Below are 72,089 nucleotides of genomic sequence, written 5' to 3' on the forward strand. Positions count from 1 at the left end.
TTTTATAGTATACGTATTTCTAACTTCTGGTGATCTTATTATATAACTGCAAATTCAATGAGTAAGACACTATATGAGACCACAGTACTCTTTTATTTGCACAGTGAGGCTTATTATAAGGGTCTTTAAGGGTGATATTACTTGGTTTTTCCTTGAGGAGAATTGTGTGTCATTACACAGATGTTTTTCATTGGTTTTATTAGTTTCCTTATTAGAGAAATCTAACATTCTTCTTAAAGGAGGGAGAAAATTTGAGTGTCAGAATGCTAGGTGAATGGTAGGAGAAAAATAGGGCTGAGAGAATGAGCACACCACTCAGTTAATATATTTTCTTTTTGTCCTTTTATTTGCCATATGAGATGCCTATGTCAGTCGTGCCTGATTTTCTTAAGGTTGTATTTTCCCTGGTGGAGAATTTTCTATAAGTCTATCTGTATCCTTTAAATATTCCTCTTCTTTTAGATCCTGCAGCTCCTATGAGGGGTACCTAGTGTCAAAAGAACCTCAACCTATCTTAAGTTCTTTAGGCCACTCAGAGATTCCTCCTGGTTTTTCTCTTAGCACTGTCAAAGTCAGTTATCAGTGATATATTTGCTTGTCAACTTTCATGAAAAATGAAAGTGAGATTTACGCGTCCCCCATTTCAGATCCGGAGAAGGTAATGGCACCCCATTCTGGTACTCTTGCCTGGGAAATCCCATGGATGGAGGAGCCTGGTAGGCTGCAGTCCCTGGGGTCGATAAGAGTCGGAAATGACTGAGTGACTTCACTTTCACTTTTCACTTTCATGCATTGGAGAAGGAAATGTCAACCCACTCCAGTGTTCTTGCCTGGAGAATCCCAGGGACAGAGGGGCCTGGTGGGCTTCTGTCTATGGGGTCACAAAGAGTTGGACACAATTGATGTGACTTAGCAGCAGGAGCAGCAGCTGCAGCAGCAGCATTTCAGATCTTTCTATTTGGGAATTAAGGCAACATTAGGAAAATATATACGTATGTATATATGTATGCGGAGAAGGCACTGGCAACCCACTCCAGTACTCTTGCCTGAAAAATCCCATGGACAGAGGAGCCTGGTAGGCTGCAGTCCATGGGGTCAAGAAGAGTTGGACACGTCTAAGTGACTTCACTTTCACTTTTCACTTTCATGCGTTGGAGAAGGAACTGGCAACCCACTCCAGTGTTCTTGCCTGGAGAATCCCAGGGACCGGGGAGCCTGGTGGGCTGACATCTATGGGGTCGCACAGAGTCGGACACGACTGAAGCGACTTAGCAGCAGCAGCAGCAGCAGTATATATGTATGTAAGTATATGGGCATCTCAGCTGGAGATAGTGCTAAAGAACCCAACTGCCAATGCAGGAGAAACTAGAGATTCAGGTTTGATCCTTGATCAGGAAGATCCTCTGGAGAAGGGCTGGGCAACTCATTCCAGTATTCTTGCCTGGAGAATCCCATGGACAGAGGAGACTGGTGGGCTATGGTCCATATTTTGCAGAGTCAGACACAAATGGAGTGATTTCAGTTCAGTTCAGTCACTCAGTAGTGTCCAACTCTTTGTGACCCCATGGACTGCAGCATGCCAGGCTTCCATGTCCATCACCAACACCTGGAGCTTGCTCAGACTCATGTCAATCAAGTCGGTGATGTCATCCAACCATCTCATCCTCTGTCTTCTCCTTCTCCTCCTGCCTTCAATCTTTCCCAGCATTGGGGTCTTTTCAAATGAGTCAGTTCTTCACATCAGGTGACCAAAGTACTGGAGTTTCAGCTTCAGCATCAATCCTTCCAATGAATATTCAGGACTGATTTCCTTTAGGATTGACTGATTTGATATCCTTGCTGTCCAAGGGACTCTCAAGAGTCTTTTCCAACATCACACTTCAAAGGCATCAGTTCTTTGGCACTCAGCTTTCTTTATACTACAACTCTCACATCCATCCATGACTACTGGAAAAGCCATAACTTTGACTACCTGTACCTTTGTTGACAAAATAATGTCTCTGTTTTTTAATATGCTGTCTAGTTTTGTCATAACTTTTCTTACAAGGAGCAAGCATCTTTTAATTTCATGGCTTCAATCACCATTTAAACTGATTTTGGAACCCAAGAAAATCAAGTCTGTCACTGTATCCATTTTTTCCCCTTCTATTTGCCATGAATGGGACCAGAGGCCAGTGATCTTCATTTTTTGAATGTTGAGTTTTAAGCCAGCTATCTCACTCTCCTCTTTTACTTTCATCAAGAGGCTCTTTAGTTTTTCTTAACTGTCTGCCATAAAAATGGTGTCATCTGCGTGTCTGAGGTTATTGATATTTCTCCTGGAAATCTTGATTGAAGCTTCTGCTTTGTCCAGCCCAGCACTTCTCATGATGTACTCTGCATATAAGCTAAATAAGCAGGATGACAATATACAGCCTTGTCCTACTCCTTTAGGAATTTGGAACAAGTCTGTTGTTCCATGTCCAGTTCTCACTGTTGCTTCTGACGTGCATACAAATTTCTCAGGAGCCAGGTAACGTGGTATGGTATTCCCATCTCTCATAGAATTTTACAGTTTATTGTGATCCACACAATCAAAGGCTTTGGCATAATCAATAAAACAGAAGTAGATTTATTTTCTGGACTCTTTGCTATTTCAATGATCCAACAAATGTTGACAATTTGATCTCTGGTTCCTCTGTCTTTTTAAATCCAGCAAGAACATATGGAAGTTCTTGGTTCATGTACTACTGAAGCCTGGCTTGGAGAATTTTGATTATTACTTTGCTGTCATGTGAGATGAGTACAATTTGCAGTAGTTTGAACATTTTCTGACATTTCCTTTCTTTGGGATTGAAATAAAAACTGATATTTTCCAGTCCTGTGGCCACTGCTAGGTTTTCCAACTTTGCTAGCAAATTGAGTGTAGCACTTTCACAGCATCATCTTTTAGGAATTGAAATAGCTCAACTGGAATTCCATCACCTCCACTAGCTTTGTCCATAGTGATGCTTCCTATGGCCTACTCAACTTTGCACTCTAGGATAGCTGGCTCTAGCTGAGTGATCACACCATCTTGGTTATCTGGGTCATGAAGATTTTTTGTATAGTTCTTCTGTGTATTCTTGCAACTTCTTAATGCCTTCTGCTTCTGCTAGGTTGATGCCATTTCTGTCCTTTATTGTGCCCATCTTTGCATGAAATGTTCCTTTGTATCTCTAATTTTCTTGAATAGATCTCTAGTCTTTCCCATTCTATTGTTTTTCTCTATTTTTTTGTTTGTTTGCATTGATCATGTAGGAAGTTTTTCTTATCTCTCCTTGCTATACTTCAGAACATTAACATTCAGATGGGCATTCCTTTTCTCCTTTGCCTTTAGCTTCTCTTCTTTTCTCAGATATTTGTAAGGCCTCATCAAACAACCATTTTGCCTTTCTCATTTCTTTTCTTGGGGATGGTCTTGATCCCTGCTTCTTGTACAATGTCACAAACTTCCATCCATAGTTCTTCAGGCACTCTGTCTATCAGATCTAATCCATTTAATCTATTTCCCATTTTCACTCTATAATAACAAGGGATTTGATTTAGGTCATACCTGAATGGCCTAGAAGTTTTCCCTATTCTCTTCAATTTAAGTCTGAATTTGATAATAAGGAGTTTATGATCTGAGCCACAGTCATCTCCCAGTCTTGTTTTTGCTGACTGTATAGAACTTTTCTATCTTTGGTTGTGAAGAATGTAATCAATCTGATATTGGTATTGACCATCTGGTTATGTCCATGTGTAGAGTCTTCTCTTGTGTTGTTGGAGGAGGGTGTTTGCTATGATCAGTGCATTCTCTTGGCAAAATTTGTTAGCCTTTACCCTGATTAATTTTGTCCTCCGAGGTCAAACTTGCCTGTTACTCCAGGTTTCTCTTGACTTCCTACTTTTGCATTCCAGTCCCCTATGATGAAAAGGACATATTTTTTTGGTGTTAGTTCTAGAAGGTCTTGTAGGCCTTCATAGAGCCATTCAATTTCAGCTTCTTTGGCATTTGTGGTTGGGACATAGTTTTGGATTACTGTGATATTGAATGGTTTGCCTTAGTAACGAACAGAGATCATTCTGTCATTTTTTAGACTGAACCCAAGTACTGTAATTCAGACTCTTTTGTTGACTATGAGAACTACTCCATTTCTTCTAAGGGATTCTTGCCTACATTAGTAGGTATAATGGTCGTCTGAATTAAATTTGCCCATTCCAGTCCATTTTAATTCACTGATACCTAAAATGTCTATGTTCACTCTTACCATCTCCTTTTTAACCACTTCCAACTTACCTTGAATCATTGACCTTGTATTCCAGCTTCCTGTGGAATATTATTCTTTACAGCATCAGGCTTTGCTTCCATTTCCAGTCATATCCACAACTGGGCACTTTTTTTTTTTGCTTTGGCTACATCTCTTCCTTCTTTCTGGAGTTATTTCTCCACTCTTCTCCATTATTATATTGGGCACCTAATGGCCTGGTGAATTCATCTTTCAGTGTTATATCTTTTTGCCTTATCATACTGTTCATGGGGTTCTCAAGGCAAGAATATTGAAGTAGATTTGCCATTCCCTTCTGCAGTGGACCATGTCTTGTTAGAACTCTCTGCTATGACTTGTCCATCTTGTGTGGCCCTACACAGCATGGTTGTAGTTTCATTGAGTTAGACAAGGCTGTGGTCCATGTGATCAGTTTGATTAGTTTTCTGCGACTGTGATATATATACACATATGAAATTGAAAGTGAAAGTTGTTCAGTCCAGTCCAAATCTTTGCAATGCCATAGACTGTAGCCTCCCAGGTTCCTCTGTCCATGGAATTCTCCAGGAGTTATACTGGAGTTGGTAGCTGTTTCCTTCTCCAAGGGATCTTCCCAACCCAGGGACAGAACCCAGATCTCCCACATTGCAGGCCAATTCTTTACCATCTGAGCTATCTGGAAAGTCTGTGCGTGTATGTATATATATATACACACAATATAGATGGATAGCTTTCCTGCCCCTTGTTTTTGGGTGAGGGAAGTGGGTTAGTAACACTCTGATGTCTACTAGATAAAATGATGCTGAACAAAATTTTAGATACTGCAGATATTGGCCCTTTCAGGGTTCATATACTAATCTTCATTATTTTAGCCTCCTCAGGAATACCTTTTGGAATTTTGTATGCTAGATGAATATTAAATGGATCTCCTAAATCTAAGGAAAATACTACTTGATATTATTAGGATATTTAAAAAGTTTTTCAATGTTATTTTAGCTTTCTTATTTCTGCAACAGGTTAAAATGCCCTTGTTTGTTTGTTTTATAAATAGCATTTTCTAAGATATGATATATATCACATGATATCTTAAAAACTTTATTTGGTAGGGTTTTTTTTAAGTTTTTAATAAGAAATTTATGTTCTGTAGGATTATTTAAAGATTTCCCAATCTTTAGAAACTTCTGGATGCTTCAGAGATAATTCACACAAAACAAATAACATAGCATGGAAAAATACATTGAAGAAAAAAATGTAATAAATTAGATCTGCAGTGAAATGTTAACATTGCCAGGGGGATTAAAAGAAAGAACAACTGTTTATGTAGCCAGTTTATTTTAGGCTCTCTTTTTGTATTGATTTCTTGGATAAATCAGTTTTATAAAATCATTGTATTCTCTGTTCTTCCTCTGTTTATATTTTTCTTTTAAAAGTTATCAAAATAAACTATTGTTTGTAGCCATAACATACTCAGATACTTTAATGTAGGATATTACAACCTTGTCTCCTGTGGTTAAATGTGACTCATGCATTAAATCAAGAATTAAGAATGGAATGCATCCTCTTGATGCAGAAGAGGTCACTTCACACGAAGACAAGACCGAAATAGACTGTTAAGCAAAGTCTTTTTTAGAGGGCAGATAGCTGTGACTTCTTTTTATCACCATGGAATATCTTTTTTGTACCTTTTTATTGTTGTAATTAACATACAATATTAAATTAGTTTAAGGTGTGCAACACAGCATTTCAATATTTTTGTACACTATGAACTAACTGATCACCTCAATAAGATCATTACCATTTATCACTATATGAATTTGTTGCAATATTATTAACTATATTCCCTGTGTATATATTACATCACTGTAATTTATTTATTTTATATCTGGACGTGTGTACTTCTTATTATACCTCATAAATTGGTGCAACAACAATGGAAAACAGTATGAAGCTTCTTCAGAAAACTAAAGTAGAACCACCTACATGAGCCATCACTTCCATTTCTGGATATTTATCCAAAGAAAATGAGAACACGAATTCAAAAAGATATATGCACCCTTCTGTTCATTGTAGGGCTAGTTACAATGTGCAAGATGTGAAAGCAACCTAAATGTCTTCATAAAATTTTAAAATGTAAATGTTACTTAGACACATCTGTACCAACACGCTTAATTGAAAACAAAATGAAGAAATAATCTTGCCCAAGATTGCAGAGCTTGCCATTAACATGGTCAGTTTATGAATCCAGAAATTCTGATGTACAAGTCAATTGCTGTTGTATTTTTTAGTGATTTACAGATAATATTTATTTTAAACAAAAATAAATTCCATTCAAACACTTTCAGTTACAGTCATTATGCCAGTGTCAGAAAGGTCTCTTAACAGACATATTTACAAATACTTCAAATAGAAAGAAGAAACAATAAATTACTCAGATGTGATCAATATCTTTTATTTAACTAGCTTTTAAAATATACTTATATATTTAAAGCACATTTTAAATATATGTTAGGTAGGTATGTGACAAATGTATCAGAGGGAATTTCAAATTCATATTATTAATATGGCAATACATTTTTCTATTTTTTTAAAAGAACTTACTTAGTAAGGATTTAAAATTATAGAGACTAAACCCTAGTTACTGATTTTCTTCCATATTTTCTCTTCACATATGAAATATTTTCTCCCATGATATAGTCCTCCAGGCTCCTCTGTTCATGGAATTCCCCATGTGAGAATACTGGAGTGTGTAGCCATTCCCTTCTCCAGGGGATCTTCCTGACACAGGGATCCAGAGACTGAACCCGGTCTCCTGCATTGCAGGCAGATTCTTTACTTTCTGAGGCACCAGGGAAACTACATGTCTTTATATATATAGTTTTGTATACATACATATATATATATATATATATATATATATTATATACACACACACACACACTCACACACATATACACATATATATGTATATATGTATATCTACATATATAATTTTTAGAATACATTTAGAATATATATTTTTTGTATTTAGGCTTTGCCATCTTATGTCATATTAGTTTAATTATGTATTTTTAAACTTATACTTAATTTGCCTAATTTTTTCTAAATTCTTAAGCTTATTTTTTGTTTCCCTTTTGTTCCCCCTTCACTGTTTACATATCTACTGCTTGATGTCAATTACTGTAATTGTTTCAGGGACCCCTTTTTATTTCCAATTTAGGCAATTTTGGTGTATTCCCTATATATTTAATCATTTAGACTCACGTTCCTCCTCATTTTTCCTGCATTTATTAATTCTACCAATACAGGTGAATGATTTTTATAATCTCTAGCTTATATCTGGAGATTATCATTTAGTGTAGCCTTTTTCTTTTGGAGCTAATGGCCTCTAGCATTAATTTACATCCAAAATCATTTAAACTGTATGATCTTAAGAGAAGAATCTCAATAGAGTTATGTGTGTCTTTCCTTGAAATGATACAGAAATAAATAACACATTTGTGACCTCTAGATTTGGCAAATATATTATTGAACTACTATAGCAAAAAGGAAATTAGTTTCTTCCTACCTGGGGATTTCATTCCACTCTGAAACAGAAGTCATTTTAATAAAAAATAATTGATCCCTTGGAGTATATTCAGAGATCTTGAGTTACTGAATGAGAGATTAGTTAATCTTATGTATTTGAAATGAAATACATTGAGAGGATAAAACAGAGCAGACTCAGAAAGAAAGAGAGAAGGTTAAGAGTCAGAAAGCATCATCCTCAAGTCATTTTATGTATTTAAAAAAAAACCATAATAACATGAGACATTTGGGAGACAATTCTCTATGGTCCTTTCTTATTTCTCTGTTTTGAGAGATGTTATTGATATTTTTAGTTCTGGAAAACCTTTCCAAGGATGTTTGCATTGCAAAATACTGTGAAAAATATAGTCCCTCGCTCTAGAGCAAAGAAAAGTTGTGTTTGTTGTCCAGGATAAGAAAGCTAATCTTTTCTTCTGTTACAAAACTTGGACAGTTTTGCTTGCAGTCCCTTTATATAAGCCGACATTTCTTAAGCTTGGGCTTCCTCCGCCAAGGTGCCAAGCAACTAAACGTTCAGCATTCAACTAGACCAACCTGTGCTTCACCCCAGTGGAAAGTGTGAGGCAAATTGAACTGATACAAAACAAACATGAATCTCTTACTTCCTCCCCTGGCATGAGTGTTTTACACTGTTTTTATTCTGAACCAATAAGCTTTTGTCTTCTGCTGGCATTCACGAACCAGTGGCAAGCTAAATTACTAGTCTAGGTTAAAATCACAGTCTCTTCACAGTTCTTTAGACAATTTTCTTTTTAAAGATCTTTTAATTTCTGTTATAAATTAGGAACTCCAAAATTTATTGGATTTTTTTTACTTACATCTTTCTCTTTTCCTTTCTTCCTTTTAAAAAGTTGTTTGTGTTTTTATTTTTAATGAAAATCAGAAAAATAATCTCAGTAAGTTTTCTAAAATCAGATGACGCAGAAGGACAGTGCCTGCCCAAAGTGGTATGATAAAATACAAGACTATTAAGAATTTTGCATGTATATTTTTGAGATTAATTCTTTGTCAGTTGCTTCATTTGCTATTATTTTCTCCCATTCTGAAGGCTGTCTTTTCACCTTGCTAATAGTTTCCTTTGTTGTGCAGAAGCTTTTAAGTTTAATTAGGTCCCATTTGTTTATTTTTGCTTTTATTTACATTATTCTGGGAGGTGGGTCATAGAGGATCCTGCTGTGATGTATGTCAGAGTGTGTTTTGCCAATGTTCTCCTCTAGGAGTTTTATAGTTTCTGGCCTTATGTTTAGATTTTTAATCCATTTTGAGTTTATTTTTTTGTGTATGGTGTTAGAAAGTGTTCTAGTTTCATTTTTTTATGTCGTTAACCAGTTTTCCCAGCACTATTTGTTAAAGAGATTGTCTTTTCTCCATTGTATAATCTTGCCTCCTTTGTTGAAGATAAGGTGACCATAGGTGCGTGGATTTATCTCTGGGCTTTCTATTTTGTTCCATTGATCTATATTTCTGTCTTTGTGCCAGTACCATACTGTCTTGATGACTGTGGATTTGTAGTAAAGCCTGAAGTCAGGCAGGTTGATTGCTCCAGCTCCATTCTTCTTTCTCAAGATTGCTTTGGCTATTCAAGGTATTTTGTATTTCCATACAAACTGTGCAATTATTTGATCTAGTTTTGTGAAAAATACCATCGGTAGCTTGATAGGGATTGCAATGAATCTATAGATTGCTTTGGAAAAAATATATAAGCAACGCTTGCAGCTCAATTCCAGAAAAATAAACGACCCAATCAAAAAATGGGCCAAAGAACTAAAGAAACATTTCTCCAAAGAAGACATACAGATGGCTAACAAACACATGAAAAGATGCTCAACATCACTCATTATTAGAGAAAATCAAGTCAAAACCACGATGAGCTACCATTTTACATCAGTCAGAATGGCTGCGATCCAAAAGTCTACAAGCAATAAACGCTGGAGAGGATGTGGAGAAAAGGGAAGCCTTTTATACTGTTGGTAGGAATGCAAATTAGTACAGCCACTATGGAGAAAAGTGTGGAGATTCCTTAAAAAACTGGAAATAGAAATGCCATATGACCCAGCAATCCACTGCTGGGCATACACACTGAGGAAACCAGAATTGAAAGAGACATGTGTACCCCAATGTTCATTGCAGCACTGTTTATGATAGCCAGGACATGGAAGCAACTTAAATGTCCATCAGCAGATGAATGGATAAGAAAGCTGTGGTACATGTACACAACTGAATATTACTCAGCCATTATAAATAATAAATTTGAATCAGTTCTAATGAGGTGGATGAAACTGGAGCCTATTATACAGAGTGAAGTAAGCCAGAAAGAAAAAACCAATATAGTATACTAATGCATATATATGTAATTTAGAAAGATGATAACGATAACCCTGTATGTGAGACACCAAAAGAGACACAGATGTATAGAACCGTCTTTTGGACTCTGTGGGAGAGGGCAAGAGTTTTATGGTTTGGGAGAATGGCATTGAAACATGTATATTATCATATGTGAAACGGATTGCCAGTCCAGGTTCAATGCATGATACAGGATGATTGGGGTTGGTGCACTGGGATGACCAGAGGGATGGGATGGGGAGGGAGGTGGAAGGAGGATTCAGGATGGGGAACACATGTACACCCGTGGCGGATTCATGTCAATGTATGGCAAAACCAATACAATATTGTGAAGTTAAAAAAAAAAAAAAAAAAGAATTCTGCAAAGTAAAACAGTGATGTGCAAAGTGAACATGAAAGCATAAATCACATGATACTCACAGAAACATTGAAAGTGCTGTGGAATTCTCTTTCAAGTAAAGAAAAATGTCCAAATCTACTACGATACTAGATGTTAAAGAGGAAGTTCATACATTTGACCTCTATGTTTCACTCTTTTAGCACAAATACTGAAACAGTATGTGGAGATGTCTTATATAATAAGTGAAAGTGAAGTTGCTCAGTCGTGTCCAACTCTTTGCAACACCATGGACTGTAACCCAGCAGGCTCCTCTGTCCATGGGATTTTCCAAGCAAGGACACTGGAGTGGGTTGCCATTTCTTTCTGCAGGAGATCCCCCAACCTGTGGATTGAACCTGGGTCTCCCGCCTTGTAGGCAGACGCTTTACCGTCTGAGCCACCAGGGAAGCCTCTATGTAATAATAAAGTGCATTCAATTCACAGCAGATATTTTCTGTAAATCTCTGCTGTGAATTGAATATATATATATATATTAATATATGATATCTAACATTGACTTTCACATTTTCTGAGGCTTTCACTTTAATCTACCTTATGTTGGTTTCAACTAGGAAATCAGTTAACACTGAAAATTTTGCCTTGCATCCGTTCAGTTCAGTTCAGTTCAGTCGCTCAATCATGTCCGACTCTTTGCAACCTCATGAATCGCAGCACGCCAGGCCTCCCTGTCCATCACCAACTCCCGGAGTTCACCCAGACTCACGTCCATCGAGTCACTGATACCATCCAGCCATCTCATCCTCTGTCGTCCGCTTCTTGTGGCCCCAGTCTCTCCCAACATCAGAGTCTTTTCCAATGAGTCAACTCTCCGCATGAGGTGGCCAATAACTATTAGTAAGTCTTCTCCCCAAAACTGAACCTTTAATTTATGAATCTACCTGGATTAGAGGACAGAGAATGAATTGCCTTTCCTTTGTAACAATTCTAAAAAGAAGCAATAACGCTAAGTTAAATCAGACAAAATACTCTTTAGCGCCTTTTTCGACTTTTTAGATCCTTTCAGTCTACCAGGAATCATTGTCAGAAACTGTTATGTAAACAATTAGATAAGGAATTATCAGAACACATATTTTAGAACTGTTCAAATTTATTGATTTATTTGCTATAATATTTTACTAAAGTGTGAACATTAAAAAATATAAACATACAAAAATATAGTAACCTATATGATATAATATCTAATGTTAACTGAACTCTTTTAAAAATAACTGAGAAAAAACCCATTTTACAATTACACAATGTTATTTTTTCCCTTCCATTTTTTGTCATTAATCTCTTTTGGGATCCTTTCAAAAAATATAGGTTTGTTTAAACTATTCAGTATAACTTGATATAATATTCATCAGAACAGACTTTATTTTTAAATTGGTTTCTATTAATATTATAAAAGTTTGTACCTAGATTAGACCCAAGAGACGTTCTTGTCCCAATTTCTTATTGTACTTATAATAAAATAAAGGAATTGAAAGATAAAAAAAAAGTTCCCTAATCTCTTTCTGTACTCTAAGAATGCTACAAGTTGTCATTAGGATTCAGTCCATTGTTCTTTCTAACATGTCATCCTACATTGGACGTACCACATTGTGAATTCAGGAAAAATATCACTGAATTATTTCTTACTCTCAGGAATTTTCATTTATGGTTCCTTATAATTTTTCTCTGATACTTACAGTCAAGCCAAAACATAAAAAATATACACTAAAGTTTCCAAGGTTATAATCACTATGGTGAGTAAAAATGATAATACTTGCAGTTCTTATTTAGCAGTTAATTAATGCCACAATGTAACAGACTTGAAAAATCACGCACACACACATACACACACACACACACACACTGGAAGGCTAGATCATAAAACCATTAAATAAATTATAAACATTTATTAGGAAAGTGAAGTGTCAGGAGAGTACCAGGAGGAAGGAAATATCTTCACAGAGTACACATAGCCTCAAAGACACAAATGAGAAAATATCTAGGCCATCATTAGTTCTTAAAAAAGTTTTTTGAGTATTAATTTAATTTTTTTGTTATTTGGAGAAAAATAGAAATGTAAATAAAAGAGATTCTTAACTTTGAGAACCTATTATCTTCAAAAATGCATGCAAACAAAATAACTATTTTATTTAAATGAATTCTTGAAAATCACGTATACAGCAAAAGTTGAATCCTGGTGAACTTTGTATTCAACAACAACAACAAAAGCAACACATGATAAAAATCTAGTCCAGAATGAGATGTTTTATCACTTGGAAAACCTAGAAAATAGAGCTTAAGGTGAAATTTAAATGGTAATAATTATTTTCTGAGCTGCAATCTCATGGCACACCCTTTTAAAATCCAATTGTTGAGACACAGATGTATAGAACAGTCTTTTGGACTCTGTGGGAGAGGGAGTGGGGGGATGATTTGGGAGAATGGCATTAAAACATGTATAATATCATCTAAGAAACGAATCGCCAGTCCAGGTTTGATGCAGGATACAGGAAGCTTGGGGCTGGTGCACTGGGATGACCCAGAGGGATGGTATAGGGAGGGAGGTGGGAAGGAGGTTCAGGATTGGGAACACATGTACACCCGTGGTGGATTCATGTTGATGTATGGCAAAACCAATACAATATTGTAAAGTAAAAAAAAAAAAAAAAATCCAAGTCTTAACTGACAACAATAGAACAGGAAAGACTAGAGATCTCTCAAAGCTGGCTTAAAACTAAACATTCAGAAAACTAGGATCATGCCATCCAGTCCTATCACTTTATTGCAAATAGATAAAAAAAATTGGAAACAGTGACAAACTTTTTTTTCCTGGGCTCCAAAATCACTGCAGATGGTGATTGCAACCGTGAAATTAAAAGATGTTTGCTCTTTGGAAGAAAAGCTATGACAAACCTAGACAGCATATTAAAAAGTAGAGACATTACTTTGCTGACAAAGGTCCATTTAGTCAAAGCTGTGGTTTTTCGAGTAGTCAATATGGATGTGAGAGTTGAACTATAAAGAAAGCTGAGCGCTGAAGAATTGATGCTTTTGAACTGTGGTGTTGGAGAAGACTCTTGAGAGTTCCTTGGATAGCAAGGAGATTAAACCAGTCATTCCTAAAGGAAATCAACCCTGAATATTCACTGGAAGCACTGATGCTGAAGCTCCAATACTTTGGCCACCTGATGCAAAGAGCCAACTCATTGGAAAAGACCCTGATACTGGGAAAAAATGAAGGCAGGAGGAAAAGGGGATGACAGAGGATAAAATGGTCAGATGGCATCACCAACTCAATTGGCATGAGTTTGAGCAAGCTCTAGATGATGGTCAAGGACAGGGAAACCTGATGTGTTGCAGTCCATTGGATTACAAAGAATTGGACAGAACTGGGGAACACATGTATACCTGTGGTGGATTCATTTTGATATTTGGCAAAACTAATACAATTTGTAAAGTTTAAAAATAAAATAAAATTAGAAAAAAAACACAACTTGACTGACAAATAGATGTCCTATTGTCCATTGCAAGCAGGAGAATAGCATGGACTTCTTTAGAAGACTATAATAAGGACTGTGATGCTAGAGCATGAGGCAGTGGTATATGCAGTTAGAGACCTACTGAAATAGAAGCCAAAGCCCAGGGACCAAAGGAGAACAAGTCAATTTGGACCAAGTGAAATGGAGGTACAGAGACACCAAAATTGGGTCCAACATAAAGTTCTTAGTTTGATATTTGTTTTGTTTTATTTTTACATTCATCCCAACAGTATCTATGTATCTCTCCAATTTACTGTATGATTTCTAACCAAAGGTTTAACATTACTTCTTATTTATTTGTTGTGTCTGACTCTTTTGCAACCCCATGAACAGTAAAGCCCACCAGAGTCCTCTGTCCATGAGATTTACCAGGCAAGAATAATGGAGTGGCTTGCCATTTCCTTCTCTAGAGGCTCTTCCCAACTCAAAGATTAAACTCATGTCTCCTGCATTTGCAGGTGGGTTCTTTATCACTGAACCATCAAGGAAGTCCTCTTCTTATGTACGAAGTGAAGTGAAGTGAAAATCACGCAGTCGTGTATGACTCTTTGTGACTCCATGGACTCTACAGTCCATGGAATTCTCCAGGCCAGAATACTGGAGTGGGTATCTGTTCCCTTCTCCAGGGAATCTTCCCAACCCAGAGATTGAACCCAGTTCTCCCACATTGCAGGCAGATTCTTTACCAGCTGAGCCACCAGGGAAGCCCAAGAATATTGGAGTGGGTAGGTTATCCCTTCTCTAGCAGATCTTCCAGGTCCAGGAATCCAAACAGGGCCTCCTGCATTGCAGGTGGATTCTTAACCAGACAAGTAACCAGCGAAGCCCCTTCTTGAGTACACTTGTGACCAATGCAGTTTTCCACAGTAATTTTATGTGTCCAGATAGTATATATCTATCTCTGTTAGGGGGATCCATTTCTAGGGCTACCTCTTTTGTACATCAGAATCCAATATAAACTCTGTATCACTTAGTATGAAACAAAGATAAATACCCCATCCTCTCATCAAACATGGAGGGCCATGCTGGTATCTGGGTGATCTGTGGGACAAACAAGCAGCTTTCATTTTTTCCCCCCAGTAACAGGATTCCTCAAGCTAGTTGCTCTTCAATAAAGTTAAAGCTGATTGTACTTTGCACCATTTTTGAATGTAATCTAAAGACTAAAAATAAAAAGCGATTACTTTGAAATAATTATATGAAAGGGACATTTTATATAAAATTATATTATCCTATATTATAATAAAAATATATAAGAAGAAAATTAATAATTTTCTTACATAATTCATTTTATTTATCAATATCTTGCCACATTTAGGCCATATTAATAAAATATGAGGGGGAAACTATTTTAAGAGTGAAGTAAATAATTGTATCCTATGGCTTCAATAATTTGAATAGTATATAAAACCAAAACTTGTGAATTTTAATCTAAATTAATCTATTTAGACTTTGTATGTCAAAATATTTTTTTTTATTTTGACATACATAATATAAATGAGTTAATATTTCCCTCCTATTTGCCAGCATAAGCTTGGCATTGATTTGGTTTAGTAAGAGTTCTAACTTTGTTAATTAATGTTATTATCAAGTGAACAATAGATTTTTTTATGAAGAGGATTTTTATTTAGTATAATTGTTTTAGAAGATACATATAGAAACAATTCTAAAATGTAATGAGTATATTGCAAAAATGTATATATACAAAGTCAACATATTTATGTAAAATTATGCAAACCTCAAAAGCTCAATTTTTAAAATAAATGAATGACAGACAATTCTAAATACTAAATTTAAATATAAAAATAAGCATAAATGTATATTTACATACACATATATTCCCTTATTGAACCCACAATTTTCAAAGTAAGTATATTTTAGAATATATTAGTGATTCATATTATGTAGGACATAATATATCTAAACTTTTTTCTTGTAATTATATCGTTTACATTATTGATGTGGCTTTCCTTGTGGCTCATAAGGTAAAGAGTCTGCCTGAAATGCAGGAGGCCCAAGTTCAATCCCTGGGTGGGGAAGAGCCCCTGGAGAAGGAAATGGAAACCCACTCCAGTGTTCTTGCATGGAGAATTCCATGGACAGAGGATCCTGGTGGACTACAGTCTATGGGATCACAAAGAGTCAGACACAACTGAGTGACTAACACTTTCACATTATTCATTAATCAATAGTTTGCAAAATTAATTATATGTGTACATATGTACATATATATATTTCAAATCATGCCTATTTGAATGTTTTTATTCTCTCTGATAATAATTTAGCTGCAATCTTGAGAAAAATTGTATGACTGAGAAAGATCTTAATTTGTTTTTTTTTTTTCAGTGAGAAACTGAGGGGCTAGACATGCAATAGCTAATTTTTGTATCCAATAATTTCAGTAATAATTATTTCACTATTATAAAAAATTCCAAGTCATAAAAGTCAAAACTTAAAAAATAAAATCTGATCACTTCCTATTTCTCCCTTCAAAAAATAAACACATCTCTATCACCTTTGGAACTGACCTTATTCTATTTTTATTGCAGCCTACTTTACAACTTTAAAAAAAAAACAAAAAAACTGTTGTATGACAGGGTCAATGATGGAGCTTTGAATTCCTCTGACTTTTCTGACTTGTAAGGTATAGTTTTGTTGTTGTTGTTAGGTGTTAATACTAATAGCAATTTGAAATATATAATTTTGGATGTCTAATAAATTAATCAATCATATTCAATTATAAAAAAAACCATGCTATAGAACAATGGTCTGTACCGTGCATAAAAGTGGAAGGTAATAAGTTGCTTTCAATACCATCCCAATTGATAGGCCAGGAAATCATGACTTCTTTGAAATGTCCAAATAATTTGGAACAAAGATAAAAATCTTTGAGGAGGTGAGACAATGGGAAATAACAAACAATTTCTTTCTTCCTGGACTTTTAACTATAGCATGCGGCCTTGGGGCTTGGCTTTATAAACCAGTAGCAGTTGGCAATTTTCACTTTTCTGCTCCTAGACTTCTCATTCTCCATACTCCTCTGAGCTATTACAATATGCACAGATGTTACTGCATTTCTCATGATGCATTATAATTCATTTGTTTAACTCATTCATTTTATCAATTTGATGATAAATTATTCAAGGTAAGGGAAATAGTCACAGAAAACTAAGTAATCACAGAAAAGTAACCAAGATGATCACATGGTCCACAGTCTTGTGTAAGGGAAGGAAGCTTTGAGCCATGCTATGCAGGGCCATCCAAGATGGATGGGTCATGATGGAAAGTTCTGAGAAAATGTGGTCCACTGGAGAAAGGAATGGTAAATCATTCAGTATTCTAACCTAGAGAACCCCATGAACAGTATGAAAAGGCAAAAAGATATGACACCAGAAGATGAGCCCCCCAGGTGGGTAGGTGTCCAATATGCTAGAAAGGAAGACAGAGAAATAGATACGGAAAGAATAGAGTCTGGGCCAAAGCAGAAACAATGCCCAGCGTGGATGTGTCTGCTGGTGAAAGTAAAGTCCAACGCTATAAAGAACAATATTGCATAGGAAACTGGGATGTTAGGTCCATGAATCAAAGAAAATTGAATGTGGTCGAACAGGAGATAGCAAAAGTGAACATCAACATCTTAGGAATCAATGAACTAAGATGGACTGAAATGGGCAAATTTAATTCAGATGACCATTATATCTACTACTGTGGGCAAGAATCCCTTAGAATAAATGGAGTAGCCCTCATAATCAACAAAAGAGCCTGAAATCCAGTACTTGGGTGCAATCTCAAAAACGACAGCATGATATCTGTTCGTTTCTAAGGCAAACCATTCAATATCACAGTAATCCAAGTCTATGCCGCAACCACTAATGCTGACGAAGCTGAAGATGAACTGTTCTATTAAGATTTCCAAGACCTTCTAGAACTAACACCATTAAAAAAAATGTCCTTTTCATCATGGGAGATTGGAATGCAAAAGGAGAAAGTCAAGAGATAATCTGGAGTAACAATGAAGTTTATCCTTGGAGTACAAAATGAAACAGGGCAAAGGCTAACAGAGTTTTGCCAAGAGAGTACACTGGGCACTGAAAATACTCTCTTCCAGCAACACAAGAGATGACTTTACACATAGAAATCACCAGATGGTCAATAATGAAATCAGACTGATTATATTCTTTGCAACCAAAAATAGAGAAGCTCTATACAGTCAGCAAAAGCAAGACTGGGAGCTGGGAATTGACTGTGGCTCAGATCATGAGCTCCTCATTGCCAAATTCAGACTTAAATTGAAGAAAATAGGGGAAACCACTAGGCCATTCATGTATAAACTAAATTAAATCACTTACAGTTATACAGTAGAGGTGGCAAACAGATTCAAGGAATTCAAGCTGATAGAGTGCCTGAAGAACCATGGATGGAGATTTATAACATTGTACAGGAGGTGGTGACCAAAACTATCCCCAAGAAGAAGAAAAGCAAAAATGCAAAATGGTTGTCTGATGAGGCCTTACAAATATCTGAGAAAAGAAAAGTGAAAGGCAAAGGAGGAAAGGAAAGATATACCCATCTGAATTCAGAGTTCCAGAGAATAGCAAAGAAAGATAAGAAAGCCTTCTTAAGTGAACAATGCAAAGAAATAGAGGAAAGAAATAGAATTAGAAAGACTAGAGATCTCATGAAGAAAATTGGAACATTTCATGCAAAATGGGCACAATAAAGAAGAAAAAGGGCAAGGACCTAACAGAAGCAGTAGAGATTAAGAAGAGGTGGCAAGAATACACAGAAGAACTATGCCAAAAAAGAGTCTTAATGACCCGGACAACCACGATTCTGTGGTTATTCACCTAAAGCCAGACATCCTGGAGTGTGAAGTCAAGTGGGTCTTAGGAAGCATCACTATGAACAAAGCTTCAACCTACAATAATGGCTAAATCAGACTTCAGATGTTTTAAATGGTTGATAGGTTTTACTAAACATACCCAGAAATTACACACTTTCTCTTCTCTGAAAACAGAGTCTCAATTTTACTAGTTGAATGCTGAAGAAAATTGTAACTCCTTTCCCCAAAGATCTCACACCTATACAAAGAGTTTAAAATGCAAATGCAAAGCTACTGTCACCTTATAACATGACATTTTCACTTACTCTTATGGAATGCCATAGGCAATATTTTAGATACACATTCACTTTGAGTGATAAAAATTCTCAGTACAGAGGCCAGTTCTGTTGCATATAGAGAAAGTCTATGCAACTCATCTTCATTCATCTGGATACTTTATTTTTCAAATTAACAGCCAATAATTTGACAAGTACTAACAACAGCTTTTAGAAGAATCACCTCTGCTAGGTAATATAAATGCTACTAAAATCTCACATCAACATCTGGCTAGAAGAATGTGACATAAATGTCTAGACACATTGTTTAGTGATTGTACTTGAATTTTATGTTTATTTGCTAGCAGCATTCAGATGAAATGATTCAAATGAGATGATTATTTATTCTTCCACCTGAATAAAATCTACTTAAATGTCTTATAATATTAGTTATCTATATCTAAACAAATGCAGTTATTTGACTAATAAAACAAATGGGGCTTTCCTGGTGGTTCAGATGGTAAAGAATCAACCTGCAATGTGGGACACCCAGATTCAATACGTGAGTCAGGAAGATCCCCTGGAGAAGGGAATGGATACCCATTCTAATATCCTTGCCTGGAGAATTCCATGTTCAGAGGAGCCTGGCAAGCTACAGTCCATGAGTCACAAAACGTAGGACACAAGTAAGCAACTAACATTTTCACTTTTAATAAAACAAATAAACTACTAAATAAGTTAGGCAATCATTGAAGCTATAAACCTGTTTAAAGCTTTCAACGTTCACCATGAAGAATCTTTGCCTTAGGAGATGACAGTGAGTGCTGACTATGTGCTTGGCACAGTTTTAAATCCTTGGAATATATGTTGCCTATTAACTTGTGCCACTTTTCTAACTGTCTTATCATGGAGGCCCTCTTATTATCTCCACTTTACATATGGGACAACTAAGGTGCATAGGAAATGAGTAATCTATCCAATATTACACTGTTGTTGTTCAGTTGCTAAGTTGTGTCTGGCTCTTTGCAAACCCATAGACTATAGCATGCCAGGCTCCACTGTCCTCCACAATGTGTGTCCTCCTCCACTGGAGTTTGCTCAAATTCATGGTTACAAAATACTGCAAGAAAAATTCAAACATGGTGGTGTGACCCTAGGATGAATTAATTATTAATCAATTATCTATCAGAAATTATTATCAGAACCAATGAAAACATCATGAGATTTAAGCACATTGACCTTTGATCATGAAACCTGAATTTTTACACTAGCACTATTATGCATTATGTGTGCAACATATCTGACACTCAAAATATCCTTGCTCCACAGTGTTAACCACATTCTTCATATCTCCTCAATGCAGGATCTCTTCTTTGGTGATGCTGATGTATGTAGTGCTCGTTCTATATGCACCTCCTTCAAATGCACCCCCTATCATTTATAGCTCCCCATAATTGATAATGTTACTGTAATAATATTGGGGCTTCCCAGATGGCTCAGTGACAAAGAATCCTCCTGCTAGTGCAGGAGACACAGGAGATGTGTGTTTGATCCCTGAGTGAGAAAGATCTCTCGGAGAAGGAAATGGCTGATTCTTGTCTGGAGAATCCCATGGACAGAGGAGCCTGGCAGACTACAGTCCATGGAGTCACAAAGAGTTGCATATGACTGAGTGACTGATGGTGCACAAAAAGAATGATAGTGAATGATAGTAAATTTAAAAAACTTACTATGGGAACTATTCTGAATACTTTAATAGTCTTAAGTGAAATATGCTTCCTTTGCTCTGATTGTACATCTATGAGCAAACCAACTGCATAAAAAATGTGGAGTTAAGAATGTGATCTGTATCAGCAGTGTCAGTTCTGCAACATTAAAATCTTTTATCCACATAATTTCATTTGTGGATCACATATCCTCATGAAATAGGTAGAAGCCAAGAAAAGAAAATATTTAAACTTATATGTACTTATAAACTTCATTTATAAATTATATCCTAATATAGGCCTACACAGGAGATAGTGAGAGGTACTCATTAAGCTTTCATTAAATGTGAACTCCAAAGTGAAGAAAAGAAGCTAAAGAAAAAAAACAATTTAAATCAAACTAGCATTCCTGATTTTTAGAGAACTGTTCCCTTTCCTTGATACACCTTTTATCCAGTGACAGGTTGGTGTTTTTATAAATTTGGAGTCTTAACCAAGTACATGAGTTAACGAAGATTTTCAAGACAGTGGCCTAGCCAAGTGCTATCTGTGATGAATGACAAATATCCTTAATGTCCAATCCCATTTGGGCTATTCTTGTGTAAAATGCAGCAAGTTTTAACTAGAAAAAAATAAATAAAAATCACAAATATATTAGCTGGACCCATTAAAAATTATTGGATTTTGTAACCATAAAATTCCTTCATAATATTGATAAAAATATTGTAAATGTTTCCCTTAGTACCTGTACTATCTGTACTTATATAGTTATAGATTGAGAACTGACTCAATAGACCAACCATAATATGAGTAGCATAGGTCTAGATCAGGCAGCAGGAATTGCATACGAACAATAAAGAATTAATTAACAGAACATTATCTTTACATAACAGGCATTTTCATTGTTGTTCATAGTGGTTTTTTGCTTTGATGATTGTTTAGTTTGTTTTGAGGTTCCTAAAACTTAACCATCTAGGGAAAGACTTTTATTCATAAATCAGATCTTCATCCTATTCCTTCCCCAGTGCCCCTTATCATTGTCAATTTGGTAACCAAAGACATGAATATGTGTGATAGTTGATAAGATAACATGATATATAGCATGTAGGCAGTATTCTCTTCTTGTGTGATGACATCTCAGACTTGCATGGGAGTGGAGGGAAACCTTGGCCTCTTTAATGCTACTGTTTATACAGTCATGTTAAAAATACATTAGTCAAAGTTGTACAGGTTATTTTCTTTCTCATTAATTAATGTAACACATTCCTAGAAAAGCACTATAGAATAAGCAGTTGATGCTTGGTGATTTATATTTCTTAAAGAAATGTAAATTTCATCTCACTCTATTAGCTGTAAGCTGTATCTGCATTTTAACTGCAGACAAGTACAAACTGATATCCTTAATGTTGCTTCTTAAATTGTTGCTAAAATTGAAGCTTTGAAAATGCTTTAGAAAATTCATGGTAGTAGCCTGAAGAAGATTAATTTTAGTTTTGGGGTATTTCTTATTTTCTGTAGCCCTTTCTTACTTTTGTCTTATATCTAAGCCTAAGGACGTAATACGGAACAAATGAGATAAAGTACAACACCTATGGGACTAACATTTTAACACATTAATTTTTTAAACAATAATTTGAATTGGATGGTATGTGGATGGGGATAGATTTGAGAAAGGTCAAATATTTTAAGACACCAATTGAAATATCCACTGTGAAAGGTTGTACCGACAACTTGTACTTTACTGCATTGATATAAGCATTTGTTATTTCAATGACATTTTTTCCCTGATTAATGAAATGAGCAACAAATTATGAAATTATACAGATCACTGTATTCCTCTGTATTAATGATAACACATCTTAAATCATTTAAAATGTTTTCTGTTTCAGAAATTGTACTGGGAAAATTGTGAACAGATACAAATATTTATAAATTTATATAGTTTGCATATATTATATGCGATTCAGTATATGAGTAGTTTATTTTCACCTATGGAGTGATATTGAAAGGATACTAAACAAAATATTTAAGAAAGTTAACTGATTCTCTTTGGTGTATGGATATTCACATATTTTTACTTTCTCTTCATATTTTGCATGGTTTGGTTTTTATTTTCCATTGAATAGCTGTACAGTTTTTAAGTGAGGAAAAATAATTATATTTTAATTTGAAAAACATAAGTATGATTTCAGCATGTTACATAATTGTGACAGATTAACATCAGTAGTGATTTCCCTGGGATAGATGAAGAGAGTACTGTTAATCATGCTCCATTATGTCGCTAAGCAATTATTGATGAATTCTACTGGTAAATAGTTGTTCTTTCCAGTACCATGGGAACTTGGCACAAGTAGCTAATGAACAATTGAAGGTTGCTAGTCAGAATTAAAATATACTATCAATATGAAACACACACTTTATTTTGAAAACAAAACATGAAATAAAGTATGTAAATGAAGTTCAGTTTAGTTCAGTTCAGTCACTCAGTCATATCCGACTATTTGCAACCCCATGGACTGCAGCATGCCAGGCTTCCCTGTCCATCACCAACGCCTGGAGCTTACTGAAATTCACATCCATCGAGTTGGTGATGCCATCCAACCACCTCATCCTCTGTCGTTTCCTTCTCCTCCTGGCTTCAATCTTCCCCAGTCTCAGGGTCTTTTCCAATTAGTCCTTCCCATCAGGTGTCCAAAGTATTGGAGTTTCAGTTTCAGCATCAGTTCTTCCAGTGAATATTCAGGACTGATTTCCATTAGGATTGACTGGTCCAACTCTCACATCCATACATGACTACTGGGAAAAAAAATAGCTTTGACTAAGTGGACCTTTGTTGGCAAAGTAATGTCTGTTTTTTAATATACTGTCTAGGTTAGTCATCACTTTTCTTCCAAAGAACAAGTGTCTTTTAATTTCATGGCTGCAGCCACCATCTGAAGTGATTTTGGAGCCCAAAGAATAAAGTCTGTCACTTTTTCCCTTGCTTCCCATCTATTTGCCATGAAGTGATAGGACCAGATGACATGATCTTTGTTTTTTGAATGTTGAGTTTTAAGCCAGGTTTTTAACTCTCCTCTTTCACTTTAATCAAGAGACTCATTAGTTCTTTTTTACTTTCTGCCATAAGGGTGGTGTCATCTCTATATATGAGGTTATTGGTGTTTCTCCTGACAATCTTGATTCTAGTTTATGTTTCATCCAGCCCAGCATTTCACAAGATGTACTCGGCATATAAGTTAAATAAGCAGGGTGACAATATACAGTCTTGATGTACTCCTTTCCCAGTTTGGAACCAGTCTGTTGTTCCATGTCAAGTTCTACCTGCTGCTTCTTGACCTGCATACAGATTTCTCAGGAGGCAAGTTAAGGTGGCATGGAATTCCCATCTCTTGAAGAATTTTCCAGTTTGTTGTGATCTACACTGGTTTTAGAAAAGGCAGAGCAACCAGAGACCAAATTGCCAACATCCGCTGGATCACGGAAAAAGCAAGAGAGTTCCAGAAAAACATCTACGTCTGCTTTATTGACTATGCCAAAGCCTTTGACTGGGTGGATCACAATAAACTGTGCAAAATTCTGAAAAAGATGGGAATACCAGACCACCTGATCTGCCTCTTGAGAAATTTGTATGCAGGTCAGGAAGCAACAGTTAGAACTGGACATGGAACAACAGACTGGTTCCAAATAGGAAAAGGAGTACGTCAAGGCTGTATATTGTCACCCTGCTTATTTAACTTATATGCAGAGTACATTATGAGAAACGCTGGACTGGAAGAAACACAAGCTGGAATCAAGATTGCCGGGAGAAGTATCAATAACCACAGATATGCAGATGACACCACCCTTATGTCAGAAAGTGAAGAGGAACTCAAAAGCCTCTTGATGAAAGTGAAAGTGGAGAGTGAAAAAGTTAGCTTAAAACTCAACATTCAGAAAACGAAGATCATGGCATCCAGTCCCATCACTTCATGGGAAATAGATGGGGAAACAGTGGAAACAGTGTCAGACTTTATTTTTTTTTTGGGCTCCAAAATCACTGCAGGTGGTGACTGCAGCCATGAAATTAAAAGACGCTTACTCCTTGGGAGGAAAGTTATGACCAACCTAGATAGCATATTCAAAAGCAGAGACGTTACTTTGCCAACAAAGTTCTGTCTAGTCAAGGCTATGGTTTTTCCTGTGGTCATGTATGGATGTGAGAGTTGGACTATGAAGAAGGCTGAGCGCTGAAGAATTGATGCTTTTGAACTTTCACTTCAAAGTGAAAGTGAAAGTAGCTCACCCTGTCCCATTCTTTGTGACCCTATGACCTTAACCCACCAGGCTCCTCTGTCCAGGGAATTTCCCAGGCAAGAATGAGAGAGTTGGTTGTCATGCCCTCCTCCAGGGGATCTTCCGCTCAGAGTTATTAAATCCGTGTCTCTGAAGTCTCCTGCACTGGGGGATGGGTTCTTTACCAATAGCACCACCTGAGAACATTCAGTCTACTATTGTTGTTCAGTCGCTCAGTCATGTACAACTATTTGCAACCCCATGAACTGTAGCACACCAGGCTTCCCTGTTTTTCATCATCTCCAGGAGATGCTCAAACTCATGTCCTTTGAGTCATTCATGCCATGCAACTATTTCATTCTCTGTCATCCCCTTCCCCTTTTGCCTTCAATCTTTGCCAGCATTAGAGTCTTTTCTAATGAGTCGGCTCTTCACATCAGTTGGACAAATTATTGGAAATTCAGGTTCAGCACCAGCCCTTCCAATGAATATTCAGGACTGATTTTCTTTAGGATTGACCTGTTTGTTCTCCTTGCAGTCCAAGGGATTCTCAAGAGTCTCCTCCAACACCACAGTTCAAAAGCATCAGTTCTTCAGCACTCACCTTCTTATGGTCCAACTCTCACATCAGTCAACTATATGGACTCATTAATTGAATATTTGAAAATATGTAATAAAATATGTATCTTTTAACTAAAAATCTGTATCCCTTGTAAAGTAATTATTATATAATCATTTACTTGATCTGATTTGATGATTGAAGGAGTAAACTTCATCTACTTCGCACCCCATCTTATGTAAGCAGTTGATGACACTTGAATTTTTACATTTGTTGTTTCATCTCTCTAAGAGCTTTTGTATACCAATTAATTTTTATGCCCATTCAAATCCATGCTTCTGAGAATGGTAGCTACCTGATCTGTGACAATAACATGAAGAATAAATTTCTGATCAGGATTTTTATGAAGGAATAGGAAATAGAGAATAGAAGAGAAGAGGATAGGAGCCCAAAGGCAGTTGATTCTAAGATGACAATTTGCATTTATAGAAAAGAAATTAAAATGCTCATGCACTGAAGATAAACTTTGACTTTTACACAATTTTATCCACTGACAATGATTTTTGAATTCCACTAATTATACCTGTGTAATGTGCTATTACTGTACTCTATTAAATATATTGTTCTTCATCTGGGAGTCTCGAAGTATAAAGAGAAAAAAAAGCATTTTTGTGGTAAAAGTAAAAGTTGTCATTTGAACTGTCATTAAACAATTGAATAAAACACATTTCATGGTTAAAATGATAAATGATTAGCATTCATATTTAATGGTGTTTCCCTTTTGATTCTTCTTAACATCAGTTGTACAGACCTGTCCATTCTCATTCTTCTTCTGTAAATATCATTTTTAATCTAAATTAATATCATTTCTATATTCTCACTTTTTACTTAAAGTATACTTTGAACTGAATTTTTCAGTCATTTCATTCACTCAGTCATGTCTGACTCTGATTTCCTTTAAGATTGACTAATTTGATACCCTTGCAGTTAAACAAGCAGGGTGACAATATATAGCCTTGATGTACTCTTTTCCCAAGTTGGAACCAGTCTATTGTTCCATGTCCAGTTCTAACTGTTGCTTCCTGACCTGAATACAGATTTCTTAGAAGGCAGGTCAGGTAGTCTGTTATTCCCATCTCTTTAAGAATTTCACACAGTTTGTTGTGATCCACACAGTCAAAGGCTTTGGTATTGTCAATAAAACAGAAGTAGATGTTTTTCTGAAATTCTCTTGTTTTTTTCCATCACCTAACAATTCAGTTTAGTCACTCAGTCATGTCAGACTCTTTGCGACTCCATGGACTGCAGCACACCAAGCCACCTTATCCATCACCAGCTCTCGGGATTTATTCAAATTCATGTTCATTGAGTCGGTGATGCCGTCCAACCATCTCATCCTCTGTCGATCCCTACTCTTCCCACCTTCAATCTTTCCCAGCATTAGGGTCTTTTCCAATGAGTCAGTCCTTCACGTCAGGTGGACAAAGTATTGGAGTTTTGGCTTCAGCATCAGTTCTTCCAATGAATATTCTGGACTGATTTCCTTTAGGATGGACTGGTTGGATCTCCTTGCAGTCCGAGGGACTCTCAAGAGTCTTTTCCAACACCACAGTTCAAAAGCTTCAATTCTTTGACGCTCAGCTTTCTTTATAGTCTAACTCTCACACCCATACATGACTACTGGAAATAGCTTTGACTAGATGGACTTTGTTGGCAAAGTAATATCTTTGTTTTTAATATGCTGTCTAGGTTGGTCATAACTTTTCTTCCAAGGAGCAAGTGTCTTTTAATTTCATGGTTGCAGCCACCATCTGCAGTGATTTTGGAGCCCCCAAAAAAGTCTGTCACTTTTTCCATTGTTTCTCCACCTATTTGCCTTGATGTGATGGGACCAGATGCCATGATCTTAGTTTTCTGATTGTTGAGCTTTAAGCCAACTTTTTCACTCTCTACTTTCACTTTCATATTGGCAATTTGACCTCTGGTTCCTCTAACTTTTCTAAATCCAGCTTTAATATCTGGAAGTTCTTCATTAACATACTTTTGAAGTCTGCCTTGGAGAATTTTGAGCATTACTCTGGTCGCGTGTGAGATGCATGGGATTGTGCAGTAGTTTGAGCATTCTTTGGCAATGCCTTTCTTTGGGATTGTAATGAAAACTAACTTTTTCCAGTCCTGTGGCAGTTGCTGAGTTTTCCAAATTTGCTGGCATATTGAATGCAGCACTTTCACAGCATCGTCTTTTAGGATTTGAAATAGTTCAACTGAAATTTCATCACCTCCACTAGCTTTGTTTGTAGTGATGTTTCCTATGGCCCTCTCAATTTCCCATTCCAGTATGTCTGGCTCTAGGGGAGTGATCACACGATCATCGTTACTGCATCATAAAGATCTTTTTTTGTACAGTTCTCCTGTGTATTCTTGCCACCTCTTCTTAATATCTTCTGCTTCTGTTAGGTTCATACGGTTTCTGTCCTTTATTGTGTCCATCTATGCATGAGATGTTCCGTTGGTAACTCTAATTTTCTTGAAGAGATCTCTAGTCTTTTCCATTCAATTGTTTTCCTCTATTTCTTTGCATAGATCACTGAGGAAGGCTTTCTTATCTCCCCTTGCTGTTTTTTGGAACTCTGCATTTAAATGGATATATCTTTCATTTTCTCCTTTGCGTTTAGCTTCTCTTCTTTTCTCAGCTGTTTGTAAGGCCTTCTCAGACAACCATTTTGCCTTTTTGTTTACATTTCCTTTTCTGGACGGTCTTGATCCCTGTCTCCTGTACAATGTCATGAACCTCCGTCCATAGTTCTTCAGGCATCCTGTCTATCGGATCTAATCCCTTGAATCTATTTGTCACTTCCATTGTATAATCATAGGTATTTGATTTAGGTCATACCTGAATGGTCTAGTGGTTTTCTCTATTCTCTTCAATTTAAGTCTGAATTTGGCAATAAAGGGTTTATGATCTGAGCTACAGTCCAATCCCATCTTGTTTTTGCTGACCGTATGTATTTATCATATAATTGTAATTTTTCACAACCCTTTATACACTATCTCAGAATTGAGTACCATTAATTTCAATATGGAGGTACAAGTATATATATGTAAAAAATAGAATTTTAATTTATGTAGAGGTATATCTATCATCTATTTATCTTTGGCGGTGGAGGTTTAGTAGCTACCACTGAAGGTACTGTTGCCCAAAGGCTTCCCTGTCCTTCACTATCTCCCAGAGTTTGCTCAAACTTTTTTCCATTGAACTGGAAATGCCACCCATCCATCTCATTCTCTTTCACCCCTTCTACTTGTGCCCTCAATCTTTCCCAGCATCAGGGTCTTTTCCAATGGGTCAGGTCTTCACACCAGGTAACTAAAGTATTTCAGCTTTAGCTTCATTTGTCCCAATTAATATCCAGGGTTGACTTCTTTCCAGACTGACTGGTTTGATCTCCTTGTTGTCCAAGGGACAAGACTCAAGAGTCTACTCCAGCACCAAAATTTGAAAGCATCAATTCTTGAGTGCACTGCCCTCTTTAAGGATCAACTCTCATATCCATACATGATGACTGAAAAAAAAAAAAAAAAAGCAGCTTTGACTATATGGACCTTTGTTGGCAAAGTAATTTCTCCATCTTCAGTTGCAAATAATAAAATCAATTTGATTTCATTATTTATCATCCAATGATGTTCATGTGTAAATGTCTTGTGTTGTTGGAAGGCGGTGTTTGCTATGACAAATGCATTTGTTTGGCCAAACTTTATTAGCCTTTGTCCTGTTTTATTTTGTATTTCAAGGCCAAACTTGCCTGTTACTCTGGATATCTCTTGACTTCCTGCTTTTGCATTCCAGTCCCCTATGATGAAAAGGACATCTTTTTTTTTTTTTTTTGGTGTTAGTTCTATAAGGTCTTATAGGTCTTCAACATCACCTTTTTCAGCTTTAGTGTTGGAGCATAGGCTTGGATTACTATAATGTTGAATTGCTTGCTGGAAATGAACAAAGACCATTCTCTCATTTTTGAGACTGCACAAAAGTACTTAATTTGGGACTGTACTGTTGACTATGAAGGCTTCTCCATTTCTTCTAAGGGATTCTTGCCCACAGTAGTAGATATAATGATCATCTGAATTAAATTAACCCATGCCCGTCCATTTTAGTTTAATGATTCCTAAAATGTTGGTCTTCAACGTTGCCCTCTCCTGTTTGACTACATCCAATTTTCCTTGATTCATGGATCTAACATCCCAGGTTCCCAAGCAAGATAGTTCTTAACATCATCAGAATTTGCTTCCACCATCAGACAGCCACAACTGGGAATTGTTTCTGCTTTGGCTCTGCCTCTTCATTCTTTCTGGAGTTATTTCTTGCTCTTCATCAGTAGTATATGAACACCTACCAACCTGGGGAGAATCATCTACTGGTGTTATATCTTTTTGCCTTTTCATACTGTTATTGGGTCTCTCAAGACATGAAAACTAAAGTGCTTTGCCATTCATCTATCTTATACTGATACACTACACTCTATCTTCAAGATTATTCAGGTTTTAACCATAGTGTTTCTATTCAATCACCTTTTACTGAAGATCTTTTTTGGAAGAAGTTGACATTTTCTTCTAATTTGAAAAAAATGACTTTCCAGTCTTTCTAGGCATTCTTCAACCTATCAATTCATCCCATGGCCTTTTATTTTAAGTCCATATCTTTTAATATCATGTTCATTTTATTGTGTTAAAACCCTGATAAATTTATTCTTGAATGCTTCTTTCAGATAGAGTAATGTATAATTTTATTACTTTAAACTTACAATTTAATATCTTTATTTCGCTTTGGCACTTGGCTTATACTTTGACTTGGTTTATAATTGCAGGTTTTATGAGGAATCAATTCAGTTGAAATTAAGAGGAACTCCTCCAAAATATTTTAAACAAATAAAATACTTAGTTTGGCTCTGTACCAAGAAGTCTGAGATGATCTGACAGTTCACTGATACCCTCAAGGAAACAGCTATTGCTCATCTTCTAGCACCTTTACTCTCAGTGTTTGTAGCTTGACTTTCATGGTCACAGGATGATGATGTCCTTCTAACTTCATCCCATGTCCTAGACAGAACAAGTAAAGAATAGATTTCTTTCAGTGTTTAACCTCATTGTTGAGGTGTGATTCACAGGTTCCTCTGTATGTGTGTGTGTGTGTTCAGTCATATGTCAATCTTTATGACCTCATAGACTGCAGCCTACCAGGCTCCTCTGTCCATGGGATTTTTCCAGGCAAGAATACTGGCGTGGGTTGCCATTTCCTTCTTCAGGGGATTTTCCCAGCCCAAGGCTTCAACCCACATCTCCAGCGTCTCCTGCATTGGCTGGTGGGGTGGATTCTTTACCACTGCAACACCTCGGAACCCTTTCCTCTATACCCTATCCTGAGCTAATTGTAAGCCAAACTAGCATATCAAGTATACTTTATTATCCCACTCTTCAGTAAAAACAACACACCGAGGCAATCCAAATATTTCCAAAATTATTTTGTCTTAGAAAATTAGGTGAGCTCTCATATTATCTTCTAACATTCTATGTTTCTGGCAGAATATCAGAGTGATTCTTTTGACATAAGTGATAACATACACATTTTTTTCTGGAAATTTTAAGATCCTTTATATCCTTTGGAGGTTATCAAATTTCTGAAAGGTATATCAAATTGTAGGTCAATTTTAATTCCGTTTTTTAGCATCTGTGTAAATTTCTCATGTTGAAAAATAATCCTTCTTATCTTAGAATTTTTTAAGTCTGTGATTATATCTTCCACTCATTTTGTTCAATTCTTTTCTTTTTCCCTGCTACTATGTTAGGTGGATGCATAACCTCTTTGACTAGTCTATTATGTCTTTTATACCCTTTTATACACTTTACTCATCTATTCCTTGGTCTTTTGTTTCCTTATTCCTGAACAAATCCTTCCTTTTTATCTGCAATCTTGTATTGATTGAAATATATATTTTTTCAATTGTGGTTCAATTGCTAGCTTTAAAAAATTTTTTCTTTTGTCTTATTCATGAGGACTTTTTCCTCTTTTGTAAATTCAATCATTTTTCAAATCTTTTTTTTAAATTTTATTTTTTTTTAATTTTATTTTATTTTTAAACTTTACAATATTGTATTAGTTTTGCCAAATATCAAAATGAATCATTTTTCAAATCTTTAAGAAGACAAATATTAGATTTTTTTAGTTTTATTTCTTTTCCATTAATTGTCATAAATTATTCAGAACTGTAGTTCTTTGTGTTTACCTTATTTCCTGCAATGTTCCTATTGGATTTTCTTAAATGTTTGGTGACTCTCTATTGCCTGTTTGGTCTTAAAAGTTTTCTTTGTACATCTCGAGCAGGACTCAGTGAGGCCATGATCCTTCCCCATATACATTTTTTCTGCCTATAGCAATCCTTATTCAGTCCATGACCTTACCCAGAAAAGGGAAGGGAATATATTGAAATATCAGTAAAATAAACAGAATTCTAATATCACTCTAGGATTTCCCTCTCTGGTATACATGCCATGAGCAAGAGTGAGTTATATGTATTTTACTCCTGAGATTAAGTCATATCATACTACACAGCTTTCCCAGTGGCTCAAGAGTAAAGAAGCTGCCTGCAATGCAGGAGATTCAGGAGATGCTGGTTTGGTCCCTGGGTCAAGAAGATACCCTGGAGTAGGAAATGGCAACCCACTTCAGTATTCTTGCCTGGGAAATCCTCTGAGAGATGAACCTGGTGGGCTGCAGTCATTGGGGTTGCAAAGCGTCGGATAATATGAGCATACATGTTAGCATATTACATAGTTGTTCTTAAGAAAGAAAGATGAGGGGCTTCCCCGGGTGGCTCAGGTGTAAAGAATTCACCAGCCACAGAAGACATGGCTTTGATCCCTGGTCTGAAAGATCCCACATGCCCTGAAGCAACTAACCCAGTGTGCCACAACTATTTGGTTTATGCTGTAGAGGGGAGAGCTGGAAATACTGAGCCCACATGAGGCAGCTACTGTAGCCCACATGCCCTAGAGCCCATATTCCACAACAAGTGAAGCCACTGCAATGAGAAACCTGGACACAGCAATGAAGAGTAGCCCCAGTTAGCAGCAACTACAGAAAAGTCCATGCAAATTGAAGACCCAGCAGAGTCAAAAATAAATAAATATATATTTTTTAAAAAGATAGAAAGAGGATATGGGTAATCTGGACCAAAATCTAACCATACATGCCCTTTGAAGACATCATTCTCTCCCATTGATTGCAGATGTGGAAATTAGAGATTTTAAGCATGAGAAGAATTTGAAACATCAAGTTGGAGAAGCCATGTGGAAAGAACATCAGGTACCAGTTATTAAGTGAAAAAACTTCAGGCTGACATTCAATATTGAAACAAGGAATCTAAATTCTACAGCCACAAGAAGCTTGGTTTTTACTACAATATGAAGGATTTTGTAATTGGATTTTCCTTAGAGACTCTAGGTGAGAATTATGCCTAAATGTTACTTTATTTCAGTCTTGTATTACCTTGTGAATACTGAGCCACAGTGGCTAAACTTCAGATTTCCAACAGTGGGAAGAAACTGAGAGCATTTTTAAGGCACAGGATATGAAAAAGAAGTTTAAAAAACTATATTTCCCTGAACAAGATGTTGTTAGAAATATGAAGATTAAAGGCATGGCTGCCAGTGAGAGTTTGGTGGAAGTGAGGAGCATGTTAGAGAAATCCAGAAGTGGACATGGAACAACAGATTGGTTCCAAATAGGGAAAGGAGTACATCAAGGCTGTATATTATCACCCTGCTTATTTAACTTATATGAAGAGTACATCATGAGAAACGCTGGTATGGATGAAGTACAAGCTGGAATCAGGACTTCTAGGAGAAACATCAATAACCTCAGATATGCAGATAACACCACCCTTATGGCAGAAACGGAAGAAGAACTAAAAAGCCTCTTGATGAAAGTGAAAAAGGAGAGTGAAATTGTTGGCTTAAAACTCAACATTCAGAAAACTAAGATCATGGCATCTGGTCCCATCACTTCATGGCTAATAGATGGGGAAACAGTGGAAACAGTGACAGACTATTTTTGAGGGCTCCAAAATCACTGCAGATTGTGATTGCAGCCATGAAATTAAAAGATGCTTACTCCTTGGAAGGAAAGTTATGACCAACCTACATAGCATATTAAAAAATAAATACATTACTTTGCTAACAAAGGTCCATCAAATCAAAGCTATGGTTTTTCCAGTGGTCATGTGTGGATGTCAGAGTAGGACTATAAAGAAAGCTGAGCACTGAAGAATTGATGCTTTTGAACTGTGGGGTTGGAGAAGACTCGAGAATTCCTTTGACTTCAAGGAGATCCAACCAGTCCGTCCTAGAGGATATCAGTCCTGCGTGTTCATTGGAAGGACTGAAGTTGAAGCTGAAACTCCAATATTTTGGCCACCTGATGCGAAGAGCTGACTCATTTGAAAATACCCTGATCTTGGAAAAGATTGAAGGCAGGGGGAGAAGGGGATGACAGAGAATGAGATGGTTGAATGGCATCACCAACTCAATGGATTTGAGTTTGAGTAAGCTTCAGGAGTTGGTGATGGACAGGGAGGCCTGGTGTGCTGCACTCCATGGGGTCGCAAAGAGTCAGACACGACTGAGCAACTGAACTGAATTGAACTGAAATCATCTTTTTAAAAGCCCAAATTTATATATATATATATATATATATATATAGAGAGAGAGAGAGAGAGAGAGAGAGAGAGAGAGAGTTTAGTAGATATCTGACTTTAAATAGTGAGTGCTCAGAAGAAAGTGAAAAACATGTTATTAGAAAATGTAGGAAGGTAAATTATCAGCATTCTTTATCATGCTAAGAATATTTTATTTTGAGTGATCCAGGTATTCTGCTATTAGACTATACATAACTTTAGCTATGTAGTGAATTATATGTATACTGTTGATTATAAAGTAACTTAAATTCAATTTTTATTTTTTAGAATGAACTTTAGCCAAGACTCAGAAAACAGTCATTTCTATAAAACAGAATATAAGTACTCATAAGTATGAAAACATATACAGAAAGACAGGAGAAAGAATGACAGTATGAGGAAATGCTTGAATCTCTTTACCTTTTTTAAAACAAAATCATTATCTAAAATTCATAGCTAAGTACATATGGAAAGACTTATGTAAATATTAAAGACATGCAACTGAAAACTATACATAATCATACAAATATCAAACTAGGATGAGAGTAGGAGAGAAACAATGGAGATTAAAGTAAGTTGCATCCTTATCTTTCATAGCATAAAGTGAGTATATCTGTGTTAACCTGAAAGCATTAAGACATAGACATTTAAGCTTATCATGAAATGTAGATGTAACAGTCCTGAGGGTAGGTGTGAGCTTGAGGCAGTGGCTATTGTTTATGTTAGTAAGTACTTACGCATGCATTTACTTGATAAAATAAATGTTATTTATTTCAAAAAAGTTTTTGAACAGATTTAATAAAATCTTTTCTGAATTCCAGCACATGATACAGTCCTAGGTCATGTCTTCTTGATGAGATGTAAACTAAGAGTGTTAAGAGTAAAAAGGGACTCATATTTTAAGGTGAAAAAGTCAATGGTAGTGTTCATATTCTATTTTAAATTCTTTTAGAGTTGATGTATTTAAAATTTAATATATATTTTACAAAACATACTCTTTTAAGAACAGCAAAATATAGCATTGCAACATTTCAATATTACTTTTTGCCATATTATTTCATGAAAATTAATTGAATCAGCATTCAGTTCAATTCAGTTCAGTCGCTCAGTCATGTCCGACTCTTTGCGACCCCATGTATCGCGGCACGCCAGGCCTCCCTGTCCATCACCAACTCCCAGAGTTCACTCAAACTCATGTCCGTCGAGTCAGTGATGCCATCCAGCCATCTCATCCTCTGTTGTCCCCTTCTCCTCCTGCCCCCAATCCCTCCCAGCATCAGTCTTTTCCAGTGAGTCAACTCTTCGCATGAGGTGGCCAAAGTACTGGAGTTTCAGCGTTAGCATCATTCCTTCCAAAGAAATCCCAGGGCTGATCTCCTTCAGAATGGACTGGTTGGATCTCCTTGCAGTCCAAGGGACTCTCAAGAGTCTTCTCCAACACCACAGTTCAAAAGCATCAATTCTTTGGTGCTCAGCTTTCTTCACAGTCCAAGTCTCACATCCATGCATGACCACTGGAAAAACCATAGCCTTGACTAGATGGACCTTTGTTGGCAAAGTAATGTCTCTGCTTTTCAATATGCTCTCTAGGTTGGTCATAACGTTTCTTCCATGGAGTATGCGTCTTTTAATTTCATGGCTGCAGTCACCATCTGCAGTGATTTTGGAGCCCCCCAAAAATAAAGTCTGACACTGTTTGCATTGTTTCCCCATCTACTTCCCTTGAAGTCGTGGGACCAGATGCCATGATCTTAGTTTTCTCAATGTTGAGCTTTAAGCCAACTTTTTCACTCTCTTCTTTCACTTTCATCAAGAGGCTGTTTAGTTCCTCTTCACTTTCTGCCATAAGGCTGGTGTCATCTGCATATCTGAGGTTATTGATATTTCTCCTGGCAATCTTGATTCCAGCTTGTGCTTCTTCCAGCCCAGCGTTTCTCATGATGTACTCTGCGTATAAGTTAAATAAGCAGGGTGACAATATACAGCCTTGATGTACTCTTTTTCCTATTTGGAACCAGTCTGTTGTTCCATGTCCAGTTCTAACTGTTGCTTCCTGACCTGCATATAGGTTTCTCAAGAGGCAGGTCAAGTGGTCTGGTATTCCCATCTTTTTCAGAATTTTCCACAGTTTATTGTGATCCACACATTATATGCCTTAAATTTTCCACTTGTGTGTGTTATGTGCTTTGTCTCTCAGTCATGTCTGACTCTTGTAATCCCATTGATCATAGCCCACCAGGATCCTCTGTCCAGGGTATTCTCCATGCAAGAATACTGCAGTGTGTTGCCATGCCTCCTCCAGGGCATCTTCTCAGTCCAGAGATTGAACCCAGGTCTCCCACATTACAGGTGGATTCCTTACCATCTGAGCCACCAAGGTAACCCAAAAATGCTGTAGTGGGTACCCTATCCTTTCTCCAGGAGTACTTCTTGTCCCAGGAGTTGAACTATGATCTCCTGCACTTCAGGCAGATTTCTTTTACCAGCTGAGCTACCAGGGAAGTAATTAATTCTTATACAAGTGCTCCAAATATTTAGTGTCTCAAGATCCATCTAAAACATAGAACAGTAATGGTTTACTAACTTACTGTAAAAGAAAATTGATACTCAAATGCATTTATTATAGCATCTGGAATATAATAAGTTTTTAAACTCTTTTTGAGTATTTTACTCATCCATTTAAGTATTGTGTAAATGGCAAAACTCTATACAATGTTAGGTAGTTGTTAATATGGTTTAGTGGAATTCATCCAAATTAGAGTACATTTATTTAAAATTAACTGACATTAAAAATAACATATGGAGACATTTACAAGGGATTAATTTTTGGTATTTTATTTAAAAACTATTTAAATGATATAAACTTTTATTAATTATAGAAATGTTGGGCTTACAACCCCATCCTCAATTCTAGAATATGGTTATAAAACTTTTCAATATATAATTAAAATTGTATATTTAAATTTTTTTTTATAAATGTGACATAAAGAAAAATAGTATTCTACAGATATGGTACACAAGGCATTTATACTGTAGCAAGAGGGCACAGCTTTTTCTATTGTTAAGGTCTTGCTAATGAGCAAACAGCTTGCATTTTATGAATTACCATCAGTGGTGTTTGCTCTCAAAAAGTGGGAAAATAGCATACTAATTCTATATCAACCTACCCTAAATAAAAATAGCACACTATGCCTAAATAACCATGCATGTTTCAAAGACTTTTTTAATTAAATTATGAGGTGTGCAAAAATACTTGATTTTAGTAACTCTAGTACCTAGGCACTTAGAAAATAATCCAACATCAAGGTACTTGGAAATGAACAAAAATATAGTGTGTCAAGCACTGAATATATTTTAAGTGTTTTCATATCTAAAACTACAATTTAATGTTGCAACACTGCCATGCAGTAAATCGGATTATGGTTTGAACATTACAATTGAACAAGTAAGAGATTAGATCAAGTATCTCTGTAATTGATATTGACATCAACCAGGCTGACTGTTTTCCAAAATGTGGACGCTGTGACAATAATAAAAATAACATTTATATCCCAGTGTTTTACATACATTATCTCATTTTACCATAGCATAGCAATCAGTTATTTTTCAGTCTGTAAGCCCATGTAACACTTAATGCCCAGATCCACATTGCACAGAAGACAAATAAGATAAAAAATAAAGCCAGCAGTTACTCTAAATCCAAATAAGTCACTTCTGAATATCTTTGTTCTCTGTACTACCACTTATTGATCACTATACCTATGATAGACTATTTATTTAAAATTGTAAAGGGAATAGTTTTTTAATTTTTTTTTTTTTTTGGAAAATCCTGTCATATACTCTGACTCTTTAAAACAGAGATAACATCCTGCATTAGCTCCACACAGTGTAAAGATTAATTGAAAATTTTCCATTTAAAAGTTACCATATTCTAGGAAATAATAGCATTTATGAAAAAAAAGTCAGTGAAAATGAACCATCCCCAAAACAATTAGATTAGTGTTTTGTGACTTATGATACATGGGCTTCTTTAAGAACTAATTTCATTCATTTCAAGTCACTTGTTCAGCTTTGAGAATATAAGCATTTTCTGCCATTGTTTTCTAAAGGGCAGATCATGCTGTTTCTATTTGGTATACTATTTTCAAAATGTCACAAAATGGCAAAGAGTAAAGAATCAGACCAAGAGAAACATATTTTGCATATTTAATTATAAAAGAGAGAACAGGAAAAAAAATATTCCCAAGGCTTTTGAATAACTTTTGTCTAAAATATGTGTGAATATTTCATTTATGACTATAAATAGAGAAATATTATCTTGATTACCTGTGCACAGATATATAGTGTTTAAGCATATTTTGATTTAAACCATTTAGAAATGCTATTCTAAATGAGGTTAGAATGAATATTGTTTCCGAGGTTTTGCTTCTCCACCCTCCCACCCATATGTATGTATAAAGACAGATGATTTGATGATGACTGATTTGGCTCAAAGGAAGGCAATGCCAAAGAATGCTCAAACTACTGCACAATTGCACTCATCTCACACGCTAGTAAAGTAATGCTCAAAATTCTCCAAGCCAGGCTTCAGCAATACGTGAACTGTGAACTGCCAGATGTTCAAGCTGTTTCAGAAAAGGCAGAAAAACAGAGATCAAATTGCCAACATCCACAGGATGATCGGAAAAGCAAGAGAGTTCTAGAAAAACATCTATTTCTGCTTCATTGACTGTGTCAAAGCCTTTGACTGTGTGGATCACAATAAACTGTGGAAAATTCTGAAACAGATGGGGATACCAGACCACCTGATCTGCCTCTTGAGAAATATGTATGCAGGTCAGGAAGCAACAGTTAGAACTGGACATGGAACAACAGACTGGTTCCAAATCGGAAAAGGAGTATGTCAAGGCTGTATATTGTCACCCTGCTTATTTAACTTATATGCAGAGTACATCATGAGAAATGCTTGGCTGGAAGAAGCACAAGCTAGAGTGAAGAGAGACAGAGAAATATCAATATCTGCTGGGAGAAATATCAATAACCTCAGTATGCACATGACTCCACCCTTATGGCAGAAAGTAAAGAATAACTAAAGAACCTCTTGATGAAAGTGAAAGGGGAGAAGAGAGAGAAAAAGTTGACTTAAAGCTCAACATTCAGAAAACTAAGATCATGGCATCTGGTCCCATCACTTCATGGGAAATAGATAGGGAAACAGTAGAAACAGTGGATGACTTAATTTTGGAGGGCTTCAAAATCAGTGCAGATGGTGATTGCAGCCATGAAATTAAAAGACACTTAACTCCTTGGAAGGAAAGTTATGACCAATCTAGGCAGCATATTAAAAAACAGAGACATTACTTTGTCAACAAAGGTCCATCTAGTCAAGGCTATGGTTGTTTTCAGTAGTCATGTATGGATGTGAGAGTTGGACTATAAAGAAAGCTGAGCACTGAAGAACTGATGCTATTGAAATGTGGTGTTGGAGAAGACTCTTGAGAGTCCCTTGGACAGCAAGGAGATCCAACCAGTCCATCCTAAAGGAAATAAGTCCTGGGTGTTCATTGGAAGGACTGATGTTGAAGCTGAAACTCCAATACTTTGGCCACCTGATGCAAAGAACTGACCCATTTGAAAAGACCCTGATGCTGGGGAAGACTGAGGGCAGGAGGAGAAGGGGACAAGAGAGGATGAGATGGTTGGATGGCATCACCAACTCAATGTACATGAGTTTGGGTAAACTCTGTGAGTTTGTGATGGACAGGGAGGCCTTGGGGTTCTGTGGTTCATGGGGGCTCAAAGAGTTGGACAGGATTGAGCTACTGAACAGAACTGAACTATGATCAGATTGTTTTGGGGAAACATTTAGCAACTTTGTTTCTTCGGCTTGCTTAAAAGTACCATTTTTCTGTTATTTCTACCATATTTATGCTTCCCAGTATATTTATGCAAGTCTTCTCATAATAACCAAAAGTTAAAGTCCCATGACATCCAAACAGATGTCTATTGAAACGTTATTCACTGTTAAATTATTGCCCTACATGTAACACAAGTCAAATGTAGCCCAAACTGAACTCTACTTCTCCACTCTGGAGTCTGCTGTTTTCTAGAATTTTGTCATCCATCTATCCCATGATCATTTTCTTTCAAGTTAAAGTCCTGAGAAACAACATTAATCCATTCACTTCAATCACTGCTTTGTGAATGAGTCTTTAAATTTTCCTGATTTCAAAATATGCCCTTCTTAACCACTTTGCTATCTAAATAAACACTTCATCTTTCCATGGCTAAAATTGTGTCAGATCAGTTCAGTTGCTCAGTCGTGTCCGACTCTTTGCGACCCCACGATCGCAGCACATCAGGCCTCCCTGTCCATCACCAACTCCCGGAGTTCACTTAAACTCGTGTTCATCGAGTCGGTGATGCCATCCAGCCATCTCATCCTCTGTCGTCCCCTTTTCTTCCTGCCCCCAATCCCTCCCGGCATCAGGGTCTTTTCCAAAGAGTCAACTCTTAGCATGAGGCAGCCAAAGAATTGGAGTTTCAGCTTCAGCATCAGTACTTCCAATGAACACCCAGGACTGATTTCCTTTAGAATGGACTTTTTGGATCTCCTTGCAGTCCAAGGGACTCTCAAGAGTCTTTTCCAACACCACAGTTCAAAAGCATCAATTCTTCAGTGCTCAGCTTTCTTCACAGTCCAACTCTCACATCCATAAATGACCACTGGAAAAACCATAGCCTTGACTAGATGGACCTTTGATGGCAAAGTAAGGTCTCTGCTTTTCAATATGCTATGTAGTTTGGTCATAACCTTCCCTCCGAGGAGTAAGTGTCTTTTCATTTCATGGCTGCAATCACCATCTGCAGTGATTTTGGAGCCCCAAAAAATAAAGTCTGACACTGTTTCCCCATCTATTTCCCATGAAGTGATCAGACCAGTTGCCATGATCTTAATTTTCTGAAAGTTGAGCTTTAAGCCAACTTTTTCTCTCTCCTCTTTCACTTTCATCAAGAGGCTTTTTAGTTCCTCTTCACTTTCTGCCATAAGGGTGGTGTCTTCTGCATATCTGAGGTTATGAAATAGTCCTGGAGTGGAATGCCATTTCCTTCTCCAGGGGATCTTCCCAACCACGGGATTAAACCCAGGTCTACCGCATTGTAGGCAGACACTTTAGCATCTGAGCCACCAGGGAAGTCCGATATTTCTCCCAGCAATCTTTATTCCAGCTCGTGCTTCTTACAGCCCAGCGTTTCTCATGATGTACTCTGCATATCAGAGACTTAAATAAGCAGGGTGACAATATACAGCCTTGACATACTCCTTTTCCTGTTTGGAACTAGTCTGTTGTTCCATGTCCAATTCTATCTGTTGCTTCCTGATCTGTATACAGGTTTCTCAAGAGACAAATCAGGTGATCTAGTATTGACATCTCTTTCAGAATTTTTCACAATTTATTGTGATCCACACTATAGTTTCTTGTTAATAATATTAAATATCTTTCAGCTGTACTCAAAGTCTCTATCACCTGTTCCTACCCTCTGCCACATCTGTATTGGATTTATTCTCTGCAAATCAACTATGACGCAATAGTAACTACCTATCTTCTTTAACTTAATATTGCTCCTAGATTGCATTGCAAATATCATATAATGACATAAAAAGTTCATAAAAACCTGGTCTAGCAGTGCTCTCATATTATCTTTTCTGATTTTCCCACATGCCTTATGAAGATGACACTATTTTCCTAATAAACTTCTCACTTGTCATTAATTGAATAATGTATGGATAACACGCATCTGGTCCTATCAACTCATGGCAAATAGATGGGGAAACAGTGGCTGACTTTATTTTTCTGGGCTCCAAAATCACTGCAACTCATGATTGCAGCCATGAAATTAAAAGACAGTTACTCCTTGGAAAGAAAGTTATGACCAACCTAGACAGCATACTAAAAAGCAGAGACATTACTTTGTCAACAAAGGTCTGTCTAGTCAAGGCTATGGTTTTATCCAGTGGTCACGTATGGATGTGAGAGTTGGACTGTGAAGAAAGCTGAGAGCCGAAGAATTGATGCTTTGTTATGATGTTGGAGAAGACTCTTGAGAGTCCCTTGGGCTGCAAGGAGATCTCACCAGTCCATTCTAAAGGAAATCGGTCTTGGGTGTTCATTGGAAGGAGTGATGTTGAAGCTGAAACTCCAATACTTTGACCACCTGATATGAAGAGTTGACTCATTGGAAAAGACCCTGATGTTGGGAAAGATTGAGGGCAGGAAGAGAAGGGGATGACAGAGGATGAGATGGTTGGAATGCACCACTGACACAATGGACATGAGTTTGGGTGGACTCCAGGCATTGGTGATGGACAGGGAGGCCTGGCGTGCTGCAGTTCACGGTGTTGCAAAGATCAGACATGACTGAGCGACTGAACTGAAAACATTTTTTATATTGTTTCTTTCCACATGTGTGTTTCTTTTTCTGAAATAGCCCTTCTGCATTCTTCACTCAAGAAAATTCTCCTTTTAAGTTCTATCCATTATTACATTTTATCTTCCTACTGGCTTTTCTTAATATTTTTTAAGCAATCAAAATTTACATAAATTTTGCAAGTTTATAAAACTTTTCTCCTGAACATTTGAACCAGTACTATATCATTCAGAGGTTAACCACTGAAGCAGAATCAGTAGAGGATGAATATATTTGAATATACATTATAAGTACTCAGCTATGTGATTTTGGAGACCTATTAAGGAAGTGTGAAATCCTCAAGGCTGGCAGTCAAGAAGGGAAGATTATTGTTGTTCATTCACTAAGTCATATGCTACTCTTTGCAACCCCATGAACTTCAACACACCAGGCCTTTCTGTCATTCACAATCTCCTGGAGTTTGCTCAAACTCATATCCATTGAGTTGGTGATGCTCTCTAACCATTTCATCCTCTGCCACACACTTTTCCTTTTGCCTTCAAACTGTCTTAGCATCAGGGTCTATTTTCTAATGAGTTGACCTTTCACATCAGTTCAGTTTAGTCGCTCAGTCATGTTTGACTCTTTGCGACCCCATGAATCGCAGAACGCCAGGCCTCCTGTCCATCACCAACTCCCGGAGTTCACTCAAACTTACATCCGCTGAATTGGTGATGCCATCCAGCCATCTCATCCTCTGTCGTCCCCTTCTCCTCCTTCCCCCAATCTCTCCCAGCATCAGAGTCTTTTCCAATGAGTCAACTCTTCACCTGAGGTAGCCAAAGTATTGGAGTTTTAGCTTCAACATCAGTCCTTCCAATGAACACCCAGGACTGGTCTCCTTCAGAATGGACTGGTTGGATCTCCTTGCAGTCCAAGAGACTCTCAAGAATCTTCTCCAACACCACAGTTCAAAAGCATCAATTCTTCAGTGCTCAGCTTTCTTCACAGTCCAACTCTCACATCCATACATGACCACTGGAAAAACCATAGCCTTGACTAGACGGACCTTTGTTGGCAAAGTAATATCTCTGCTTTTCAATATGCTATCTAGGCTGGTCATAACTTTCCTTCCAAGGAGTGTCTTTTAATTTCATGGCTGCAATCACCATCTGAAGTGATTTTGGAGCCCCCAAAAATAAAGTCTGACACTGTTTCCCCATCTATTTCCCATGAAGTGATGGACCAGATGCCATGATCTTAGTTTTCTGAATGTTGAGTTTAAGCCAACTTTTCCACTCTCCTCTTTCACTTTCATGAAGAGTCTTTTTAGTTCCTCTTTTCTTTCACATCAGGTAACCAAAATGTTAGAGCTTCAGCACTAGTCCTTCCAGTGAAGACTGAGGGTTGATTTCCTTTTGGATTGACTGGTTTGATCTCCTTGCAGTCCAAGGGACTCTCAGGAGTCTTCTCGCATCACACAATTGCAAAGCATTAATTCTTCAGTGCTCAGCATTCTTTGTGGACTAACCCTCACATCCATACATGAGTGCTGGGAAAACCATATCTTTGAATATATGGACCTTTGTCAGCAAAGTTATAGTTCTGCTTTTTAACATGCTGTCTAGGTATGCCATAGCTTTTATTTCAAGGAGCAAGTGTCTTTTAACTCAAGGCTGTAATAACCATCCACAGTGATTTTGGAGCTCAAGAAAAGAAAATCTTTTCACCTTTTTCCTGTCTATTTGCCATGAAGTGATGGGACTCGATACCATCATCTTAGATTTTTTGAATATTGAGTTTCAAACTAGCTTTTTCACTCTTTTCTTTCACCCTCATCAAGAGGCTCATTTTTTTCTCTACATTTTCTGCCATTAGAATGATATCGTCTGTATATCTGAAGTTGTTGATATTTCTCTTGGTAATCTTGATTCTAGGTTGTGAATCATCCAGCCAGGCATTTTGCATGATGAAGTTAGCATATAACTTAAATACACAGGATGATGGTATACAAATTTCTTATACTCCTTTCCTAATTTTGAGCCAGTCATTTGTTCCATATACTGTTCTGTTGCTTCCTTGATCTGCATACAGTTTTCTCAGGAGAAAAGTAAGATGACTTGCTCTAATTTGGTTAAAGGCTTTAAAACTGGATTGTTCATTAATACAAGGGAAGATAATGGGAAGAGGAAGAGGCTATTAACTTCATAGCAAAATCTTTGGTAGATTCTCTGGAGGTTACAATAGTTACCTGTAGGAAATCAATGTACCTTTTCAAATTATGCCATCACTCAAATGTTAACAAATTTGCCTGCAATGCAGGAGACCTTGGTTGGATCCCTCTGTTGGGATGATCCCCTGGAGAAGGGATTGGCAACCCACTCCAGTATTCTTGCCTGGAGAATTCCATGGACAGAAGAGCCTCGTGGGCTACAATCCCTGTGGTTGCAAATGACTGAACACTATTAAGAGACTAACAGTTTCACTTCATAAACAAGGTAAATGTGCCATTCACCCTTTATGCTCCCACATTATATATTTTAATTCTACCTGTTATGGACTTCATAATACATAGTTAGTGTCTTGCTTTAAAAGGCCAGTAATTCTTTAAATAAAATACAGATAGATATGTGATAAATTGACATTTTATTTTTGCCTGGACATATACTTTTCATGGTATTCATTCTGTCTTGTATGATCTGGTATATTCCCTTAGTTTGGAGAACTTCCTTTAGCTTTTCTTAAAATATGAGTATGCTGACAACATATTTCAATTTTTCTGTCTGAAAATCTGTTTAACATTTATTGTTTAAAAATATTTTTTGGATAAATATTTTTGAGGTCACATTTTCTTTTTTCTATGTCATTCGCTGTTTTGTGTTTATCCCCAAATTAATTGATCTTCTTTGTATTTATCCTAAATGGTTTTTTTCATTCTCTTATATTTGTGAGTTGCTATTTTGAACACTTTGGAATCCACAATGCTGCAAGGTTTTGATACTGTCACATTGTGAGCTTACTAGACTCCAAGTCTGTAAGACTAAAATTACTGAACATGATACTAAGTAAAAATTGATTGAAAGTTGACACATTTGAGACACTGTGATACCAAAAGTAGCCAAATTCATGAGTCTCTGATAGTGCCAGACTTGAGAACACAGGGTAGGATTTGACTAAATATGCAGGATGATGGTATACAAATTTCTTATACTCCTTTCCTAATTTTGAGCCAGTCATTTGTTCCATATACTGTTCTGTTGCTCCCTTGATCTGCATACAGTTTTCTCAGGAGAAAAGTAAGATGACTTGCTCTAATTTGGTTAAAGGCTTTAACACCTTTTCGATTATAATCCCTACTTTTGCTTTCTCAGAAAATTCCCATCAAAGAGAATTACCTGTTGAAGAGGATTAACTGTGTCTTGGAGGTTCTTTCAGATTAAAATCTCACATATCAGCCCAGAGTTCATCAAAATGTGTCCATTTTCCCAATTGCTATCTTTCTCAGGCTACGGAAAATGTCTGCTCTGATTTCAACTTCAACAACTGAACCAATGTATAAATGTTCTTCTTGTCCCTTTTTCATCTGTCAAGGGTGCCTCCTAACAGAGTTGGTTCTTACATATTTGTGTTCATAGCTTCTTATTACAGCTTTAAAGAAAAACATTTCTTTTTTTAAATATTATGATTTCTTGTTGCTTCTGTAGGCATGAAGGTTATCTACAGCCATCTAAACATAACCCAAGTGGAACTGCTCAAGTCTTACTTTAAAATGTTTTCCTGAGTTAGATTCCCTGATCCTATGGAAATAGGATGACTATTAGAAGTGATTGTCGATTTTCCTTATTATAAGACTTACTGTTGCTATTGTTCAGTCACTAAGTTGAGTCTGACTCTGCCATCCCATGGGCTACAACAAGCCAGGCTTCCCTATTCTTCACTATCTTCCAGAGTTTGCTCAAACTCATATCCATTGAATTGGCGATGCCATCCAACCATCTCAACCTTCTCTTACCTTCAATCTTTTCCAACATTAGAGTCTTTTCCCATGAGTTGACTCTTCACATCAGGTAGCCAATGGATTGGCATTTCAGCTTCAGTATCAGTCCTTCCAATGACTATTCGGGGTTATTTTCCTTTAAGATTGACTGGTTTGATCTCCATGCAGCCCAAGGGACTGTCAAGAATCTTATGCAACACCACAGTTTTAAAACATCAATTCTTTGGTCCTCAGCCTTCGTCTAACTCTCACATCTGTACATAACTACTGGAAAAACCATAGCTTTGACTATATGGACCTTTGTCAGCAAGGTTATATCTCTGCTTTTTAATATGCTGTCTAGTTTTGTCATAGCTTTTCTTCCAAGGAGCAAATGTCTTTTGATTCCATGGTTGTAATCACCTTTCTCAGTGATTTTAGAGGCCACAAAAATAAAATCTATTATTGTTTCCAATTTCCCACCATCTATTTGCCATGAAGATATGTGACTGGATGTTTTGATATTAATTTTTTTTTTTTTAATGTTGAATGTTAAGCCAGGTTTTTCACTCTCTTCTTTCACCCTCATCAGGAAGCTCCTTATTTTTTCACTTTCTGCCATTAGGGTAGAATCATCGGCATATCTGAGCTTATTGATATTTCTCCTAGCAATCTTAATTCCAGTTTGTGCTTCATCCAGCCCAGCATTTTGCATGATATACTCAGCATATAAGTTAAACAGCAGGGGAGAAATGCACAGCTTTGATGTACTCCTTTCCCAATTTGGAACCAGTCTGTTCAGTATCTGATTTTGACTGTTGCTTCTTGATCTATATACAGGTTTGTGAGGAGACAGGTAAGGTGGGCTGGTATTCCTATCTCTCTTTAAGTGTTTTCCATTGTCAAAGATAAGGTGTCCATAGCTCCGTGGATTTATCTCTGGGCTTTCTATTTTGTCCAATTGATATGTATTTCTATCTTTGTGCCAGTACCATACTGTCTTGATGACTGTGGCTTTGTAGTAGAGCCTGAAGTCAGGCAGGTTGATTCGTCCAGTTCCATTCTTCTTTCTCAAGATTGTTTTGGCTATTTGAGGTTTTTAGTATTTCCATACAAATTGTGAAATTATTTGTTCTAGTTGTGTGAAAAATACCATTGGTAGCTTGATAGGGAGTACATTGAATCTATAGATTGCTTTGGGTAGTATACTCATTTTCACTATATTGATTCTTCTGATCCATGAACATGGTATATTTCTCCATCTATTAATGCCCTCTTTGATTTCTTTCACCAGTGTTTTATAGTGGCAAGAATATACAATAGAGAAAAGACAATCTCTTTAACAAGTGGTGCTGGGAAAACTGGCCAACCACTTGTAAAAGAATGAAACTAGAACACTTTCTAACACCGTACACAAAAATAAACTCAAAATGGATTAAAGATCTAAATGTAAGACCAGAAACTATAAAACTCCTAGAGGATAACATAGGCAAAACTCTCCGACATAAATCACAGCAGGATCCTCTATGACCTACCTCCCAGAATATTGGAAATAAAAGCAAAAATAAACATGTGAAACATGTAAAATATCATGTATGAAACGAGATGCCAGTCCAGGTTCAGTGCACGATACTGGATGCTTGGGGCTGGTGCACTGGGAGGACCTGGAGGCATGGTATGGGGAGGGATGAGGGAGGAGGGTTCAGGAGGGGGAGCACATGTATACCTGTGATGGATTCATTTTGATGTTTGGCAAAACTAATACAATTATGTAAAGTTTAAAAAAAAAAAATGGGACCTAATTAAAATTAAAAGTTTCTGCACAACAAAAGAAACTATAAGCAAGGTGAAAAGACAGCCTTCAGAATGCGAGAAAATAATAACAAATGAAGCAGCTGACAAAGAACTAGTCTCAAAAATATACAAGCAACTCCTGCAGCTCAATTCCAGAAAAATAAACGACCCAATCAAAAAATGGGCCAAAGAACTAAACGGACATTTCTCCAAAGAAGACATACACATGGCTAACAAACACATGAAAAGATGCTCAACACCACTCATTATCAGAGAAATGCAAATCAAAACCACAATGAGGTACCATTTCACGCCAGTCAGAATGGCTGCAATCCAAAAGTCTACAAGCAATAAATGCTGGAGAGGCTGTGGAGAAAACGGAACCCTCTTACACTGTTAATGCAAACTAGTACAGCCACTATGGAGAACAGTGTGGAGATTCCTTAAAAAACTGGAAATAGAACAGCCTTATGATCCAGCAATCCCACTGCTGGGCATACACAGTGAGGAAACCAGAATCGAAAGAGACATATGTACCCCAATGTTCATCACAGCACTGTTTATAATAGCCAGGACATGGAAGCGACTTAGATGTCCATCAGTAGATGAATGGATAAGAAAGCAGTGGTACATATACACAATGGAGTATTACTCAGCCATTAAAAAAAATACATTTGAATCAGTTCTAATGAGGTGGATGAAACTGGAGCCTATTATACAGAGTGAAGTAAGCCAGAAGGAAAAACATAAATACAGTATACTAACGCATATATATGGAATTTAGAAAGATGGTAACAATAACCCTGTGTACGAGACAGCAAAAGAGACACTGATGTATAGAACAGTCTTATGGACTCTGTGGGAGAGGGAGAGGGTGGGAAGATTTGGGAGAATGGCAATGAAACATGTAAAATATCATGTAGGAAACGAGTTGCCAGTCCAGGTTCGATGCACAATGCTGGATGCTTGGGGCTGGTGCACTGGGACGGCCCAGAGGGATGGTATGGGGAGGGAGGAGGGAGGAGGGTTCAGGATGGGGAACACATGTATACCTGTGGCGGATTCATTTTGATATTTGGCAAAACTAATACAATTATGTAAAGTTTAAAAATAAAATAAAATTAGAAAAAAAAATACATTTGAATCAGTTCTAATGAGGTGGATGAAAATGGAGCCTATTATACAGAGTGAGGTAAGCCAGAAAGTAAAACACCAATACAGTATACTAATGCATATATATGGAATTTAGAAAGACAGTAATGATAACCATGTATGTGAGAGAGCAAAAGAGACACAGATGTATAGGACAGTCTTATGGACTCTGTGGGAGAGGGAGAGGGTGGGAAGATTTGGGAGAATGGCAATGAAACATGTAAAATATCATGTAGGAAACGAGTTGCCAGTCCAGGTTCGATGCACGATGCTGGATGCTTGGGGCTGGTGCACTGGGACGGCCCAGAGGGATGGTGCGGGGAGGGAGGAGGGAGGGGGGTTCAGGATGGGAAACACATGTACACCTGTGGTGGATTCATGTTTATATATGGCAAAGCCAATACAATATTGTAAAATAATTAGCCTCCAATTAAAATAAATAAATTTAAATTAAAAAAAAGAATAATAATAAAATATTTTTCCATAGTTTGTTGTAATTCATGTAAATAATTTAGGGTAGTCGATGAAGCAGAAGTTTTTTTTTTCTTTTTTTTTCTGAAATTCTCTCGCTTTTTCTATGATCCAATGGATGTTGGTAATTTGATCTGGGATCCTCTGCCTTTCCTAAATCCAGCTTGCACATCTGGAAGTTCTCGTTCATGTACTGTTGAAGCCTAGCTTGAAGGATTTCAAGAATTACCTTGCTAGCATGTGAAATGAGCACAACTGTGAAGTACTTTGAACGTTTTTTGGCATTGCCTTTCTTGCAGGTTGGAATGAAATCTGAGCACTTTCAGTCCTATGGCCATTGTTGAGTTTTCCAATTTGCTGTCATATTGAGTGCAGCACTTTCACAGCATCATCTTTTAAAATTACAAATAGCTCAGCTGAAATTCCATCACCTCTGCTAGCTTTGTTCATAGTAATGCTTTCTAAGGCCCACTTGACTTCACAATCCAGGATGTCTGGCTCTAAGTAAGTGACCACACCATCATGGTAATCCAGCTCTCCCACTTTGCAGGTAGATTCTTTACTGTCTGAGCCACCAGGGAAGCCCAAAATGAACACGGCTCAGTCATGTCTGACCCTTTGCAGCCCCAGTGAATTTAGCCCCCCAGGCTCCTCTGTACATGGAATTTTCCAGACAATAATACTGGCATAAGTTGCCATTTTCTTCTCCAGGAGATTTTCCTGCTGCAGGGATCAAACCTGGGTCTCCTATATTACTCAGAGAAGGCAATGGCAACCCACTCCAGTGTTATTGCCTGGAGAATCCCAGGGATGGGAGAGCCTGGTTCACTGCCATCTCTGGGGTCTTACAGAGTCGGACACGAAGCAACTTAGCAGCCTGCATTACAGGCAGATGCTTTACCATCTGAGCCACCAGGGGAGACTAAACTTTAATTCCATTCTGAAAAAATTTCTTGGCAATGCTAGAGACTAAAGGAGTGGTTTGTAGTTTTCATGTGCTGTATTTCTTCTATGTGCAAAAGGCTCACTTAAAAACCTGTTTTAAAACTCACAGAGCCCTGGTGTATTTCATTATCACAATTTCCAGATGGGCCATGGAACATGTCATTAGATGAGAAATAAGATTTAAAAGTTTCTACTAGAGAAAAATATCAGTGCTATTAAGTCTGCAAAGGAGAAGGCTCTGAGTATCATGACAACCTTTTCCATACACATGCAAAGTTACTAAAAATGTAACATCACCCAGCTATTTTCCAGCTATACTAGTGGACTGTGACTTGGAAAGGCTATTACAACAGAAGAATGGAGGAAAATTAACTACAGAACAAAATTACTCCAAAGATAAGTGCCTTTTAAAATGACCTAATACATTTTCCTTCCTTAAGAAGAAGGCTGACATCACAGAAGTGGAGGGATCTTTCTGTGAATGTTCCATTAGGGAATCACGGTAGATCCTTTTAAGTGCAATTCTCATAGTTGTGAAAGGGATAACTAGTGAACTGAATGTAATGAGAAAGAAATAGTCTAGTGCTGCATACGTCTTAAGACCTTTTAATTTCCCAAGTGACCATATGACCAAATGGTCAAAAATAATATTTAAATGGTATATTTGGATACTGAAACATAGATTTGTTTGTAATTTTGTCTTTGGGATGATTTAAATGCATAGCTTAACTGCAGAAGTTTAAACATGATACAATATTAAACCAACTGATATATATCTATTGTCATGATAGTAAAGTTTTAGAAATAGTACAATTATTATTTGACATTACCCAAGATCTTGCCAAACATAAACACATAGCATTTAATGGGAAAATATAAAAATATACACTAGGTGAAAGTGAAAGTGAAAGTCACTCAATCGTGTCTGACACTGCAATTCATGGACTACACAGTCCATGAATTCTCCAGGCCAGAATACTGGAGTGAGCAGCCCTTCTCTTCTCCAGGGCATCTTCCCAACCCAGGGATCAAACACAGGTCTCCAGCATTACACACAGATCCTTTACCAGCTGAGCCACGAGGGAAGCCCACTTTCACTTTCATAATATTCATCTTCTTTTATAACTGTTAATTTTCTGTAAAAATATCCAATTTTTTTTTTTGGTATTCTCTATTCTTTTGAATGATAATCTTACTTTTGTTCGTATTTCTAATTCCTACAGTTTTATGTTTTTAGAAGGATACAAAAAAAAAAAAACTGGACATTTTTACAGACAATTAAAAGCTATAAAAGAAGATAAATACTATGAAAGTGAAAGTCACTCAGTCATGTCCTACTCTTTTTGACCCACTCTTTTTGTACTGTATCAGTTCAGTTCAGTTCAGTTCAGTCGCTCAGTTGTGTCTGACTCTTTGCACCCCATGAATCACAGCACGCCGGGCCTCCCTGTCCATCACCAACTCCTGAAGTTCACTCAAACTCATGTCCATCGAGTCGGTGATGCCATCCAGCCATCTCATCCTCTGTCATCCCCTTCTCCTCCTGTCCCCAATCCCTCCCAGCATCAGAGTTTTTCCAGTGAGTCAACTCTTCCCATGAGGTGGCCAAAATATTGGTGTTTCAGCTTCAGCATCAGTCCCACCAGTGAACACTCAGGACTCATCTCCTTTAGGATGGACTGATTGGATCTCCTTGCAGTCCAAGGGACTCTCAAGAGTCTTCTCCAACACCACAGTTCAAAAGCATCAATTCTTTGGCACTCAGCTTTCTTCATAATCCAACTCTCACATCCATACATGACCACTGGAAAAACCATAGCCTTGACTAGATGGACCTTTGTTGGCAAAGTAATATCTCTGCCCTCCAATATGCTATCTAGGTTGGTCATAACTTTCCTTCCAAGGAGTACGCGTATAGTCCATGGATTTCTCTAGACCAGAATACTGAAGTGAGTAGCCAGTTCCCCAAGGGAACTTCCCAACCCAGGGATCAAACCCAGATCTCCTGCATTGTAGGCAGATTTTTTACCAACTGAGCCACAAGGTAAGCCCAAGAATACTGGAGAAAACAACCTACCCCTTATCCAGTGGATCTTCCCAAACCAGAAATCAATCCAGGGTATCCTGCTTGGCAGGTGGATTCTTTAACAACTGAGCTATCAGGGAAGCCCTAAAATTTAATTAAATTTAAATTAAATGAAGATTTTAATATAATTAGGAAAAATTAGGAAAGCTTACTCTATTGAATGCTATTCTTTCTGCTCCACAAAAAATCAGGCTTATCAGAATAGATTAGTAACTGTTTGCCAAATCAACATTGTTAATCACATCATATGTGAACATTTATGTATGTATTGTCTTTCTGTGGGATAAAAGTCACATTCGAGCCACTTTATCCCAAACTAATAAAAAGTAAGCTTTTGGTATTCAAATAGGTACAACTTCATATTACAGTGAGAGACAGGAAATTAAATTTAAAAATTTTTTTAAATTTTATTAGTATTTAGCTAGAGGGAATAAAGGCATTCCATATAAATGTTTCATCAAATCAGTCTATTTAAAGGTCTCTTTTTATTCAGGTAATAGGAAAAGTGAAAAATAAGAGTGGATTAGTCCCCACTGAAGGCCATGGTGCTTGGATCCTGCTATCAGTTCAGTTCAGTCACTCAGTCGTTTCTGACTTGTTGTCACCCCATGAACTGCAGCAGACCAGGCCTCCCTGTCTATCACCAACACGAGGAGTATACCCAAACTCATGTCAATTGAGTTGGTGATGCCATCTAACAATCTCATCCTCTGTCGTCCCCTTCTCCTCCCACCTTCGATCTTTCCCAACATCAGGGTCTTTTCAAATGTGTCAGCTTTTCGCATCAGGTGGCCAAAATATTGGAGTTTCAGCTTCAACATCAGTCCTTCCAATGAACACCCAGGACTGATTTCCTTTAAAGTGGACTGGTTGGATCTCCTTGCAGTCCAACGGACTCTCAAGAGTCTTTTCCAAAACCGTAGTTTAAAAGCATCAATTCTTCAGCACTCAGCTTTCTTTATATTCCAACTCTCACATAAACACATGACCACTGGAAAAACTATAGGTTTGACTAGACAGACCTTTGTTGACAAAGTAATGTCTGCTTTCTAAAATGCTGTCTAGGTTGGTCATAACTTTACTTCCAAGGAGTAAATGTCTTTTAATTTCATGGCTGCAGTCACCATCTGCAGTGATTTTGGAGCCCCCAAAAATTAAGTCATCCACTGTTTCTACTGTTTCCCTATCTATTTCCCATGAAGTGATGGGACCAGATGCCATGATCTTTGTTTTCTGAAAGTTGAGGTTTAAGCCAACTTTTTCACTCTCCTTTTTCAGTTTCATCAAGAGGCTCTTTAGTTCTTCTTTCTTTTCTGCCATAAGAGTGGTGTCATCTGCATATCTGAGATTTTTATATTGATATTTCTTATTGATATTTCTCCCAGCAATCTTGATTCCAGCTTGTGCTTCCTCCAGCCCAGCATTTCTCATGATGTGCTCTGCATATAAGTTAAACAAGCAGGGTAACGATATACAGCCTTGATGTACTCCTTTTCCTATTTGGAAACAGTCTGTTGTTCCTTATCTAGTTCTAACTGTTTCTTCCTAACCTGCATACAAGTTTCTCAAGAGGCAGGTCAAGTGGTCTGGTATTCCCATCTCTTTCAGAATTTTCCACAGTTTATTGTGATCCACACAGTCAAAGGCTTTGGCATAGTCAATAAAGCAGAAATAGATGTTTTTCTGAAACTCTCTTGCTTTTTCGTTGATCCAGTGAATTTTGACAATCTGATCCCTGTTCCTCTCCCTTTTCTAAAACCAGCTTGAACATCTGGAAGTTCACAGTTCACAGTTTATTGCTGAAGCCTGGCTTGGAGAATTTTGAGCCTTCCTTTACTAGCGTGTGAGATGAATGCAATTGTGTGGTAGTTTGAGCATTCTTTGGCATTGCCTTTCTTTGTGATTGGAATGAAACTGACCTTTTCCATTAAAACTCACAAAATATCGGATTCAAAGCAGTGAATCATTAAATCTCAATTTAGGGTCATAAATGAGTGGAATAATATATTTTCTAGTTACATCATGAGACTATTGTTAGAAATAAATGAAAGAATAATATGAAATATTTAAAACCAGTAAATTTATCAATAACTACATAATATTATTATTAAGCCCTTACTCTCTACTGAATATTCTTCACTTATAATTCAATAATCATTGGATCAAAGAAAGATTTTAAAAATTGAGGTTAGTATACATTTTGAAAAATATATGATAGAGAAGAATAATAAAGAGTAATGAAAACAGAATGGAATATCAGTTGGCCATTGGAGAAAAAAATAGAAAATTGTGCATTTTGTAAGCATTATGTATGTTAAAATCATAATATAAACACATTCAAATCACTAGAATATTATAATGATAAATCAAAATTATGTCCATGCTCTTAGATAAAATTTATAATTTGGAACTAACAATGATAGCATTCTCAATTTTATTTAATAAAGTAACCACAATATGTTTAAGAAAACCATACAAGCTTATGAAGTTATAAGCAAAGTATGGCCAATAGAATATATTGGCTATAAATGTAAAAAATATTTAATATCAATATTTCATTTAAATTTTGATATAAACTGAGAAGAACAGAATTTATGTTCCAAATATAAATAGGTAAGGAAAATTATCAATATATATAAAGTGTTCTAAACAATTAAAAGTTAATAAGAAAAGAGAGAAAAATAGTAGTATAAAGTAGGGAGAACTATAGAAGCTAATTAAAAAGAGAGTAGGACCATTCAGGAAAGTTAAGCTAGTTCTATTTAACCATGTAGACTTAAAGAGTATATAGTGGTAAAAAGTTAACTTTAAAGTGTGAGCAGGTGTAGTTTCATGGAAGTGCTAGTATATTATGGTGTCCTTTCCCTGAAAACAGTGGAGTGAGCTATCTGATGAAATAGAATGAAACTCATGTTTGCAATTTCAAAAGATCACCAAGGAAATTTAAGCCAAGCAAAATTGTAGGAATATGTGATAACCCAGAAAAATAACTAGTAGTAAAAATCAGTATTTCTCTAAGGATATTATGCAAAATAGTTGAAAGGCAGCTTAGCTACTTAAGAAGAATTCTGTCAAAGTCCAAGGAACTCCTAGGTAAAGTATCTGTTAAGAGTTTCCATATTCCCACACCTATAAATGAGACACAAATCCAGGATTCTAAAAGACTATACTAAGGGTAAGATTGAATGAAAATTATAAGTCTTCACATGGGCTTTAAGGCTTGCTTAGTCCTACATAGTCTGAGAATCTAAATTCCTGAACTTGGATTGAGATATTCCGTTCTAGGAGAATATCTAGTAGATGTTCTGTTCTGGTAGACACTGAACTCCTGACCAATAGCAAATGGAAAGTCTCTTCAGTAAAAGTAGCATTCATACCAGATTTCAAATGTTTTCTACAAATGATTTTCAAAGAAATGGCTGGAATAAGATAAAAGATAACCAGAGATACAAGGGGAAAAAATTGAGCAAAACCCAGCCGAAACAGTCCTGTCGTGGATTCAAATTTAGAATTATTATACAAACAATATGAGTGAACTATGTCTATAATATATGAATAAGTAAAAATGAGATTAGAAATAGCTTCAGGAAAGAATATGCTATGAAAAATTATTGCAGATTAAGAATAACTACTTGAAAGGGAAAACATAGCTAAAAGTAAGAATTCAATACTGTGATTAATGGTGGTTTAAACAGAAGAAATTAATTAACTAAATATAATAAAAATAGAACACTGAGAGCTTTGCTCTGATCACTTAGACAGTGTTCTTAAAAAATAGTAATAGCTTCTGTTTATATTTTTTATTTTATAGTATTCTTATGGCAAAAACAATCACAATATTGCAATTATCCTCTAATTTAAAAAATAAGTAAATAAAATATTTAGTTATATGTGTTATGTATAGTAAGTATGAAGTTTGTATAGTAGAGTCAAACATCTCTCAAAGCTAATTTTTCCCAAATACATAATACATGTATAGAAATTTAGCAAAACTGAAATGCAAAGTGTACTGCATCTGTTGAGTTTATTTTCATTATTTCAAACAGATATAAAGTGAAGGTCATAGTTTATTTTGAAAGCAAGAAAACCAAGAAATATACTGCATCTGCATTCCACATTGCCTATTTTTTCTTAGAAAAACAGTAACAAGAATTAAAACACTAGAATCTGTTTCCCTAGTAAAAATACACAGTTCGAAAGCAGCTAGAAATTATATATATATATATATAAGGTGATAAAGAATTTAATATAGAGATACAATTTTATATTATTGATCAAAACTTGCAAACTCATACTGTATATCTAGGGATTTTATGGAACTCCAGTCATGAACTATGTTTGTAGTGATCACATTTTTCTTCTTCCTGCCACGTATAGGGAGCTTTATGACTGTAAAATTCTTGGGTCATTAATGATAATAGTCAAGGCTCTCAAAGGTATCATGCTATTCTCATATTCGTGACTTCTTTTCCCATAGTCGAAAGGGTATTTTACAGCAGATGTCATGAATATATATTTTCTTCTCAGATCTTTCTTCCTTTAGCACTAATGCTTCTATAAAACCAAGTTTTAAAAACAGTGTTTTGGTGGCTTCCCATATGTATTTATAATTCCAGGATGTAATTTGTTTTAGACATTATGGAGATATTTAAAAAAACTTTTATCTAAATACTTTTGATCATCATTATTTGTCAAAAGACAACATATGAACCATTGAATCCCTTGAACATAACGCATTAATAAATATTTTGAAAATAAATTGTCCCCACATTCCCTCACTTTTTTTTCTTTTTTTTTTCAGATCTATTTAATTTTTTATTTTTTTTAATTTTATTTTATTTTTAAACTTTACTTAATTGTATTAGTTTTTCCAAATATCGAAATGAATCTGCCACAGGTATAGTGCATGTTTGTGTATTGTGGACAAACCATCCCAGGACTTTTATATAAGTATTGTGCTTGAGTTTTTTGTGGATTTATTAAATAATACAAATTTAGTCATTTTAAATAATGTTGAGGGAACTACTTTTTTTTGTCCTGTTATCAGTGGTCTAATAAATTAGAAGCATGACTGATAAACATTCTTATCCTTTCCTATCTGATTTATAGGAAGAAAATCATGAAAAAATAAAATTTTCCTTTTTCTGCTACAGCTTATGCTTTATACATGATTATCCCACCCAAGGAGAAACTGTTCAATTCTTTATGATATATGTTTCTGTGTGTGTATGTATGTGTGTGTACATGTATGTATGTGTGTATAGCTGCTGTTTGAGGATGACCACAAGGAAAACTGAGAGGGATAAAACTTAATTAATAGCCTAAGAGTTAATATGCTCTGCCTAATGATGAGAGCTCTCATTCATATATTATTCAGCTGAAAAAAGAATTTCAACTTGAAAGAATCAACCATTATTGGGAAATGTAACTAGCAGAGACATTACTTTGCCAACAAAGTTCCATCTAGTCAAGGCTATGGTTTTTCCTGTGGTCATGTATGGATGTGAGAGTTGGACTGTGAAGAGGGCTGAGCACTGAAGAATTGATGCTTTTGAACTGTGGTGTTGGAGAAGACTCTTGCGAGTCCCTTGGACTGCAAGAAGATCCAACCAGTCCATTCTGAAGATCAGCCCTGGGATTTCTTTGGAAGGAATGATGCTAAAGCTGAAACTCCAGTACTTTGGCCACCTCATGAGAAGAGTTGACTCATTGGAAAAGACTCTGATGCTGGGAGGGATTGGGGGCAGGAGGAGAAGGGGACGACAGAGGATGAGATGGCTGGATGGCATCACTGACTTGATGGACATGAGTCGCAGTGAACTCCACGAGTTGGTGATGGACAGGGAGGCCTGGTGTGCTGCGATTCATGGGGTCGCAAAGAGTCGGACACGACTGAGTGACTGATCTGATCTGATCTGAACTAGCTACTAGATTTGAACTTGACTAATTTTTAATATCTGCAACAAAGCAGAAAAGGTTACTGTACCTTAGGATATCAATGAACTGTGTTGAAAAGACATACTGCTTCAAAGACAATAATAAAAGATTTAATAGAAATTGGCGTGGCACTGTAAAAAGTTAGTTGGAATCCAGCTCTGTCTCCAAGCAGAAAATATTCTTCCCTGGACAAAGATATTTAGATTTCCTCTTTACACTGCTTCACAATGAGGAAGACCCACTGTAGTAGTCCCAAAGAATAATTACAGAAGAAATAATTACATATTCCTCGTGAACATTGGCTAGTGCAAGCCTCAGACTAATGGACAGAGACTAAACACTTTATGAGTGTTAAAAACAGAAGGGACCCCAAACCGAGTAAGAACTATAATAAAGCCATATCAGTTTAAGAATACAAAATTACTAATTTTAGCATTATCATAATTTTAATGCAGACTTGTAATCTGGCATCATACCTTAATCTATTGTACTGTGTAGGAAGAATTCTAGGAGCTGTCTGGCTTTGAAGTCAGACAGCCTGGTTTGAGACTCTTATTTACCTAGTGGTGTAATCTTGCAAAAGTCACTTAGTGTCTTTGATCTTTTTAAATATCAATGCAATTGTGAAAATTAAATTAGCCAGGTAAAAGTACTTAAAACAGCATTAAACATTCTAAATGCCTTTTATCCATATATGTATAACTAAATTTACTTGCCATTATGCTGGTAAATTTATGCAAAATAATTTATAAATCCTTCTCCCGAACTAGGTAAGTAAGGACTATTACAATGTCCATTGATATCATAGGAATATAAGGAATCTGAGTCAGAGAGAGCTCCTGTGACTTACTCAGCTCATTTGGTTTGAAAGTGACAAAGCTAGTGTTTCGACTAGAACTTGACTATATTTTTTTGTTAATTTCAGGATGGGGAGCACAGTATACCTGTGATGGATTCATTTTGATATTTGGCAAAACTAATACAATTATGTAAAGTTTAAAAATACAATAAAATTTTAAAAAAATGTCTCCATATTGTCTAGCAATATCTCCATAGTGTTATTTTGAAAGTTATAAAGATTAGATGATATATTGATAGACAAACAGTAATATTGAAGACAGACAAAGACAAAAGTAGGTTAACAGAACAAGGACAATTTAAAAAGAACAGTGTTGGAGAATCCATACTAGTCCTGGATCTAGCAATCTCTCTCGTGTTCTCCCTATAGATTTTAGGACATTACACAAAATAGCATATTTTCACATTGCTAAAAAAAGAATGCTTTCACCAATGCTAAAAATTATGGAGTGTTTCTTATAGCTCTTACTAATAATCATATTTCCTTCATTTTATAGTTCAATCACAGTGTGACTTTTTTGGTTACTTGGAAAAGGGTAGCTGGGGGTATACTGGTATCACCATTAAATTACTTGTGACAGTAGCCGTAGATTAATACAAATGTCTTTCCCCCAAGGACATGCCTCTGAAAATCCAATACAAGAATTAAAAGCAAAGAATTCTGTATAGTCTGTAGAAGAAAATATAAAACATAACTGCTTCAACACCCTTCACCTTAAAACACAGCACTGACATTTTGGTTCAGATAAAAATTTTACCCTGCAAGAATTCAGGAATGATAGAAATAAAGAGAATTGAAGTTTTTTGTTTGTTTGTTTTCCCTATTGAGTATATTGAGATCTGAATATACCAATAGACATAAATAAGAATAAAATATTTCATCTGCATTTTTGTATATTTTCCCTGTACTTATTTTATGCTAGAGGAGTTTTGCAAGAATAAGTGACAAAAAATGAGTTGTGTTTGTGTGTTTAGTTGATTCAGTCGTGTCTGACTCTTTGCGACCCCAGGGACTGTAGCCCACCAGTCTCCTCTGTCCATGGGTATTCTCCAGGCAAGAATACTGGAATGGGTTGTCATGCCCTCCTCCAGGGGATCTCCCCAACCCAAGGATCAAACCCAGGTTTCCCTCATTGCTAATTACTTTCAAATAATACTGAATACATGAAAAATAAAAGATCTGGTGATGATGCATTCATATAACATAATTCAAATTTCATCTCTTTAAATTTGAGTTATTGTTATCTAAAATCTGGAAAATATTGATCTCATATAAAGCTAAGATCCTAACATAAATATTGTGGGGACAATTCCAAAATTATCTTAACCATAGACCCAGTTTTTGTTGCTGATTATTTGTTTTGTTATGGATTTTATTGTTTGCTTTTTTAGGGCAGCCCAGGTTGTTGGCTCAGATGGTAAAGAATCTGCCTGCAATGCAGGAGGCCTGAGTTCAATCCCTGGGTTGGGAAAATCCCCTGGAGAAGGAAATGGCAACCCACTCAGTCAGCTATGACAGTGCTAACACTTTCACTTTAATGTTCATAAGAGTTACAGTGAAACACTAATAAAAATAATGATTATTTCTAATAATCTAACCAGAAATAGAATCACTTCTGTTTAAAAAAAAAGTGTGCCTTTATAGACAATATATTATATGGTCTCCCTATTCTTTATTATTTACCTATTTATCTACATACCAATCATTTAGTGATCTATTTTATACACTGCTTGTAGAAACAGTTTGGCAATGACTTAAAATAGAAAAATCACATACTGCATATATCAATATTATTTTTTCTCTCTTTTGTTCTCTTAATACTATATTAAGCATATCTCTAAAATAAATTTGTTCCCAAGTTTAAAAGGAAACATACAAGAATGTTCAAGAGAGCAATATTAGAAGGTAAAACCTGAAAACAACTTACTGTTCATAAATGGAACAGTTGATGTTTAAAGCACAGTGTAGTCTTGCCATGCTATATTATATGAGTTAAGATGAATTTGTTTTTTGTTGTTGTTGTTGCTTAATGGCTAAGTAGTATTTGACTGTTTTATGACTCCATGGACTGTAGCCCACCTTGCTTTTCTGTCCCGTGGATTTCCCAAGCAAGAATATTGGAATGAGTTGCTTTTTCCTTCTCCAAAGGATCTTCTTATTTATATTCTTTTCTCTTTATAAACATAGTCATATAGACTATGGTTAAACTCTAAAAAGTTAAGATGAATAAATTATATCAAAATAGCCATTTAGAGTTTCACCATAGTCTATATGATCATCTTTTGGGATTTCCAGTAACTTAGTGTCAAAGAATCCGCTTGCAATGCAGGGGACGTGGTTTCAATCCCTGGGTGAGAAGATCCCCTGGAGGAGGGCATGGCAACCTACTCCAGTATTCCTGCCTGGAAAATCCCATGGACAGAGGAGCCTGGCAGGTTAAGGTCCATGGGTTGCAAAGAGTCGGGCATGACTGAAGTGAATGAACATGAATATGAGTTACATCCTTAAAATACCTAAAAATAAAGCAGATTATGCATACATTTATGCTGAGTGTGCTTTTTTTAATTTTATTTTATTTTTGGCTGCACTGAGTCTTCACTGTTGCATGTAGATTTTTCCAGTGGCAGCAAGCAGGGCTATTCATTGTGGTGTGCAGGTGTCTCGTTGTGGTGGCTTCTCTTGTTGCAGAGCATAGGCTGTAGGGTAAATGGTGTCAGTAATTGTAGCCCACAGGCTCAGTTGCCCTGCAACATGGAGAATCTTCCTAGATCAGGGTCACCAGGGAAGTCCATTATGAGTGTCTTTTGACTTAAGAATTCTGATAAATGCTCTTCTCAACATAAACATTCTCAACATAAACATTCTCAGCATAAACATTCATACAGACCACAAAACACACAAACACATAGATACCCAAAGTCACTTATTGCTAATGACACCTTCAAAACAAGTGTGAATCAGCTACACTAAATGCGATTTAGCATGAGAACTATTGGTATGATAAATCATAAAATATTTAAAGGATGACAAATTATCCTCCTGAGTTGCAGAATATTGTTTCATGTCTCACACTGAAGTTATGAAAGGGAAAATTTGAGTTCAGTTTTAGAAGTAAGTAAATATTTAAGGGATTCACTTACCTTCATAATATAACTGTAATGTTCCACTTTACAGCAAACTATTTGGTCACATTAACAGTGGTAAAATGGGTGATTTAGCAACTAACAGATATAATCGGTCTCTTTTATTATATACTATTTCTATTCTTTTATAAAATATGTATTGACCTTAATGGGTGAACTTTCACTTTTACAGCATTAGAACATGTGTGTCTCAAATAATCAGTACTTTCTCATGGGAGCAATTAGCAATTCTCTTTTAGAGCTCAGAGCACAACAAAGTGTAGAAACATTTTATGGAGGATACTTTGTCCTTTAATTAACAGAAGTTACTATAAACTATCCAGCATCAGACACAAATGAACAGACAAATTCAAATATGTATCTGGATCCAGACTAGTTTTAATTGAACCTCATATTATTTATATTTAGTCAACACAGAAAGATACACCCATTAGAATGCAGAGTTCCTAAGAAAGCCTTCCTCGGCAATAAATGCAAAGAAATAGAGGAAAACAATAGAATGGGAAAGACTAGAGATCTCTTCAAGAAAATTAGCGATACCAAGTGAACATTTCATGCAAAGATGGGGTCAATAAAGGACAGAAATGGTATGGATCTAACTGAAGTAGAAGTTATTGAGAAGAGGTGGCAAGAATACATACAAGAACTGTACAAAAACGATCTTCACAAACAAGATAATCACGATGGTGTGATCACTGACCTTGAGCCAGACATCCTGGAATGTGAAGTCAAGTGGGCCATAGAAAGCATCACTACGAACAAAGCTAGTGGAGGTAATGGAATTCCAGTTGAGCTATTTCAAATCCTGAAAAATGATGCTGTGAAAGTGCTGCACTCAATATGCCAGCAAATTTGGAAAACTCAGAAGTGGCCACAGGACTGGAAAAGGTCAGTTTTCATTCCAATCCCAAAGAAAGGCAATGCCAAAAATGTTCAAACTACTGCACAATTGCACTCATCTCACACGCTAGTAAAGTAATTCTCAAGATTCTCCAGGCCAGGCTTCAGCAATACATGAACCGTGAACTTCCTGATGTTCAAGCTGGTTTTAGCAAAGGCAGAGGAACCAGAGATCAAATTGCCAATATCTGCTGAATCATCACAAAAGCAAGGGAGTTCCAGAAAAACACCATTTCTGCTTTATTGACTATGCCAAAGCCTTTGACTGCACAGATCACAATAAACTGGAAAATTCTGAAAGAGACGGAAATACCAGACCACCTGACCTGCCTCTTGAGAAACCTGTATGCAGGTCAGGAAACAACAGTTAGAACAGTACATGGAACCACAGACTGGTTCCAAATAGGAAAAGGAGTATGTCAAGGCTGTACATTGTCACCCTGCTTATTTAACTTATATACAAAGTACATCATGAGAAATACTGGTCTGGATGAAACACAGGTTGCAATCAAGACTGCCAGGAGAAATATCAATAACCTCAGATATGCAGATGACACCACCCTTATGGCAGAAAGTGAAGAACTAAAGAGCCTCTTGACCAAAGTGAAATAGGAGAGTGAAAATGTTGGCTTAAAGCTCAACATTCAGAAAACTAAGATCATGGCATCTGGGCCCATAACTTCATGGCAAATAAATGGGAAAACAGTGGAAACAGTGGCTGACTTAATTTTGGGGGGCTCCAAAATCACTGCAGATGGTGATTGCTGCCATGAAATTAAAAGAAACTTACTCTTTGGAAGGAAAGTTATGACCAATCTAGACAGCATATTAAAAAATACAGACATTACTTTTTTTTAATAAAGCTCAGTCTAGTCAAGGCTATGGTTTTTCCAGGAGTCATGTATGGATGTGAGAGTTGGACTATAAAGAAAGTGGAGCGCAGAGGAATTGATGCTTTTGAACTGTGGTTTTTGAGAACACTCTTGAGAGTCCCTTGGACTGCAAGGAGATCCAACCAGTCCATCTTAAAGATCAGTCCTGGGTGGTCATTGGAAGGACTGGTATTGAAGCTGAAACTCCAATATTTTGGTCACCTGATGTGAAGAGCTGACTCATTTGAAAAGACCCTATGCTGGGAAAGATTGAGGGCAGGAGGAGAAGGGGATGACAGAGGATGAGATGTTTTGGTGGCATCACCGACTTGATGGACATTGGGTATACTCCAGGAGTTGGTGATGGACAGGGAGGCCTGGCATGCTATGGTTCATGGGGTCGCAAAGAGTCGGACATGACTGAGAGACTGAATGAACTGACACTGATATTAATTGTTATTTAATGGAAAATTAAAGTAGGTAATTTGACTTATTTTTACATAGTAGCCAGAAAAATAATCAAACAGAATATATCTTGTATGAAATGATGTTTTTCTCTTTTCCTTTTTAATTATGGTAAAATTCACCAACTTTATTTAAAACTTAGTTCAATGGCATTAAATGCATTCACATTGTTGAGTAACCATCACCATCATTCATTTGCATAACTGTTTTCCTTTGAAAAACTGAAACTCTGCATCTCCACTCACAGCCTAAGACAACTTAACATTTGTCTTTTATAACAGACTTGCCCATGCTTACTTTGATAGTGTCTATCTATCCCTTCATTTTTGCTCATTTGTTTCTCAAAGTTCTGGATGTTAAGAAATCCAAGATCAGGGCAGTAGCCGATCAGGTGTCTGCAAAAGACATTCTTTTTGTCTGTAGATAACTTTCACTTTAAATCATCTCATGGTGGGGCGGAGATTGAAAAAGAAAGAGAGAAGGAGAGTGAAAGACAGATTGTATTCTCCTTTTTCTTTCTCAGATTTACTGAGGTATGGTGGTTTGGTGGTTTAGTCACTAAGCCATGTCCAACTCTTGTGACCCCATGGACTGTAGCTAGCCAGGCTCCACTGCCCATGGGATTCTCCAGGCAAGAATACTGGAGTGGGTTGCCATTTCCTGCTCCAAGTATTGAGGTATAATTGATAATAAAAATATATGTATTTAAGGAATACATTTTGATGACCCAATTATCTGGAAATCATATAGAAGCACAATTGTTTTCCTTTAATCATGTTATGTTCTCTTAAAAATAGGTTGATATGTATTTTAAAGTCATTGTTATAATGAAAAACTTTTGAAAAATTTGTTTCTCAAATATTAAAATGTATAATTTAAAATGCATTTAGCACCAATGTCTTCAAAATTAACAGAAATGTACATATATAGAATACTAAAATTTGAATAAATATTTCAGTATTTTTTGAAATTGATTAATGGTTCAGTAACAAATAGGAATTTTGTGTCAGATAAAGAATATTTTAAATAAAAAAAACAGTTTAATAACTTTCTCTGATGATAATTTGAACTGTTTTTTTTTATTTTTGCTCAGTTTACTCTTTGAAAATAAATTGAACAGAGAGTATAGAGGATGTTTGGTGATAGTTACAAATAACTTGGTGAAAGAGTATAAATCCTATTCTAAAATAAACCTGTGGGTACTTTTTTAAAACCTCTTTTTTGAAGTTGAAATAATTCAAGCTAATTTATTTGTAAGATTTTCTTTCTATTACACCTCACAAACTGAAGTTTCACTTAACCACATATCTGTAACTTATATTTAATCTTGGGTGTAAGTTAGCCAACTTTGTGTTACACAAGACTAAATTTTCTTGTTTTCCATTTTAAAGTATTTTGTTGATTACTATGTTAATCTTCAAGACAGTGAAGTTAAAATGAGTCTGAGAATGCACCTGGTAATAGAAATAACAGTGAGGCAAAAGGTAAAACTGTTGCTGTGGATATCCTACCTTGTCTCTATTTAAAACCAGTAAACATTTTACTCTTTAAAAATGAGACTCAGCAATCAAAAGCTCTGACAGTCTCTTAAAGTACCAGGATAATTCACGGGCACCTAAACTGACATCAGTGTTCTCTCCATAGTAATTCTCCCCCATTTATCATTTGGATCATCTTTGCATCAATGTTTTACAAACAACAATTTTTACAGTTGTTTAATGGCCCACTTTTTGGTGCCAAATGTTATATATTTGCTACAAGCTTGTAATAGAGCTAATATAGTAACTACATGCATGTTCTGTATATCCCATTTCATGCCTTCAAAATAAGGTTAACAACCTCTTAATAGAGAAAAATAAGCAGTTCTTACTCTATTGCTTCCTGAAGAATTTTCCCGAGAAGACTATCTCTACCATAAATTTCATCTTTAATTAGGAGGCCATCAGTCTATTTTATGGGTTTTGATGGATTTATGGCTCCCACTGTGGAAGTGAACTGAGCCATGCAAAACTAATCTTCCTAGCAGGAAGAAGCCTCTAGTTCAGGACAAATGAAAGACACCTAAGAAATAGAGAATCCCTATGTTCTTCATCAAATGTATGAGGGAGTATTTAATAAAAGAAAAATAACACACAATATCAAAGAGAAGTATTATTTATACACCAAATAATGTCTCAAAAATTTTCCATTATGAAGTATGTATAGAGAGTAGATACACAGCAATTCAATCTTGGCATTATTCTTTAGTTACTTAAATTTCTCAGAATTTTTTTACCATTACCAATTTTTTCAAGTTTTTTAAAAAAAATCCATAATAGCCTAGCAGGATTGTAGTTTATCTGCATTTCATATTTATAAATCATGTTAAGGCATTCGTAAACATTCTTTTCTCTTCCCTTACATAATCCATTTAACTATCCCTTAAGAGAGCATAAGCAGACATTCAAAGAGCAATGAAGTATGAAAAATAGACACTCCCTTGGAAATATTTTATAACCTTTAAATAGTTGAGGGAAGAGACAATCTGGAAAAAATACTGGAGAGATATATATGTCTGATACAAATTTTAGAAGTGTAACTTTAGGCATTCTCTTTCGTTCCTTAAAACTTAGTTTTGCTTGGCACCTTCTCCATATTAGACCTTGTATTTCCCAAATTCTGTATAATCTTTCTTCTTTACACTAATGAATATTGAGGTCACAGCATAAAATCACTTTGTATATTTTTCATTTTCTTTCAGGTCAGTTCATTTCAGTCGCTTAGTCATGTCTGACTCTTTGTGACCCCATGAATTGCAGTACGCCAGGCCTCCCTGTCCATCACCAACTCCCGGAGTTCACCCAAACTCAAGTCCATCGAGACGGTGGTGCCATCCAGCCATCTCATCCTCTGTCGTCCCCTTTTCCTCTTGCCCCCAGTCCTCCCAGCATCAGGGTCTTTTCCAATGAGTCAACTCTTCGCATGAGGTGGCCAAAGTATTGGAATGTCAACTTTAGCATCATTCCTTCCAAAGAACACCAAGGACCGATCTCCTTTAGAATGGACTGGTTGGATCGACTTGCAGTCCAAGGGACTCTCAAGAGTCTTCTCCAACACCACAGTTCAAAAGCATCAATTCTTCGGCACTCAGCTTTCTTCACAGTCCAACTCTCATCCATACATGACCACTGGAAAAACGATAGCCTTGACTAGATGGACCTTGTTAGCAAAGTAATGTTTCTGCTTTTGAATATGCTATCTAGGTTGGTCATAACTTTCCTTCCAAGGAGTAAGCGTCTTTTCATTTCATGGCTGCAGTCACCACCTGCAGTGATTTTGGAGCCCCACAAAAAATAAAGTCTGACACTGTTTCCACTCTTTCTCCATTTATTTCCCATAAAATGATGGGACCAGATGCCATGATCTTAGTTTTCTGAATGTTGAACTTTAAGGCAACTTTTTCACTCTCCACTTTCACTATCATAAAGAGGCTCTTTAGTTCTTCTTCACTTTCTGGCATAAGGGTAGTGTCATCTGCATATCTGAGGTTATTGATATTTATCCCAGAAATATTGATTCCACCTTGTGCTTCATCCAGCCCAGCATTTCTCATGATGTATTCTGCATAGAAGTTAAATAAGCAGGCTTGACATACTCCTTTTCCTATTTGGAACCAGTTTGCTGTTCCATGCCCAGTTCTAACTGTTGCTTCCTGAACTATATATAGGTTTCTCAAGAGGCAGGTCAGGTGGTCTGGTATTCCCATCTCTTTCAGAATTTTCCACAGTTGATTGTGATCCACACAGTCAAAGGCTTTCACATAGTCAATAAAGCAGAAGTAGATGTTTTTCTGGAACTCTCTTGCTTTTTCCATGATCCAGCGGATGTTGGCAATTTGATCTCTGGTTCCTCTGCCTTTTCTAAAACCAGCTTGAACATCTGGAAGTTCATGGTTCACATATTGCTAAAGCCTGGCTTGGAGAATTTTGAGCATTACTTTACTAGCATGTGAGATGAGTGCAATTGTGCGGTAGTTTGAGCATTCTTTCGCATTGCCTTTCTTTGGGATTGGAATGAAAACTGACCTTTTCCAGTCCTGTGGCCACTGCTGAGTTTTCCAAATTTGCTGGCATATTGAGTGCAGCACTTTCACAGCTTCATCTTTCAGGATTTGAAATAGCTCAACTGGAATTCCATCACATCCACTAACTTTGTTTGTAGTGATGCTTTCTAAGGCCCACTTGACTTCACATTCCACGATGTCTGGCTTTAGGTCAGTGATCACACCATCATGATTATCTTGGTCATGAAGTTATTTTTTGTACAGTTCTTCTGCGTATTCTTGCCACATCTTATTAATATCTTCTGCTTCTGTTAGGTCCATACCATTTCTGTCCTTTATCAAACCCATCTTTACATGAAATGTTCCCTTGGTATCTCTAATTTTCTTGAAGAGATCTCTAGTCTTTCCCATTCTGTTGTTTTCCTCTATTTCTTTGCATTGATCGCTGAGGAAGGCTTTCTTATCTCTTCTTGCTATTCTTTGGAATTCTGCATTCAGATGTTTATATCTTTCCTTTTCTCCTTTGCTTTTCATTTATCTTCTTTTCACAGCTATTTGTAAGTCCTCCCCAGACAACCATTTTGCTTTTTTGCATTTCTTTTCCATGGGGATGGACTTGATCCCTGTCTCCTGTATAATGTCACAAACCTTCATCCATAGTTCATCAGGCACACTGTCTATTAGATCTCGTCCCTTTAATCTATTTCTCACTTCCACTGTATAATCATTAGTGATTTGATTTAGGTCATACCTGCATGGTCTAGTCGTTTTCCCTACTTTCTTCAATTTAAGTCTGAATTTGTCAATAAGGACTTCATGATCTGAGCCACAGTTATCTCCCAGTCTTGTTTTTGCTGATTGCATAATACTTCTCCATCGTTGGCTTCAAAGAATATAATGAATCTGATTTTGGTGTTGACCATCTAGTGATGTCCATGTGTAGACTCTTCTCTTGTGTTATTGGAAAAGGGTGTTTACTATGACCAGTATATTCTCTTGGCAAAAGTCTATTAGCCTTGTTCCTGCTTCATTTCATTCTCCAAGGCCAAATTTGCCTGTTCCTTATGTTTCTTGACTTCCTACTTTTACATTCCAGTCCTCTATAATGAAAAGGACATCTTTTTTGGGTGTTCGTTCTAAAAGGTCTTGTAGGTCTTCATAGAACCGTTCAACTTCAGCTTCTTCAGCATTACTGGTTGGGACATAGACTTGGATTACTGTGATATTGAATGGTTTGCCTTGGAAATGAACAGAGATCATTCTGTCGTTTTTGAGATTGCATCCAAGTACTGCATTTCGGACTCTTTTGTTGACCATCATGGCTACTCCATTTCTTCTAAGGGATTCCTGCCCTCAGTAGTAGATATAATGGTCATCTGAGTTAAATTCACCCATTCCAGTCCATTTTAGTTTGCTGATTCCTAGGATGTCGACGTTAACTCTTGCCACCTGCTGTTTGACCACTTCCAATTTGCCTTTTCTTTAATCTGCTTATTTCCCACCATAGCTTTTATTTAAAATCTGTCATACTGACCTTTGCTTGCAATATTTAGTTGTCAAAAGTAATATTTTTCAATTTCATAAATAGATAAATATTTTAATTTTTACCCATCTTTACATTGTAAAGTTATCACTAACTTGACTAGTCTTTCCAAAATAATGGTGCCTGTTTTATAAATATAATTGAACTCATTAGTTTGTACTATTTAGTGTGTGGTTTTTCTTACTCAACTTTATTTGCATGAGATTTCATCCTTGTGAGTTTATGTGTGTGTGTGTGTGTGTGTGTGTGTTTGTTTTCAGGTAGAAATTTATTTCTCTTATTGATCTATGGTATTAGATAAAATAAATTGGAGGTAATAATTAATTATTTTTATTAGTCATATTTAAGGCAGTCCATGGGGTTGCTGAGGGTCAGACATGACTGAGCGACTTCACTTTCACTTTTCACTTTCATGCATTGGAGAAGGAAATGGCAACCCAGTCCAGTTTTCTTGCCTAGAGAATCCCAGGGATGAGGCAGCCTGGTGGGCTGCCGTCTATGGAGTCACACAGAGTCGGACATGTCTGAAGTGACTTAGCAATAGCAGATATACTTTGCTTTATTTTTCCTAAAAAATTTATTTTAAGAATTTCAAATTTATGGAAAAGCTTCAAGAATATTTGCCATATTTTTTGGCTTTGTCTGTCTCTTTCATATATGTGTTGATTTGTTTTATTTTTGCTGAACTATTTAAGCAGATGTTGTAGATGTCATTCCATTTTAACTAAATACTTTATCATGTTTCTCCTGAAAGAAGAAATAAAGTGTGTTACATAATGGTAACAACATTATCACACACAAAATGATAAATTTTCACAGAACTTTTATCTAATATTACATTGTTGTTATTAAATTGTCGCTAAATTGTGTCCACCTCTTTGTGACTCTAGCCCACCAGGCTTTTCCGTCCATGAGATTTCCCAAGCAAGACACTGGAGTGGATTACCATTTCCTCCTCCAGGGGATTTTCTGGACCATGGATTAAAGCTTGTATTGGCAGGTGGATTCTTTACCACTGAGTCAT

Source organism: Bos indicus x Bos taurus, chromosome 1 (genome assembly GCF_003369695.1).
Source record: "Bos indicus x Bos taurus breed Angus x Brahman F1 hybrid chromosome 1, Bos_hybrid_MaternalHap_v2.0, whole genome shotgun sequence".
Classification (NCBI taxonomy): Eukaryota; Metazoa; Chordata; class Mammalia; order Artiodactyla; family Bovidae; genus Bos; species Bos indicus x Bos taurus.